This window comes from Biomphalaria glabrata, chromosome 3 (assembly GCF_947242115.1).
Source record: "Biomphalaria glabrata chromosome 3, xgBioGlab47.1, whole genome shotgun sequence".
Classification (NCBI taxonomy): Eukaryota; Metazoa; Mollusca; class Gastropoda; family Planorbidae; genus Biomphalaria; species Biomphalaria glabrata.
Window position 1 is genome coordinate 52,739,513 of NC_074713.1, and position 72,089 is coordinate 52,811,601.

At 37.0% G+C, this 72,089-nt stretch overlaps 4 protein-coding genes across 6 annotated transcripts; 3 read left to right on the forward strand and 1 right to left on the reverse strand.

Moving 5' to 3' along the window:
* Positions 1-6,689: 6,689 nt before the first annotated feature.
* On the reverse strand, positions 6,690-12,053 carry LOC106054490 (cytochrome P450 2U1-like). Of its 2 annotated transcripts, XM_056022626.1 has the most exons (3): positions 11,915-12,053; positions 11,296-11,410; positions 6,690-8,702 (listed from the first exon to the last, which is right to left on the reverse strand). In XM_056022626.1, the coding sequence occupies exon 3, from the start codon at positions 8,700-8,702 to the stop codon at positions 7,542-7,544; it is 1,161 nt and encodes a 386-aa protein (XP_055878601.1). In that variant the 5' UTR covers positions 11,296-11,410; positions 11,915-12,053; the 3' UTR covers positions 6,690-7,541. The 2 variants fall into 2 exon arrangements, with proteins under 2 accessions (XP_055878601.1, XP_055878600.1); XM_056022625.1 differs by lacking the exon at positions 11,296-11,410.
* Positions 12,054-19,112: 7,059 nt separating this feature from the next.
* Positions 19,113-31,379, forward strand: LOC106054492 (cytochrome P450 2J6-like). The gene is made up of 4 exons (XM_013210375.2): positions 19,113-19,231; positions 21,513-21,756; positions 25,454-25,568; positions 28,801-31,379. Exons 2-4 carry the CDS (start codon positions 21,560-21,562, stop codon positions 29,962-29,964), a joined length of 1,476 nt encoding a protein of 491 aa, XP_013065829.2. The 5' UTR covers positions 19,113-19,231; positions 21,513-21,559; the 3' UTR covers positions 29,965-31,379.
* A 7,171-nt stretch (positions 31,380-38,550) lies between these two features.
* On the forward strand, positions 38,551-40,956 carry LOC106054489 (cytochrome P450 18a1-like). The gene is made up of 2 exons (XM_056023503.1): positions 38,551-38,565; positions 39,382-40,956. The coding sequence occupies exons 1-2, from the start codon at positions 38,551-38,553 to the stop codon at positions 40,552-40,554; spliced, it is 1,188 nt and encodes a 395-aa protein (XP_055879478.1). The 3' UTR covers positions 40,555-40,956.
* A 1,634-nt stretch (positions 40,957-42,590) lies between these two features.
* Positions 42,591-69,253, forward strand: LOC106054488 (protein-glucosylgalactosylhydroxylysine glucosidase-like). 2 transcript variants are annotated; one of them, XM_056022628.1, is made up of 15 exons: positions 42,591-42,750; positions 43,409-43,581; positions 46,654-46,736; positions 47,768-47,976; positions 48,596-48,794; positions 49,633-49,720; positions 50,911-51,010; positions 54,239-54,465; positions 55,200-55,383; positions 58,401-58,610; positions 60,034-60,146; positions 62,404-62,601; positions 66,897-67,028; positions 68,257-68,626; positions 68,810-69,253. In XM_056022628.1, exons 2-14 carry the CDS (start codon positions 43,423-43,425, stop codon positions 68,617-68,619), a joined length of 2,265 nt encoding a protein of 754 aa, XP_055878603.1. In that variant the 5' UTR covers positions 42,591-42,750; positions 43,409-43,422; the 3' UTR covers positions 68,620-68,626; positions 68,810-69,253. The 2 variants fall into 2 exon arrangements, with proteins under 2 accessions (XP_055878603.1, XP_055878602.1); XM_056022627.1 differs by lacking the exon at positions 68,810-69,253 and having other exon boundaries at positions 68,257-68,658.
* Positions 69,254-72,089: the final 2,836 nt, after the last annotated feature.

Consider the following 72,089-nt stretch of genomic DNA (forward strand, 5'->3'; position numbering starts at 1 on the left):
CAGTCAATTAATTAAATGTAATTAAATAAATTTAAACAATTAAACAGTCAATTAATTAAATGTAATTAAATAAATGTAAACAATTAAATAGTTAGTCAATTAATTAAATGTAATTAAATAAATGTAAACAATTAAATAGTTAGTCAATTAATTAAATGTAATTAAATAAATTTAAACAATTAAATGTAATTAAATATTCTTGTTACTGGTTCTATACAATAAGATGAATCTTTCAAACTATTGTCCTTCCTTTTACAATCTCCATTTTCTAACCAAAAAAAATATATTTCTGGCATGAGAGTTTTAAAACTGCCTAATCTGGACACCTTTGTTCAGTTCATAGAACACTCCAGCTTGATAGTAAGAGAGATAAAAACAACAACTCTGGGCATTCCTAGCACGATTGGATTAAGTTTGAGTAATTTCGAAGTTATTCGCTATATCATGTTGAGTTTTATAATTTCGTAACAAATTGGACTAGCTTTCGTTGAAATTAAACGCTGGATAAATTAGGGCTAATTTTGACAGGCGTACAGGTGTACGATGAGAAATCATTTCTATCCCAGTTAGTCACCTAAAGTTTAGACAAGGTCAAAAGTCAAGGTCTGAAGTGTAGCGATGAAATAAAGCTCCACCAATCTTGTGCAGAGATCTACTAGCTCCGCTCGCAGACGCCATTTAATAATTTTAAACATTTTCTTTTTTTCGTTGTTTATTTTGGCCAGATAAATGTAGGACGACTAGATCCTAGATTTAATTTGTTTTTAAAAAATTCTGGCTATTCAATCAATTAGAACAAGGTCAAGGTTTTCTGGCAGACGACTGTATTGATTGAATTTGACATGTAAACAGTAATATGCCCAAATGACTGTATTACTTCTAAACACAGTACCGTATTTAAGGTGAAGTGGACAATGCATCAGTCCAGGCTTTATCCTTGAAGGGAGCCTCAACAAAAGTAATTAAATATGAAATTAGAGCGATATTGGATTGGATTATGTTGAGACTTAACAATTGTCTAGTGTCGAAGACAATACATAAAGAAATAAAAAAAAATCAATGAAATTAATTAATTTGAGGTAATTAATTAATTTTAGCTGAGCGGTAAAACGGTTGTTTTCTAAACTGAGGGTCCCGGGTTCGAATCCTGGTGAAGGCTGGGATTTTTAATTTTGGGATCTTTGAGCGCCTTTGAGTCCACCCAGCTCTAATGGGTACTATTTGTAAGCCTCCGTGCACTAAGGCTCCGTACTGGGATTAATCCCTTACAGCAAGGTCCAGGTATCTGGCAGTGTTCTATAGGGTCCGCTAGTCTCCGTACAAGGCGAGACCCCCGCATGCTCCAGTTCTATTTGTTTCAAGACTCTCGCAGTGATATTTAGTAGGTTTTGTGTACATTTCTTGATTGCCTTAGAGTCAATCAATGTTTTCCGCACCCCCGGCAGCCAAGGAACAGTTACTGTGGGGAAAGCACCCGTTTAGTTACTTTGGGAAAAGTAAAGGCGGTTGGTCGTTGTGATACCCAAATGACACCCTCGTTAACCGTGGACCACATATAAAGATGATCTTTACATCATCTGCCCTATAGACCACAAGGTCTGAAAGGGGAACTAATTAATTAATTGTGTTTGATATAGAAACAAGGAAATAGTTCCTACAGTATTGAGAGATATGGCTGTAAATGTGGAGGTATTCTCCGTAGATGATAACCTTTTTTTTAAAATTATTTTTATTTATTACTAGACATATGTTACCCGCGACCCGCGGGTCTTTATTTGCGCATTACTTTCGATATAGTCACTGAGAGTGTTTTGTAAACAATTAAACGAAATAATAATGTAATAAGTAAAGCGAATGTGTCAATGTAAAAATAGTGTGAATGAAGCTATCAAATCAAAATAGCTAATAGGCTTAATTAAATCCTTTTTTTTTTCAAATTAAAACATTTGCTTGTAGGCCTACATATATTTGATTAAAATTTGAGATGAATAGACTAAATTTTGTATGTTCATGTGTATAAAGTATAAAGTAGATCTTGAGGTAGACGTAGATCTAAATCTACACTAATCTAGAGTTCTGTGCTGCGCATGCGTGAATTTTTTTTCATGAATGAATATAGGCCTATCTCAACACGGCTACGCAGCTTTAGCGAACGAATGTATTAAAAATGCTTTAGAAAAACAAATTTGAATGTTAATTTGATTAAAATATCAAATGAATGGACAATAATTAGTATGTTTATGTGTTAAAGCATAAAACTATCTTTGCGAAAAGAAGTTTTATCATCTTAGAGTTCAGTAAGAGTTTTAGACCTAGGCCTAGGAATAGACTCAGACCTCAGAAGAGAGATGTGTTAATGTGTAACCATTTGGTAATGTCTAATGTAAGAATGTTCGCCAGGAAATCTGTAGATATCAGGAACTAATTTATGTAAAAAATGCTTTTGAATAATCTAGTGGATTGGATTTATATGTATGTTAAACTTAGCTAATGATCCTTTCACGTTATTTCTCTTTCGCTACGAAAATAAAATTAGGTTTGCGAAAATTGGTTTACCCAAAGTCGATACATTCTTATCTATTAAAAACGAAAAGAGCGATAGCTTTGTTAAATGAATGCGATTATAAAGTGAACGAAATTATATTTTGTACGCGATTCATGAATGAATATAGATCTAGGCCTATCTCAACTCGGCTTCGCAGCTTTCGTAAGTGAATGTAGCTTTAGAAAACCAAATTTGAATGTTTATTTGATCAAAATATGAAATGAATGGACTTTAATTAATATGTTTATGTGTTAAAGTATAAAACTATCTGTGCGAAGAGAAGTTTTATCATCTTAGAGTTGAATTAGAGTTTTAGATCTAGGGATGGGATTATAAAGTAAACAATTAAACGAATTAATATTTAGTACGCGATTCATTACGGATTTGTCTAATGAAAGAATGTTCGTCAGGAAATCTGTAATCACAGATATAAGGAACTAATTAATGTAAAAAATGCTGTTGAAACACAAAATTGAAGGTTAATTTTATTATATAATGAAATCAATGGATCTTCTTTTGTCTTTTCATGTGTCAAAGTAAAAAACTATCTGCGCAAAGTGTATTTCTTAAAATTAGATCTAGGTCTAAATCCTTTCTATCTTTTCTCATGTCAACATTGTAGACATGGCCTAGATCCATAAAATACTATAGCTGTAATAGAGTCGGACAACTTTATTTTTTTTGAGGGTCTTAAGTTTGTTTTAGGGCTACAATACATACACTACGGTCTAAGTTGGTACCCAAGGAACATTCCTGCCTAGTTTTATCAAGATTGGTCAAGCGGTTTTGATGTCTATAAGTAACATACATCCATACATACATACATACATACCCCTCACATTCTACTTTATAATATAGATTTTATACACTCGCTGATATAAAAAAAAACGCTCGTATACAAACTTACAAACACGCACACTTAGACATATACGCACGCATTCATACAAACATACACACATAACACACACTCACACACAAAGGTGGCAGGGATATTGTTTTCGAGTCCGAAGATAAAGTGCGAGTGCGGCATGTCACGTGACTACCCAGGAGCTAGCAGACTAATCTTCTGTTCTCCAATCTGTCTCCCGCAAACCTCGCCACAGTTCTCCAGCTGTCCTTTCCACAAGTCTGTTGCTGCAGCTGCTGCAGTTTTTTAGCTCCATCCGGGGGGGGGGGGGTGAGGTTAAACTGAAGTTTTAGCTTTTCATTGTTGCGTCTTATTTCCACATTATTACATCTCTCTTTTTTACAATACCTCCGTTCAGAACATCATGGAACCTGGATCCAGGAGGAACCTGCACAGCTGATCTCAAAAACGCCTCTTATGATTTTCCTAGAAATTTTAACAGTTGATGTATATTGCTGAGTTAAAAATTGCTAGCTCGTTGGCCACACGGAGTTAACTCTGGTTTTGACTGTTCTAATTTTTCAAAGTTAAAAAGAAATAAAAAATAAAAATTTAAATTTAGCTATACATTTGACAAAAAAAAACATAGCGTAGTCATCCGTAGTGCACGGATAACTGAGTTGTTTAGTAAATTGAAAGTAGCATACAGTTTATTGACAGATTCTCTAAGCTTTCTTATATTTTTGTATGTAAATCTAATGTCTAATATAGATGACATCTAGATAGACTACACTCTTCAGTGTTCTAAATCGGAAGTCTAGATCTAGTTCTAGATGTCTATGTGTGTTAATAGCTAGATGATCAATGACTCAACAAACACTTTGAGTGATCAACTAAATCGATGGGTACTTTAATATAAGTTAACACTTGCATTTCAGGCTGCCGTCATATTGCGTGGAAAAAAAAAAAAAAGCATGAAACTCAAGGGAGACTACTCCAACAATACATAATATGTTTTAAGCATTGGAATTAATGTTCTTGACCTAATATAGTAGTCTTGACATAATAACATAATAACAATGTGATGAATGTACCCATAAAGAATTGCTCCAATACACAATGCCCGCTGGCCTAATGGCCAACATCGTTCGTACGAGGAGCTGACAGTGTGAGAATCGTGATATCGATACCCGGTTCGAGCTAACAATAATATTTTACTAACTTTTTAAATATATATATTAGTTTAGTTTAAGTTGTATAATGAAGGTAATGTCATTTTTTTTTTAAATTAAAATTTTAAAGTGTTTTTATTGTTTACAAAATCACTGCGTACTAAGGGCTTTCTTGCCGGACTTCCAATTCCAATTCTAAACTTTCCTCATCCCATATGCTAGGACAAATTTGTACAAATGCTCCTTCTTCCTTAGTGCTATTAGAGCATGGAATGGGTTGCCTGAGCTAGCCAGGAAAACCAGTGACTTGGCAGAATTTAAGTCATTGGTTAATGTGCATGACTGAATGCATGACGCGTAGGACGTAATCATCTTCTTTTTTTGAAGTAACGTCTGTATTATATAAGATAAGATAAACTTTAACTTGGCTCAGCGTGCTCTAAAGCAGAATCTTTGTCTCTGTACACATAAAGTATACATTTAGTACTTTTATCTTTCAGAGTATTTTATTAAATTTTGTTTTTGTATTTGAAGGTTATGGTTCAGTGTTTTATGTATAATTGCTACTTTACTTTTGAGTCTTCTGTCTTGAATGCTTTCTAAATTTAGTGATTTTACTAAAGGTGTTATTCTAGTCAAATGTGAATATTCGTTTGTTATGAATCTCACTGCTCCATTTTGTGTCTGTTCCAGTTTCTTAATATTTTCTTGAGTTGAGGGGTCTCACAAGATATGTGACTTATCGTGATCCAGTATTGTTCAATCCTTGGTAACTATGTTCACATTGACATATATCGGTTAATAACTAACATATTTAGTACCATCTAATGCGTATCTTGTGGTTTATGTAAGGGACGCTAACCAATACACCAGTGGTTGCTTGAGAGAAAGCGTTTATGTGTATAAACATTAATAAGTATATAAAGTCAATCTTTCTGCTGATTAGGTCACTGTATGACTTGTGATTAGGTCACTATCTAACTGGTGGTAACTAACATATTTAGTACCATCTAATGCGTATCTTGTGGTTTATGTAAGGGACGCTAACCAATACACCAGTGGTTGCTTGAGAGAAAGCGTTTATGTGTATAAACATTAATAAGTATATAAAGTCAATCTTTCTGCTGATTAGGTCACTGTATGACTTGTGATTAGGTCACTATCTAACTGGTGGTAACTAACATATTTAGTACCATCTAATGCGTATCTTGAGGTTTATGTAAGGGACGCTGACCAATACACCAGTGGTTGCTTGAGAGAAAGCGTTTATGTGTATAAACATTAATAAGTATATAAAGTCAATCTTTCTGCTGATTAGGTCACTGTATGACTTGTGATTAGGTCACTATCTAACTGGTGGTAACTAACATATTTAGTACCATCTAATGCGTATCTTGAGGTTTATGTAAGGGACGCTGACCAATACACCAGTGGTTGCTTGAGAGAAAGCGTTTATGTGTATAAACATTAATAAGTATAAAGTCAATCTTTCTGCTGATTAGGTCACTGTATAGCATATGATTAGGTCACTATCTAACTGGTGGTAAGGTCCATCTCTGACTGGATTGGTTACTCTCTGCCTGGAGAACAGGTCATTCTCTGTCTAGCACTTATGACTTACTCTGATTAGCCTAATAACTTATTTTGTATTGGCTTTAGCTCTTATAAGTGCATAAAGTTATATCAGTAAATGAGGTTAACATACAAAAAAAAAAAAAACTATAACACTGTGTCTGTATCTTCGCAGGAATCATTTTGAACGAAATCCAAATTTATATTTATTCTAGAAAGTACATGTTTAATTTCAGTTCTTGCCTAAATAAAGTCAAAATTTGGCTTTAATTTTATGATTCACTTTACTAGTGATACTAGTAATAGTGATACTAGTGATACTGTGATAGTGATACTAGTGATACTGTGATAGTGATACTAGCAGTATTATTAATACATTTACACAAGTCACACAGTGGTAGTGATATTAGTGATACTAGAGATATAATGACGCAATGATTCAGTGAAACTAGTGATAGTGATACTAGCAGTATTATTAATACGTTTATACAAGTGATACAGTGGTAGTGATATTAGTGATACTAGAGATATAATGACCCAATGATTCAGTGAAACTAGTGATACAGTGATGCTAGTAATAGTGATACTGTGATAGTGATACTAGTGATACTGTGATAGTGATACTAGCAGTATTATTAATACATTAATACAAGTGATACAGTGGTAATGATATTATGATACTAGAGATATAATGACGCAATGATTCAGTGAAACTAGTGATAGTGATACTAGCAGTATTATTAATACGTTTATACAAGTCATACAGTGGTAGTGATATTAGTGATACTAGAGATATAATGATACAATGATTCAGTGAAACTAGTGATACAGTGATGCTTGTAATGGTGATACTAGTGATACTGTGATAGTGATACTAGTGATACTGTGATAGTAATACTAGCAGTATTATTAATACATTGATACAAATGATACAATGGTAATGATATTATGATACTAGAGATATAATGACGCAATGATTCATTGAAATTAGTGATGGTGATACTAGCAGTATTATTAATACGTTTATACAAGTGATACAGTGGTAGTGATATTAGTGATACTAGAGATATAATGACCCAATGATTCAATGAAACTAGTGATACAGTAATAGTAGTGATACTAGTGATATAAAAATGCTAGTGATACAATGACACTGGTAATTTTGTGATACAGTGATACTAGTGATATAATATTACTAGTAATACAATGACACTAGTAATACTGTGATACAGTGATACTAGCGATACAATTGTATCCATATAAACTGACGCCTCGAGTCACCGCCACACCATCCCATCACTATAACTCAGTGGATTCAGTTTGCATTGTGGCCAGGTTTCCAGCAACGTGACCGACGGATATAGACCTCGGGCCTTAGTTTGGGGGTCGATGTAGGGAAAGAAAATTAAATTCTAGAGACGATTCTCACATGGTAGGGCAAGGGCACTGCTGTAACTCCAAGGTGGTATTTCAGTGGAGGCGGGTTGCCCTGTTCAGTCGGTCGAAATTCAAATTTCTGAAATATGTTGGACAAATATAAAAAGAGTTCTGCTTTGGCCATGCTCTCGCCAAAACAATCGCGTTTTCCCACACCGAACGGAACAAACTGTTCAGGCGTTAGAAGTTTTCCCTCTTGATCAATAAACCTCTCCGGTCTGAAGCTCATGACATCATTTCCCCAGATTTTCGCATCATGTAAGACTGAGTCAAGAGAAGGAGTGATGTATGTGCCTTTTGGAATAGTGTAGCCTCTGATATTTACATCCCTCGGACATGTGTGAACTAAAGAATAAGGGGCGATACTGGCCAGTCTCTGAGTCTCCATGATAGCTGCGTTCAAGTACGTCAGATTCGGTTTGTCTCGGATGTTTGGTTCTCTCTCAGTTCCAACATGTTCATTAATTTCATCGAATACTTTCTTCTGGACATCTGGATGATGTAACATGTACAGTACAAACCAGTCGATAGTAGTGGAAGTAGGCTCCGTTCCAGCGTTGAAAAAATCAAACACAAGCCGCTTCAGACCATTCTCACACATAGTGGTATCGGCGCCATTCTCCTTGCGTCTGCTCAGTTCTTGTAGATACTCGGTAACCAGATTGTCCCCCTTGTTTCCGTCTCGACACGCTTCTATAAATACACTCAAGAGCCGTAACATTTCTTGTACATCCGCTTCCAATTTCTTCAGGTGAAACAAGTCCCCAGGCAGGTATTGCAGCACTGGGATGAAATTGACCACACCGTTTAATTGGAAAGTTCGGAAGATGCTGTCCACAAGAAATGTGAGCTTAACGAGGGACGGGTCAGTGTAGTCGAATCTCTGACCAAACATGATAGAACAGATAATGTTAGACGTACTTATTGTTGTCATCAACTTGATGTCAGTGGGCCTCCCGAGACATTCCGATAAAGAACTGATATAAAAGGACACTTCCTCTTGTATTCTTTCGGCTAGGATGTTTTTTCCCAAACCAAAATTGCGAAGAATCTGAAGACTGACTGAGCGATGCTCTTTCCACGTTCTTCCAGAAGAAGCTACGACCCCTGATTGGGGTAGCTCCGTCATCTGTAACAATAAATAAGGAAAGAATAAGTATCTGCAGGCACGACTCAAAAAAAGAGGTATAGACCACACGAGACATAATATTGGTAGAGGTTAAGAACACTAATAATATTTATATACCATCATTTATATACCATCATTTATATACCATCATTTATATACCATCATTTATATACCATCATCACTTATGTACCATCATTTATGTACCATCATTTATGTACCATCATTTATGTACCATCATTTATGTACCATCATTTATATACCATCATTTGTATATATATACCATCATTTATATACCATCATTTATATACCATCATTTGTATATATACCATCATTTATATACCATCATTTATATACCATCATTTATATACCATCATTTATATACCGCTATTTACACACAAAAAATGAGGCGCAGTGGCTGAATCGTTAAGCCCTTGGCTTCCGACCTTGGTGTGCTGATTTCGAATCTCGGTGAAGACAGGGATTTTGAATTTGGGAATTTTTAGGGCACCCCTGAGTCCAGCAAACTCTAATGGGTACCTGACTTTGGTTGGGGAAAGTAAAGGCGGTTATTCGTTGTGCTGGCCACATGACACCCTCGTTAACCGTTGGCCACAGAAACAGATGACCTGAACATCATCAGCCCCATAGATCGCAAGGTCTGAAAGGGGGAAACACTACTTTTTTAAAACTATTTAAACAAGGTTACAAAGATAGTTTGTGTGTGAACACAGACTGAAAATCGGCCCTCGGAGTGGTCCGCTATAGCAGGTAAAAATAGGCAGGTTTCAACATTTTCAGAAAGAATATCAGAAACTATGAACTACAAACTATCAACAACTACAGCCCTCTCTCTGTCAATACAAAAAGAAGAGGCGTGCTCGTGTCGAAAGTGTTGCTGATACTGTTGTGTTTTTAGTTCAACTAACGACTTGATGCGACAAGGATACCGAGATTTCTTAATGTTATTATTATTACACTAGTCGACGAGCGGATTAATACAGCAATTGGACCCCCACGATGACCTGCTGACCACTGTCAAAAAAAAACGTAGATTGAGACTCTATGTTCACATCACAGGGTCCTCAGGGCTCGCAAACACCTTCCTCCAGAAAACAAAACCAGGAAGAAGATGAAGAGGAAGACAGAGAAAGCGATGGGAAGACAACATCAAAGAATGGACAGGCCCGTCAGTGAATAAAATTCTGTGAAAGGCAAAGGACAGAGTGGAATGGATAAGGATGTTGACAGATTCTGTGTGGAACCCCCAACAATCCAACAGACTACGAGATAAATGTGCACCTGGCCTAACTGATGTTATTGAATGATTATTTAATTGATTTAATTATTTTGTAAAGAGCAAATCTCCCATTTAAAGTCTCAACAGATATAACTATTCCCTTTCAAAAACAAAAGACAAAAAAAAAACGTCATTGTTCAATAGTTATATTGTGGGGTCTCGTGGTTAACGTGTGTAATGGAAGACACTACTTATTAATTGTTGTTTTAAATTATATTGTACTTATATGCATACTTAATACATTTTTTCTCTTTAAAAAAAAAAAAGTCAATTTTTTTGTAAATGTAGGTAGTTGGTATGACAGAAAGGATTAAATTTAGCGATACTATTCCTTAAAAATAAATTGACTAAATATCTGAAACTGTTTGCAAAATTGTTAAGTATATGGTTGATAAAATCCACACTTAATAAATTAGTCTCACATGTTTTTACAATTGATAGTGAATAGTGGTAAAAATGCTGTATTTTTAATGAAAATACCGGTTGCAAACGTCATTTTAAAAATTAAATTTTTTCGCTTTCAGAAAAGAAAACAAAAGTAGCAGTTGCATCAGAACTTTGAAAGATCTAAAATATTATGATGTCGGAGATTCAATATCTTGTAGTTTACGAGTTTAACGGAACGAACGGACGGGCAGACCAACACAAAACTATATTATCGGCTATTCCTTTTTCAGGGGCCGCTAAAATTGAAGTTTATGACGTCATCATCTAAACTTCTTACCAGTTTGAAAGAAAGTATGCAAACACTTGCTGTTCATTATCAGTCTTATAAATTGTTGTGTATTTATGTTTCTTGTTGTGTGTTGTGAACTGATCTGTTCTAGTGTGTCAAAATGTCATAGTGTCCAGGTCAGCTTGTGTGTGTGTGTCTACTGTGTTATTGTGAACTGTTTTGTCATTCTTGTTCAATAAAACCTAGCATCAAGACATGTCTTCCTGTAGTCTTTTATTAGGTCACTACATAAATATACAAACTGAACCAAACCTTCAAGTCTACATAAGACGGTGCACAAAATGTTCATGTATGTCTATTTATTTATTGAACTTATTATTGGATTCAGAAAACATTTGAGTCGAGTGCGGGAATTTCCGCTATTGCCGTGTGACGTAATGTGTCAACGACCAAAACTAAAACGTAAAATTTCTCCTAAAATCGTTGGAGCCGTTTTTGGGACCCAACGGCCGTAGCAATATACATAACCACATACGGAAAGAGTGTGAGCTGAAAAGTAAGAATTGTAATAGAAATGTAAGAATAGTACTTGAAATGTAAGAATTAATAACAAAACTTACGTTTTCTACCACTGTGAGAGGTCTGTCAGTGAAGTCTTCTGCTTTGTGTACTAAGGCCTCTTTGATCAGGTCATAGCCGTTCAATACCACTAGGACCTTTGACCCCAACTGCAGACTGTAAAACATGCATTCATTTTGATAATACAAATGGCTGTTAGTAGTGTAAAGGTTTTATTGTAGACTAAATTAAGCTGTAAGTTTAATACTACCGACACTGCTACGCTACCTACCGGTTGTAACCTTGTGACCAGATGACCTTGGGGTTAGACAGCGCGGCGCTGCCACTTGCGTAAAATTCTTCAAAGGGCCCTTCGATCGGAAGTTTTACAGAAAAATGTTGGGTATCAGATACCAGGAAAAGAAGGCAAAACCGTTAGCGTTAGGTGTTTCTAGCGTTAGGTGTTTCTGCCACTCCTCGCATATCAAACATAACCTTATATATAGTTAGAGCCAGGCGCCTGGTGTTTACAAATGCCCAACCTGTGACTGCAGCTGTGTATCAAGGATCGGCCTCTTTAGTCACACAAGAAGTTGCAAAGGGAAAAGGTCGTGTCTCTCGAGACGTAAAATGCCAACAGACAGAGTTAGAGACAAAAAATGACGCATTTAGAAACTTTACCTGAAAATGTCTCCGCATTGCTCGCGCCACCTCTTGAACTTTGCCCTCTGGTCAGAAAACCAATACAAAAAGATGGCCAACAATGGTCAATGGTCTAACGGGGTATGGTGAAAGACGGCCAGTGTTTTTGCTGAACCAGAAGTAGGGCAATGATGGCCGAGATGATAGCACCTGCCAAGAGATCCATTTACCTGTTGAATCAATAATTATCAATTATTCCATATGCTAGGACAAATTTTTACGGGGGCTTCATCTTCCTGGTGTCACTAGAGCATAGAATGGGTTGTCTGAATCAACCAGGAAAAGCGATGACTTAGTCGAGTTTGAGTCTCTTATTAACAAGCATGACTAGCTTGACACATAGAGCGTAATTATCTTCTTATCCTATCTTATATGTTACAGACTTTGCTTTAACAACGTCCTACGCATTTTATGTGTCAGTCATGCATGTTAATCAATGACTTAAACTATTATGTTAGTGACATGAAACAAAATAACTATAAAAAAAACTTTAAAAAAATAAGCTTATATTTAGTGTAGTTGTATCAATTAGTTTGGATCAGTCTGTTAATAAAATTTGTAATAGATCTAGAGACTAACTAGAATAAATCTGTGTGATTAGAAATAGTTTTACCGATTGTTTTTGTTTAGCGCTATTTCATTCTTTTAGCTTTCTCAATACATCAGGATTCAACCATTTGTCTGGACCAGTTGGAAAAGGGAAGAAAGGAGAGAACGAAGGGGTATCTGGGTGGTCGCTTTTTATATTTATTTATTGAAAAAAAAAAGTTGGCGTTCTGAGTTTGAACTCGAACTCTAAGGCCTCCTCAGCCTCTATGGCAGCCACTGTGCCAGGGAGCTTATGAAAGTAGCTTTTATCTTATCTTATAAAATACAGACGTTATTTCAAAAAGTAGATGATTACATTCTGCCAAGTCATTAGTTTTCCTGGCTGACTCAGGCCACCCATTTTTATAGATATTTATAGTTATTAAGTAACGTTTTTCTACAAACAATAAAGGGAGACTAATTCCATCTTATACCACTTTATCAGTTTAGGAAAATGTCTTTCTCTTTTTCGAGGTACGAAATAAAATAATTAATTACCAATAGCTAATGAACTAATTTGTTTATTTTTTTTTATATTTATTCTTGTGTTGGCATGTTAATGAAATAATTGTGCAAAATTGTAACTTCATCCGAGATTGGATGTGGGAGAAATTACTTGTAGAAAATTTTTACCAGACAGACAGAGTTGATATTGTAACGCATATTTCAAGTGGCCGTCCGTTGTAAAACTTGCGTTAGCCCAACGTTGTTTGTTCAATAATATATTTCCACAATAATTGTTTCCCCAAGAATTATTTCAACAATAATTGTTTGTTTAATTGTTCTAACGTGATATAGAAAACTCATTTTTAAAAAACAAGTTGTTTGCTTGTTTCAACTCAGAATTATGATGAGCTTACCTTTCAGCTTCAATGCATACAAAGATATTCACATAGCTCTAAACTATAAAATGTATGATAAAGTATTGAATAAACTGAAAAGTGGAATTATTATTAACCCTGGGCTCTCATAACGCAGCGCAGATGAAAGTGACCATCGCTACATTATCGATGCAACATCCAAACATAAACTAAAAATAAACAAGGAAAGATAATTTCCAGCCAAACACTTTGCAGTAAATATTTATCTCCCATCCTTGTTTTCCATTAATTGTTGTTTTTTTTTCAATCGCCTAATTCTTATCTCCCCTTATCTTAATATATTTCACTAGAAAAACAAAATGAATAAATTATAAATTATTGTCTGATTTTTTGGAATGAGTCCTATGTTGCCAATCGACCCTGAGCTAGTATGCAAAATTTGATGAAGATTTGATCAGAGGCGTAGTGAGTGGCGTCCGGAACATTGTCCCTGGCTCCCCACCCCCCTCACTACGCCTCTGAATTGGTTGAATAGAAGTTCCTTGAATGGGAAGACAACATATAAAGTATGCATAGATCTGTCATTGAAAAAAGGTTCCATTCAATACAAAAGAGAGAGAAATGAATGGAGGAAGACCGTTGACAGATCATGTGTGGTGCCCCACAAACTAAGAAACAGGTAAAGGTGTAGGATGAGAAACTATTTATCCTTTCTGGTCATACAGTATGCATATTGCGAAACTGTCTTATCTCTTTAGTGGACATTAAAAAAAGGAGGGGGGGGGGACTTGAAGTTTCCTAGCTGTCCTTGGGTGTTCAGCAAAAACAACTCAGCTTGGGTCGGGATTGTAATCCTCAATCCTCAATCGGTGACCAACCCTGTTCAGACGTTGTCAAAGTGTAACTCTCCTGCTGGTAGAAATTTTTTTTAAAAAAAAAGCTTTTTTTGTAAAATGTTTGACATGTTTCGGATGTTCCTTCAGAGTTGAAGATAATTTACTTCCTAGTCCAAACCTCCCGCAGGACGACGGGGGATGGGAGCGGGCAGGGTTTGAAGCCGGGACCATCGATAAATCTGAACGACAATCCAGCGCGCAAACCGCACGACCAGACAGCTTTCTTGATATCCACTGGGGCAGAGATCTACTAGCTCCGCCCACTGACCCATTTATATAAAATGCAACCATCCGTTTTTCTATCTGCCTTTGTGGCATTCGACCTTGTGATTTAAATCAAAGTGTAAACGTCTTCTAACTTGGCCTGAACTAACATACACACATTGTGACATAAACTCAACTAAAATCAACTAACTGAAAAAAAAATACTACTTTTTTTTTAATAGCCAACACTTATCTTATAAACTGCAGACGTTCCTACAAACGATAAGATAATTACGTCCTACGCGTATCCGAGTGTCAATATGGTCATGCATGTTGATAAATGTTTTGGAAAATACAGTAAAAATGTATGTATGTAACCCTGCCGGACCAAGTAAAACCAAAGAACGCTTGGGCCACGAGGCCTTCATCAGCTATAAAAAAAAAAAGTAAGACAAAGAATGAACTATGTTCAAGGTCTCTGTGAAGACTTAATTAGTAAACATGGGCAGATGACAATAATTATCATAGTTTTTTTCTGTCTTCATTTTCTCTTATTCTTTGTCTCTCTTTCTGTCTCTCTCTGTCTGTCTCTCTGTGTCTCTGTCGCTCTCTCTCTCTGGTCTCTCTCTGTCTCTCATTGTCTCTGTCAATCTTTCTCTCGGTCTCTCTCTGTCTCTCTGTCTCTCTCTCTCTCTCTGGCTGTCTCTCTCTCTCTCTGTCTCGCTCAGTCTCTCTCTGGCTGTCTCTCTCTCTCTGTCTCGCTCAGTCTCTCTCTCTGTTTATCTCTCTTTCTCGGTCAGTCTATCTCCCTCTTAGTCTCTGTCTCTGTCACTCTCTCTGTGTCTCTCTCTGCCTCTCACTCTGTCCCTGTCTCTCTCTGTCTCTCTTTGTCTTTGTCTCTCTTTCTGTCTCTCTCTTTGTCTATGTCACTCTCTCTCTGTCCCTGTCTCTCCGTTTGTCTCTGTCTCCGTCTCTCTCTGCCTCTCTCTCTGTCTTTGTCTATGTCACTCTCTCTCTGTCCCAGTCTCTCTCTCTCTGTCTCTCTCTCTCTGTCTCTCTCTCTCTGTCTCTCTCTCTCTGTCCCTGTCTCTGTATGTCCGTCTCTCTTCTCTCTTTCTGTCTCTGTCTCTGTCTCTCTGTCTCTCTCTCTCTCTGTCTCTCTCTCTCTGTCTCTCTCTCTGTCTCTTTCTCTGTCTCTCTCTCTCTCTGTCTCTCTCTTTCTGCCTCTCTCTCTCTGTCGCTCTCTGTCTCTCTCTGTCTCTCTCTCTGTCTCTCTCTCTGTCTCTCCCTGTCTCTCTCTCTCTGTCTCTCTCTCTCTGTCTCTGTCTCTGTCTCTCTCTCTCTGTCTCTCTCTGCTTCTGCATGAGTTCATAATTTAATCTATAAAAAAAAAAACGATGTCAAGATATACGACTAAACGCATGGACACACCTGGCACGGAACAATCACCTTTAAGTACTATGTTTCATTTATAAGATACTACTGTCACCAACAGCTTACGAGAAACCTACATCGTCAGCATAACGACCAGGGGTTCATTTCGACCTGACCCTTGACTAGCGGGGGCCCACAGTCCCCATTGAAAGATAGTTTATTAAGAAGTCTATTAAGAGGACGTAGAAGCAGGGCCAGCCTTAGTTAATTGGAGGCCCTAGGCGAAGTGAATTTGTGTGGACCAAAATGAAATTTAAAAAAATGAACAGCTAAAAAAATAAATAATAAATAAATAAAGTATGCAATTTATTTAAAACCTAGAGTACTGCTAGAAAAACATTACACAAGTTTCGCTTTTTCTTCTCTAATAAAATATAGTGAAATGCTGTGCGCTGCCCCCCACCAATCGGAGGCTCTAGGCCAGCACTGGTGTAAGCATTAAATGTCTGGACACTATTACTTGTGTGCAGGCATTACTGAATTGATTGCAAGGACCTTATTACTTGTAAAATGTGTTTCATACATTGGAGTATCTATTTGCAAATTTGTAATTCGTCCCAGACTTCTAGATCCATCTTGAACACAGCTGACGGTCACTTCGCTACACCGCTGTATGTGCTACATCTCAGACCCCGGGGAGTTAAGCTTATTGCATAAGACAAGTATGATGCAATTATCTTTTTACAAAGCTTACTATCAACTTGCTCTGTCTGTCTGGTACAATTTCTGAACACGTTTTTTTTTCCCCACTTCCGATTCTCGGATTAAGATGAAAATTTTGGGCAATTATTAATTGCAAAACGTGAATTAATCGAAATATTGACAAATTGTTTTTATCAATTAGTCGTTATTAATTACTTGTGTTTCTATATAGAATATAGACTTAAAAAAACAACTTAGCATGCTAAAGGGAGATAAGACTTGTGTAGAGAGCAAGATGTTGTTCTTTATAATGGTAGATAAGCCTTGTGTAGAGATTTAGACAGTAAGAATTATTGAATGATAGCTAAGGTAAGTCTTTGTAGGACTATCGTTATGTAAAGTTATATCTAAGACTGTATGTATATTAATCAATTATGAAGAAAACTTTGTAAAAGACTTCTTATTTAACACTGATTCACCAGTTTTACAAATGTAATATATATATATATATATATATATATATATATATATATAGATTATATATATATATATAATCTATATATATATGTATATTGCATATATATCATATTCATATGCATGTGCAATGATGGAATCCTATACAGAATCCTTAAAGACAAAAAAACTCTATACAGAATCCTTAAAGACAAAAAAACTAACATATTCCAATTTGTGTCTACAATATTAATGTTTGTATTTGTAAATTATGGTTCAATCTTGTATGTATTGTACTTTACTTTTTAGTCCTCTGTCCTGAAGTGTCTCTAAATTATATTACTAATGGTTTTTACTCTAGTCAAATGTGAATATTCGTTTGTTATGAATCTCACGGCTCTATTTTACGTCAGTTTTCACGAGTTAAGGGGGTCCCAAATAGAGGATGCATATTCTAATATTGGCCTAACCAAGGTTAAATCTTCAAATACAAAAACAAAATCTAACGAAATATTCAGAAAGACACAAAGCTAAAGGCTAGGACAAATTTGTACAAACGCTCCTTCTTCCCTAGTGCTATTAGAGCATGGAATGGGTTGCCTGAGCTAGCCAGGAAGACCAGTGACTTGGAAGAATTAATGTCATTGGTTAACATGCATGACTAAATGCATGACGCGAAGTAGAGAGTAATTATCTTCTTTTTTTGAAGTAACGTCTGTATTATATTATATAACAAGATAAGATTAGTTTTATGTTCTCTCTTTATTTCTACAAATTTATGTTAATAAACCTTAGTTGTTTGCTATTTTAAATTTCGTCTATATTTAACTCTTTCTCTCCTAATCGACGATACCATCGTTGATTTTGACCTCATTAAATTAAATTAATATTATTTTTTTTAAACTGGACTTTGAATTATATAAAAAGATCATACATTCCCCTTTAATTCTATACCAAATAAAACATTTTCTGATAACAAACAACAAAGCTATTGAAGCTCAATCCTAACAGGTTAGTGAAATAGTAATGAGCAAAATGAAGAATTCCTTCAAAGTAAAAATAATTAAGGAGAGAAAGAGTTAATATGGATAGCAACTTATCATTAATGATAAAGACCTAGATATTTTGAGTATGCAGTCTGTGTAACTTGATAACCATGAGTAAGATAAGTATATTATTTTCTTTTACTGGTAATATTTGTTGTTGTTGCTTTTTATTTTCTGGGTGAAAAAAAAAAAGATTAAGAGCAGGGTCAAAGGTAACTGCCATTGTCTCGTTTTCAAACACAAGACTTTCACTGCCATGCACTTTGAAGTGTTGTTGTCGTCTGCTGAGCAAACTGCGGAGAAGGCAGAGTTCTCTCCCCTAGCCCGCCCCCCTGTCCAGGACAGAAATGCCATGGCTACTGGATAACAACAAAGAAAATTTGACTGTAAAAGTGCAGAGCATTGCCTAGATCTGCTTACTACATGGTTTTAGTGTCAGATTATCTTGTGTGTCAACAAATGGTAAACAAACAATTTCCATTGTCCGCGCCTCGCGTAAACAATTGGAAGTCAAACCAAATGCATGCCTGACAATGAAGTGCCATGGTTTAAAATGATAGGTACAAAATCAGTGGCGTAGCTAGGCATTTGCCCCCCCCCCCCGGGGGGTTCGACATTTTTAAGGGGCCCCCTGAATTTGGACATTCGACATCATAACATGAGATTATGTAGTTAACAAATATATAAGTCTAAATTCCAATTGGTACGTTATAAGAGTTTAATTTTTGTAAATAACACTAAGACTCTCAAAATGAATAATACCGAAGTTTATTGTCAAAATAATGCACAAGTGACAAATCTCAATTCGTATCAATTCACGCCGTGCTTTCTGTGCAGCAAAGGTCTTCCATAACATCATCTGGAGTCTAGATCAATACTGTCTAGTATTTTTGACTCCACTTGACTACCAAGATTACATGACAGTGGCGTCATATTTAATTTTTAATGTAAAAAAAAAAATTAGGACATTCATTTGGGGGCTCTCCTCAAGTGGGGGACTGGGGGGGGGGTACTTTCTAAATTGGACCCCCACTCTATCTACGCCACTGTGCAAAGTGTTATCTATTTACTTTCCCAGAACTGAGTCGCGGTGTCACATTGTGGTCATGTATATATAAACTTAAGTAATCAATATTTAGTTCTATGCATTTAGTATAGCGCAAGATTAAATCTTATTTCTGGACTGCATATTTATCTTAGTCTAATCTCACGGTAGGTGAAGACACACTATATTGACATGTAGCTTTATCTTCCCAGCAATATTGTTCAATAAGACGCTAGTATGATGCCTGTTGTTTTATCTCGAGAATGAGGCACCGGAAGTGCGTAACAAAATGCGATCATGATATTAACAGGAAAAACATTTAAAATACTTTTTAAAAAAAAGACCATACCTCCTTTATACAAATTAATGTAATATTTGCCACGTCTATACGACAAGGAAAAGAGCTGTTGGTCTAAACTGCCTACAGGTTGTGACGTTGAAAGTCAGTGTTCAGGCCTTCTATTATGGCTGCCTGGTCGTGCGGTTTGCGCGCTGGACTGTCGTTCGGATTTATCGACGGTCGAGGGTTCAAACCCTGCCCGCTCCCATCCCCCGTCGTCCTGCGGGAGGTTTGGACTAGGAAGTAAACTATCTTCAACTCTGAAGGAACATCCGAAGCATGTAAAACATTTTACAAAACATTTTATTACGAATCGGCTTAATCGTAGACAGATCATATCCATGTCAAATAAGACATCTTGCCGCGGACCTTTTTAATTTTTTAAAACTTTAAAGCTGTCAGCAAAACAATGAACAACAATCAGAAGAATTTCGACCATTCTTACATTAAAAACAAGAAAAAACATTTTTAAAATACTTTTAAAAAACAACAAAGCCTATATAAAGTGTAATTGTATCAATTAGTTTAGATCAGTCATGTAATTAATTATTTGTAATAGATGTAGACCAACGATAATAAATTTGTGCAATTAGAAATATTTTTACCAATTGTTTTTGTTTAGCGCAATTTCGTGCTTTTAGCTTTCTCAATACGCTATGATTCAATCACATGTCTGGACCAGTTGGGAAAGGGAGTGTGGGGGGGGGGGAGAAGGGGGTATCTGGGTGAAACTTACCGTAATTCTTGTTTTGTCAGGTACAAGAAATAATTGTGCGAAGTTTCAACTTGATATGAGATTGGGTTTTGGAAAAATAACGTGTACAAACTTTTGACCAGACAGAGTCAGTTTATTTTAGCTTCGTAAAAGGAAGTCGAGAATCACACGTGTGATGTCGTTTTAAAATGTCTTCTTCAAAAAAAAAAATGAGTAGATATTGTTGCAGACGCCTCTCGCTGAAATGGTAGACATTTTAAAGGGTTCTTATTAGAAGACGAAACGACGTTTAAGCTAGTTAAATCTGTCAAACATTCGGTAATAATGTGATTTTTATTTGGTCCTTAGTCAGACAAAGTTTGAAAACTACATTAAAGATACAACTTTTGGTTTGCCCCCTAAAAATAATTTGATCGACTCCGCCCCTATTACTCTTCAATTAAAACACTGCGTCCAACGTCACCCCGGAGTGAGCGCTTTACCGTTTGAGAAAAGATGAGTATATATAGACATACATATATACATATGAAACCCTGTTGCATTGTTCGTTCTCTAGCTTATGGTACTCCCAGATACTATAGTCATTATCGGAATGTCATAATAAAAATAAAATTATTTGATTCTTTTTAACTTTCCAAAATTTGCTAAATCTCATTAAAAAAAAACTGTATTTTAACCGAATTGTATGGAAGCAATTTAAAAATGTAGAGATTGTCTTTTTCAATTCCTATTATTCACAACCACTTTCATGTACAAAAAAAAAGATAGAAATGCAAAATTTGTATCTTTATTTTAGCAACCACACATACCACACCCGCACAACATGCATGGTCGTGTGGACTGGAGATCAATAGTCTTAAGCTCTTAATGTTCCCGGGCTCGAGACCTGTCCGCCGTCATACCCCACCCCTTTCCAACGGTAAGGGATTCAAAGTAAAAAGTTTAATGTCAAAGTGCCCCTTTCAGACCTTGCAACCTATAGGACAGATGATGTCAAGGTCATTTGTTTTGTATGGAAAATGGTTTACGAAGGTGTCATGTGGCCAGTACAAGGACTATCCGCCTTTTCTTTAGACCACTAACGTCAGGTGCCCACCAGAGTCGGGGGGACTAAGGGGCGTTCTAAGACTCCCGAAATTCACCCCCCCCCTAGTCTTCGCCAAGATTCGAACCCGAGACACTTTGGTTCGGAAGCCAAGTTCTTTACCACTCAACCACTCAGTCACCACGCTTGGAGGTAATAATATTCGAGTCTGAAGAATCAAACAATTCGATTTTATTTTTCCTGTTACTAAATATCTGTAGTATCACTTTTGTATATGGCCACCCCCATAAAAGTTCATTAGATTATTTGATCAAAAGTTGATTTTTTTTTTATTATATTACTTTCTAGGTCATACCAGTGTCCACAGCTGTTGTGTCACGTGATTCTGTGCAGTTATGAATGAAATCACCATTTTAGTTTTGACTGTCACCATTGCACTGGTAGTTATCTCCCTCTGGTTCGGTCGCAAAAAACGAAATTTCCCGCCATGTCCAGTCTTTACACTGCCCATTATTGGAAACCTGCTCTCGTTGTCCGGTGATCAGAGGTCCCAGTACAGGAAATGGAGGAAGAAGTGTGGGGATATCTTCTGGTAATTAGTTTGTTATTAATTAGAGACAATTTAACGTATACAATTGACAGGCATGTGGACAGACAGACTGTACGCGCAGAGAATGATAGAAAAATTATGAGGCAGACAGATAATAAGATGCAGTTTTGTTATTTTGTGACGGTACGCACCGGTACGGCGTACCGGCACTTTTTTCAATGTGGGGAAAAAATATTACTTTTCTTGTATTTTAACGTCTATTATTATTTCATTAGTAGTTAAAAGTTAGGCAATCCATCACTGAGTACCGGCACCTATTTTTTTTTTATAAAAAAGGACTGATAACATTTACAATTAGATATTAACACCAGGGTGATACTATGATATTAACATCAGAGTGATACTATGATATTAACATCAGGGTGATTCTATGATATTAACATCAGGGTGATACTATGATATTAACATCAGGGTGATTCTATGATATTAACACCAGGGTGAAACTATGATATTAACACCAGGGTGATACTATGATATTAACACCAGGGTGATACTATTATATTAACACCAGGGTGATACTATGATATTAACACCAGGGTGATACTATGATATTAACACCAGGGCACTGGCGGATCCAGGGAGGGGCGGTAGGGGCGATCGCCCCCCCCCCCACTCGGCCTATCCCCCCCCCAGGGGGGGGGCGGACGAATTTTAGTATAGAATTCACACAATTTGTATACGAATTTATTACTTATGTTAGTAATATATACTAATTATTTATATTTCAACCTATTTTTAGATTATTTCGCCCCCCCCCCTCTAGTATGTTGGCCGATTTGGTGGGGTCGGGAGGGGGCGATGGTATAAATCCCGCCCCCCCCCCCCACCCATACACTTTCGAGTGGGGGGGGGCGGTCCAATTTATTTCTAGAAATCACAGCTTGCTAACAGAAACAATTAAATATATATATGGTTAAAACTTGTTATTAATATTTTAACCGATCTTTATATTATGTTGTTCCCTGTTTGCCGATTGGGGGAGGGGGGCGAATACCTCTACTGCCTAAACCCTTTGAGTGGGGTGGGGCGGTCCTACTTTTATGGAGAAATCATAGTTTGTGTACAAAATTAATTCAATTAATATATAAATTTTATATTATGTCAATCCCCTTCTGGTATCTTGGCCGATTCGGTGGAGTTGGGGGGAGAGTGATTGCATGTACTGCCCTCCCACTCTAGCCCTCTGAGTGGGGGGGGGGGGGGCGGTCCTATTTTTATGGAGAATCATAGTTTGTGAACAAAATTAGTTGAGTCGCCCCACCCCTATTCTTTAATGCCAAATGCAATCTTAAGCAGAAATTATTAAAGGAGCGAGGATTAATCGTTTTCACTCTACCGCCCCTCTCATTTCCAGACATAGTTTATGTAATTTCACATGAATTTATCATAATTATTTTAAGAAAGTTAGAATTCAAACGAAATTTTTAGTATAAGAGTCATGATTGAGAAGTTCTAAACCCAAATAATACTAAACATAGTCGCCTTTTCCCAACCTTTACTTAATCTGAAATTTTTCTAGTTAAATAAATTTGGGACTATAACTCACAATTTATACTTCAATTTTATTGAATATTATTTATCGAATAATTCTTTTTTCGGCGTCGATCCTCAAAGCCAAATCTAAATATGTGGGGTATCTTATCTTCTCAAGGAACAAATCGGTTTTATTTGCAATGTATTAAGGGCCTATAAATTCATATTAGAATATTTTTCAAGTACAACATTATTCCAATGGTCCTTTTTTAATAGTATGAAAAATTAGCTTTAGGTCAGAAGAATGCGTTTCTTCTATGAAGTATGCAAGAAAAGGATTTTGGCGTCGGAACCCACTGATGAATAATGAGCTGTAGTTGTCAGGAGAATGCGTTTCTGCAGTGAAGAAAACGCTTTTGCCGAACTCCATTGATAAATAATGAGCTGTAGATGTCAGGAGAATGGGTTTCTGCATTGAAGAATGCAAGAAAACGCTTTTGGCGTCGGGGCTTCGCCCCGAATTCTTTTTATGAACGATGAGCTGTATATGTCAGGAGAATGCGTTTCTGCATTGAAGAATGCAAGAAAACGCTTTTGGCGTCGGGGCTTCGCCCCGAATTCTTTTTATGAGCAATGAGCTGTATATGTCAGGAGAATGCGTTTCTGCATTGAAGAATGCAAGAAAACGCTTTTGGCGTCGGGGCTTCGCCCCGAATTCTTTTTATGAATAATGAGCTGTATATGTCAGGAGAATGCGTTTCTTCAGTGAAAAAAGCAAGAAAACGCTTTTGGCGTTGGGGCTTTGCCCCGAAACCCACTATGGAACCTTATAGCGCTGCCCCAGTTGTTTTGTTTTTCGCCGAAGGTTGAGAAATGCTGCGCTTTTTTTTTCTCATATATATATATATATATATATATATATGCTGCACGTTTATGCATAGGGTTAGGGTTTACTGGGCGTTAGGGTTAGGGTTTGGAAAAAAATCGCCCCCCCCCACTCCAAAGTTCTGGATCCGCCAGTGCACCAGGGTGATACTATGATATTAACATCAGAATAAAACAAAGATATTACCATCAGGATAAAAGTAAGCAATTAACTTCAGGACAATAACTTCAGACAGCTAGTCCCTTACCCTTGTGATGTATTTCCGGATATCTAGTCCAACGTAACTCTGTGATGTAGTTCTGGGCAACTATACCAATTTACTTTTGTGGTGTAGTTCTGGACAGCTAGCCCAACGTAACTCTGTGATGTAGTTCTGGGAAACTATACCAATTTACTTTTGTGGTGTAGTTCTGGACAGCTAGTCCAACGTAACTCTGTGATGTAGTTCTGGGAAACTATACCAATTTACTTTTGTGGTGTAGTTCTGGACAGCTAGTCCAACGTAACTCTGTGATGTAGTTCTGGGCAACTATACCAATTTACTTTTGTGGTGTAGTTCCGTACAGCTAGACCAACTTACCCTTGTAAACATATTACTTAACTTTTGACACACATCTTAATAAAAACTTGAAGACTCTCTTGTTATTAAACAAATAAATCTTGACGTTTATTCACACCTATTTACAGATATCATTTTAAGTGTAGTAATGTAGGACATAACAAATGTCATTTAATGTCATATGTAAATTTATTGTCCTGGCAATAAAGTATTCTTACGTGCTTCCGTGTCAGTCGTCTCCCCTTTTCTCATCACTGCACTTTTTTTAAAACATTCAGTAAGTTAATCCTACTAAAGTTTACATCAGCCATTACATGCTCAGCAATGTGCACTTCACATGTCAAAAATACTAAAAAATTACATCAGCCAATAGATATACATACACACACACACACTCCATATGTCAATCATACTAAAAATTACATCAGCCGTTGGATACACACACACACACTTCATATGGCAATCATACTAAAAAATTACATCAGCCAATAGATATATATATACACACACACACCATATGTCAATCATACTAAATATTACATCAGCCGTTGGATACACACACACACACTATACACACACACACTCCATAATTCAATCATACTAAAGATTGCATCAGCCATTAGATACACACACTCCATACGTCAATCATACTAAAGATTACATCAGACATTAGACACACACACACACACACACACTCCAAACGTTAATACTCTATCAAGACTGCCATCTAAATGTGTTGTTGTCCCGTTGTGTTGCAACAGTCTTTACGTCGGCTCCAAGACCATCATAGTTCTCAACGGCTACGAGCTGCTCAAGGAGGTCATCATCAAGAGGGGAAACGAATTCTCGGACAGACCAGTGTCCAGCTTTGATACAGTAAGTTCCTCATAACGTACTCTGATAGCTAATATAAAAAGCGAACGTCTGTTGTATGTTTTATAAGTCATTTATACAAATCTAGATTGATAATTCTTTATTAAACTGGGAATGAAAATCCCTTAGACCGCCACAGATGTCATAGGGCAGTGGTGGACAAACCATGTTGCATGCACTAAAAGTGGCGCCTTGCGCGGTTAAAGCGGGCACTATACCCCAGAGGTAAAACAAGATTAAAAGCGGGCACTATACCCCTGAGATAAAACAAAATTTAAAGCAAGCACTATGCCCAGAGATAAAACAAGATTAAAAGCGGGCACTATACCCCTGAGATAAAACAAAATTTAAAGCAAGCACTATGCCCAGAGATAAAACAAGATTAAAAGCGGGCAATATACCCCAGAGATAAAACAAGATTTAAAGCGTGCACTATACCACAGAGATAAAACAAGATTTAAAGCGGGCACTATACCCCAGAGATAAAACAAGATTTAAAGCGGGCCCTATACCCCAGAGATAAAACAAGATTTAAAGCGGGCCCTATACCCCAGAGATAAAACAAGATTTAAAGCGTGCACTATACCACAGAGATAAAACAAGATTTAAAGCGGGCACTATACCCCAGAGATAAAACAAGATTTAAAGCGTGCAGTATACCACAGAGATAAAACAAGATTTAAAGCGGGCACTATACCCCAGAGATAAAACAAGATTTAAAGCGGGCACTATACCCCAGAGATAAAACAAGATTTAAAGCGTGCACTATACCACAGAGATAAAACAAGATTTAAAGCGGGCACTATACCACAGAGATAAAACAAGATTTAAAGCGGCACTATACCACAGAGATGAAACAAGATTTAAAGCGGGCACTATACCCCAGAGATAAAAAAAAGATTTAAAGCGGGCACTATCCCCCAGAGATAAAAAAGATTTAAAGCGGGCACTATCCCCCAGAGATAAAAAAGATTTAAAGCGGGCACTATCCCCCAGAGATAAAAAAGATTTAAAGCGGGCACTATCCCCCAGAGATAAAAAAGATTTAAAGCGGGCACTATCCCCCAGAGATAAAAAAGATTTAAAGCGGGCACTATCCCCCAGAGATAAAAAAGATTTAAAGCGGGCACTATCCCCATTATTTTATAAAAAACCTACATCTGATATTAAACGAATTTCTTTATGCAACACTACAGTTCAAGGGCACTACTGTGGTATGAGCTATAACATTGAATGCTACTTATGCTTATATAATTCTTTGCAAACGACATATACAGTTTGGGATCAGAGGTGTCGCAGGTTCTGACAGGGTGTAGCACTGTCCTGCAAACTGCTTAAAGGTCGCCGTGTTTCGGTATAGCGACAAGGCAGCAGAGGTTCGAATTCAGTTTTCCTTCTGCTAGGTGGGTTGCAAGCGAAGGTTAATGAGTCCCTCCTGCCCAAAGATTAGTGACTTAGGCGCCAGTTACTCGCCTTCGCCCCTTCTCCTGTTAATGAAAATAGTTCCGCGGACCCAATATTTGAGCCAGACGTGAAAGATCAAGAAATACACGAGAAACTCTTTGCGAGTACTTTCACAATGATATTCAAGGCAAATGCATAAATTAATTAATATTTAATGTTTGAAGGACTACTTCATAGAACAACAAACTTCTATATGAAACATAATACCCGAAGCAACGAATGATGAACCTGAAAAAAAAAAAACAACACAAAAGAATGCATATTTCCACTGTGTATAGTGATTCCTGTACTATATCTATATATTAATTAGTTTAATTGGTTTCAAAATTTAAATTTCACCAATAAAAAAGATCTCTCTAACTTTAAATGTAGCTTTAAGTTACTTTTTCATTCTTAGACTCACTACAGTTAGAAATAAGGTTTTAAATAAATAGAGTCGGTGAATTTGCAAAAGTTAGGCAATCCATCACTGAGTACCGGCCCCTATTTTTTTTTTTTTTACAAATGCAATATAAGTTAATCAAGGGGTCTACCGTAATCCAGAAAATATGGCAAGGGGTCTACGAGACAAAAAAAAATATCTGGGAACCACTGGTCTGCACTAATGGAGAACCTTCAATGACTGGCTCAGTTGCTGGAGCCGTATCCTTGCTCGATAGGATTTAAGCTTGAATATTTCATTGTACACTTTTGGGATTTATATATACTGGAATGGTGTGTACTATAGAGCCCAAAATTACTGAGACAATTTATTATTTCTATAATGGACGTGACTTTGTTAAGCTTTTCTCTTTGGGACAATAAATCTAAATCATGTGAGATTTAATTTTTACATTAATAACGTACTCGCCTTGATAAGAATTTTGTACAAGGTACATCTCAATTGTTTAAATATTAAATTGTATTAACAACTTAGGATTTCTATAAGCACATAGATCTATAAGAGTTTTATTCTACATATCATGTGCCACTGGTTTTTTTTCGCAATTACATATTTCTATTTACAACATAAAAACCAGTTTTAAACCAAAAATTGTATAAATAAAGATTTCTTTACATTTGTTTCTTTAGTTATTATTTAGAGCACATAAGTAAAATACTCTTTAGATGGCGGAAGCTTTATCTGGAATATAAATTATTAGTGAATTTTAATAATTGTAATTTATTCCCTGAATGAGGTTAACCTCAACTTCAGAAGTGATAGAACACTAACCGCAGTCAACAAGATGACATTCCTGGACACATCTACCTGGGATCAACTGGCATACAAAACATTACAAAATTTTTCAACTCACTCTGGTTAAACGCTTGTACACGACATTTCTCCCATACCTAATCTCGGTCCTTGGGTCGAGCTAACATTTTGCACAATTATTTCTTTTACCTGACAACACGAGAATCAATAAAAAAAAAAATAACCGTTGGTAATTATTTTGTATATAAAAGGGAAAGAAATCGTTCTTGACAGAAGTGGTGGTATAATTTGAATTAGTCCCCTTGAGGACTGTTTAACCCTTAGTGAACATTTTTTTAGGCATTATAAAAGCGATCATGTAAACATTCACACAGATTCTCCTTTTTTCCATCCCTCTTTTCCCAACTGGTCCAGAGGTGTGATAAGATCATAGCGCATTGAGACAGCTAAAAGTTAAACAAAAGTAATCGGTACAAATATTTCTATTCGCACAAGTCCATTGACTTTGTAATGGTAACTACACAGTGAATGGAAACGTTAGACTTTGTTTAATTCTGTATTTATGTTGTTTTACAGATGGCTGGGTCTGTCGGACTGGGCGTCATAACATCCTCCGGCAAAATCTGGAAAGAGCACCGTGCTGTCACCCTGAACATCCTGCGCAAATTTGGCATGGGCAAAAACCTCCTGGCCGAGAGAATGCAGGAGGAAGTCAACCATTACTTGGATCATCTCTCCAGCTACCACGGCAACCCGGTGGACATAAGGCTGATCACCAGGACCAGTCTCTCGAACGTCATGTGCGCCATGATGTTCGGCCAGCGTTTTGATTACATCGACGCTAAGTTCAACACGTTTATGGCCTACCTGGGAGACCTGTTCCACTACTTCTACTTAAACAGCTTCACCGACTTCCTGCCCCTCTTGCGCCATCTGCCGGGGGATTTCTTCAAAGTGAAGCTGCTCAAACGTGAGATGAAAGAACTTTTCCAGTTTTTTAACGTGATGGTGGAGCGAATCCGAGAGGACAGCACGCAAGAGAGTGTGATCTCTTCCTACTTGGAGGAGCTGGAGAGGCGACGGAAGTCCGGCGAGGACACAACGATGGACCAGGAGAATCTGCTGAAATTTATCTTTGATATGTTTATAGGGAGTTCCGAGACGACCCCCGGGACTATTTACTGGTTTGTGCTGTACATGATCAACTTTCCGGAAGTTCAAGAGAAAGTGTTCGCTGAGATCAAAGAGAACGTTGGGACTGAGAGAGTGCCGACGATTCAGGACAAAACCAAGTTACACTACCTTCATGCCGCCATTCTGGAAACGCAAAGGCTGTGCAGTCTAGCAGCGAACTCCTTCTTCCACACTTGCCTTCAGGACACGACCATCCAGGGCTACGACATCCCGAAAGGCGCCTACATCGTGCCATGTCTGGACAGCGTTATGTACGATGAGAACATCTGGGGCAAAGACGTCATGAACTTCCGCCCGGAAAGGTTTCTGGATCCTGACGGGCATGTTCACGTTCCGGAGGAGTTTGTTCCGTTTTCCTTGGGGAAGAGAATCTGCGTGGGTGAGTCTTTTGCCAATACGGCTCTCGTGATCTACGTGTCCAACATGCTTCAAAAATTTCAGTTTCTAGCAGTCGACCCTAAAAATCCTCCATCGATGGATTACCAGTTTGGTCTGACAGTTCTCGCGCGGAGCTATGAGGTTAAAATCGTGGCTCGTGAGAACTGAGCTGTAAGGGGAGACAATGTATCGCATTTACAATATATGTAATTTTGTTAAGCTTTCTGCTCTTTGTGACAATAAATCTAATTCATGAGAGATTTAACTTTTAAATTAATAACGTAGTGGCCTTGATAAGAATTTTGTACAAGGTGTATCTCAATTGTTTAAATATTAAATTGTATTAACAACTTAAGAATTCTATAAATACATAGATTTATAAGAGTTTAATTCTACATATTATGTGTTATTGGGTTCAACCACCTTGGTAATTTCACTGCAACCACAAACAGTCATACGTTTATAATTGATTTTTACAAATCCAAAACAAAGTGACTCTGTCTGTGTGGCACAAATTTTGAATACGTTATTACTCCCACTTCTCATATCGGTTTAAGCTAAACTTTGCACAATTAATCATTGTTCCTTATAAAACATGATTTAATTTAAAAAATTAATTAACCATTTAGTTAATTGATTAATAGTAATTTATTATATTTGTCTGATATTGATAAAGGGAAATATATTTTACAGTATTGAGAGATTGGCTGTAATTGTGGATCTGGTAAGCTTTGCTTTGTTTTGTTTGTTGTTGTTGTTTTTTTAAAGTATTTTTATATTTTGCTTGTTTGATTTCTGTACATAAAACGTCATGGATTTATAAGTAACTTCATTTACAAATATGTATTTTTAAACTAAATGTTCCCGCTCAAGGAACCAAGTTTTGAAGAGTTCATTTGATGACATTCAATAACAACAGCAGACGACAATTCTATCTGCTGCCTATGTGGCAATTTTTTTTGAAAGCTGTAACAAATCGCATAAAAATCTGGCAATATTTCCAAACAGTCAATCTTATGTTTCCAACTCCTCATACTTTTGAAATTGTTGCCTTTCATTGAATCAAGATTAAAGCTTTGTTTGTGTACTTAAAGAGAATGTAATTGGATTTTTTGTAAAGATACCCACCAAAAAATAATGACTTGACATGTCAAAAGATGTTGAAGAATGTGTTATGTTATGATGATAATGAGACTATTACGTCATTGTTTATTGTTGTTTTTTTTTAAACACCGATTGGCTTGTGTGATGCAATTTAAATAATACTTTTATTTTATAATTGATTCTTCTTCGTCATCTCTGTACTATTGCTGCACTTGTAACATGTTGATAATGCATATACCACATCAACAAAGGGAATGAGTAACCTAATGATTAACTCTTTCTCTCCGTAATTATTTTCTTCGTTCCAATAGTATTATTAATTTTGCATATTTGTATTTCACTATACTGTTATGATTAAACTTTGATAACTTTTTTTGTTTGATATCAGAAAATGTTATAGTTGGCATCGAATTATAGGGAATTGTATGCTCTTTTTTTTTTACACAACATAAATAAAAGTTTATAAATCCAAAATTGAATTTAGTTTAATGAGTTCAAATCAACGTTGGTATCGTCAATTAGGAGAGAAAGAGTTAAGTGATAAGCGTTATACTATCAAGCTAAAATAGTTGATAGTGTAATGTAAATGTCAAGTGTTAAAGTGCTGGTAGAAACATTGAGTCTTCGTTGAGTAAGAGTGAGTAATGATAGAGACACGGTGTGTCAGAGAAAGAGTGAGTAATGATAGAGACACAGTGTGTCAGAGAAAGAATGAGTAATGATAGAGACACAGTGTCAGAGAAAGAATGAGAAATGATAGAGACACAGTGTGTCAGAGAAAGAATGAGTAATGACAGAGACAGAGTGTGTCAGAGAAAGAATGAGTAATGATAGAAACACAGTGTGTCTTTGTAAAGTCAGAGAAAGAATGATAGAGACACCGTGTGTCTTTGTAAAGTCAGAGAACGAATGATAGAGACACCGTGTGTCTTTGTAAAGTCAGAGAAAGAATGATAGAGACACCGTGTGTCTTTGTAAAGTCAGAGAAAGAATGATAGAGACACAGTGTGTCTTTGTAAAGTCAGAGAAAGAATGATAGAGACACAGTGTGTCTTTGTAAAGTCAGAGAAAGAATGATAGAGACACAGTGTAATTTCTCCGACACCCAATCTCAGATACAGCTGAAATTTTGCACACTGACAATACAAAAATAAAAATAACCAATTAGTCAATTAACTATTGGTAATAAATTACTTTGTTTGGTATCTCAAAACAAAGGAAGGAAATAATATTTGACTGCAGTGGTGGTATAAGCTGAATTAGCCCCCTTTATATTATGTTGCCGTCTCAGGCTTTGCGAACACAAACATGAAATAGAAACAACAGATATACAATCTTCCATGTTCACAAACTCTTCGCTAGCAGAGTGGTTACGGTGTTGGCTTGAGGAGCCTGAGAAGGCTTTAGCCCACAAGGTCGAATATATTTCTTTCCCTTTGTTTTAATTTATTTTTATAAAAGTTTTTTTTTATATATTGTTAGTCTAGATGTATTACAAATTTAATTACATGATTGATTCAAACTAATTGACACAAGTACGCTTAATATCAGTTTTGTTGTTTTTTTTTAATGTTTTTCTTGTTATAAATCAACACCTTGGCTGGCAAACAAAGAGGAACTTCTCTCAATACTGTAATGAGACGAACAGTTAGCTAGTTCGGTCACTGTTACAGCTTTCCAATTCTATATTAATTATAACTCTCTCTGACAACTACCCTCTCAATACGTCTAGGTGTCCCGAGGTTCCGCTGTAATTATCGAATAAAACAACTAAACAACTAGATCAAAACACATCAACTTTAATGAACTTTTCCGGCATATCACACACTGCACTCTCTACGTTTGACAACTAACTCACTTCCGGTGATTCGCTCTTTTGTAAAAATAGATTATACATACATACACACATTCACCCGTGACAGTCATATTGTTAGAAATCATATTTAATAAAGGTACAAAGGTCCAAAATTTACAAATAAAAAGTCAGCTGACCGACATCAAAGCACAGATTTCTGATTACGATAGTTGCTAGTTGGGAAAAGTAAATAAATTTTTGTTACGGGAACAGTGACGTATTATTATTATAGCTTTTATATAGCGCAACTTTCATGCTTATAAGCGTGCTCAGAGCGCTTTTGGTCCAATCTCTTTTGTGGACCAGTGGGGGGGGGGGGGGGGAGAGGGTATCTAGGAGTTGGTTTTCCGTGCTGCCTTTAGGCGCTCAGTAAACACAACTCTGCCCGAGTCGGGTGTCGAACTTCGCCTCTCGACCACACTCCCTAAAGACCATTTAAGGGGCGGGAGATGAAATTAACATTAAAAATAAATTGTAATAAAATAGGTAAGCACTATTGGGGGGGGGGGGTGACAAGTGACTTGCGCTGGAATTTGGATTAAAGTGATGAGGATTCGCGCAACACGTCGACCTCACTCTCTCGCCCTAAAGCCCGTCCTTTTCCGGAAGCAAGATTTGGTTAAGACGTCCGGGGACTAGTTTGGGTGCAGTGGATGACCAGAGACTTTCTGTGTGTCTTGTCCTGCTCTTGAGTACTCCACAGCACTGTGCTGGTACTTGCCATTCTGTCCGATTAGTCTAGTTTTGTGACGTTACGCACAGGCCGCCAAGTCCAGACTTCACATGCTAGACCTCAGTGTACTGAGTGCCATGGACACGTCAGATACCCTCTACCTGGTTTAGCCTACTAGGACTACTTAGACAGTGCCATTTTTCAATATATTGTTTTTTTTATTAAATTAGAATAAAACAGTTTATTAAAAAGAAAATTTTAAAAAATGCCTTTACAGACGGTCGAGCTCTGTACCATTGGCCCCAAAGCCAATAATCTACGAAGATATCGAACTGCACACTTGATAAATGAAACTGTCTATTTATTTATAAATTTTCTGAATTAAATTTCCTTCTAAAAAATAAATCTGCAATTATTGAATTCAGTATCCCTGTAATAAAGTTTCAAAATATTAAACTCTGTATGAATTAAAACATGTTTTACGTTGTCGAATTTTATTAGTAAAAAGAAAGAGTCTGCTTAATGCTAACTCTATATTCGACCTTATAAATTCTAAATTTAATAATACCAATAGAATACTAATAGAAATTTAAAAATAAAGGACATCCTTCCAACAGTTAATGCTTCTGCAGGGATAACATTTCCCTTTTTTATTTTCGTAGTACAACGATATAGAGAACACTGTAGGTGTTTTATTAAGAAAAGTTTGCATTTTATTTCAAAATAAATCCTTTGTTTACAATAAATATTTACAATGCCATAAAATTACTTAAATGATTTTTTAATTTATCATTCTAAAAATTTTAGAATAAAAAAAAAATAATTTTATTTATTAAAATTTTTTTTTTTTTTGAATATAGTAAAGTATCTGTATTACCTGTTTTACTTTTAATATTTCTTTTATATAAATAGAAAAATTGAAACTTTTGTATTAGTGCTGAATAGAATGAAAATTTCCCATGTATTGATTTGAAAGAATGCTCCTGGACAGGAACATTGTTGATTAGCCCGGCTTTAAGTAAGTATGTCATAAAAACATCAGATCAATAGGACTTCAGGCTGATCTGTCAGATGGTAAACGATCCAACACAATCATTAAAACTATGAATAATTTTGGATCTTAGCTCTTTGTAATGAACATGAGAAACTGATCTTGTTTTGACCACTCGCTAATGCTCCTATATCTGCGACTATGACTTATTAATTGATGAACTCCAGCGGGTATATTACAATAAACAGTGTATTTGATCATGAACTAAAAAGGTCCAACACAATCACTAACTATGAACAGTTTTGGATCCTCGCTCTGTGTAATGAACATGAGAAACTGATCTTGTTTGGACCACTCGCTTATGCTCCTAATTCTGCTACTAAGACCTTATAATTGATGAATATACAACTTCTCAATAACCTTGACTGCTCAACAGTATTATATGATCAGGACGTGGATACGTTAACCTGTCTGTCTTGTGTGTTAGTGTAAGTGAAAGTATAATCTGAATAAACCATTTTAAAAAAAGATAATTAAAATGTCTGTTCTCCCAGGTCGAGGCTCATCCGTTGCACTTCTTGAAACCTTTAAGTTTCCATAGAAACTAAACACAGTTCTTTTTGAAAGACTTCGAATATCAAGGAATATCGAATATCGTGTCTACAACAAAAGACAATAGTCAACTTAATGATCGTCAGGTTTGAAGAGTATTGTATGGTCTGGACTTGGATGCTTGAACCCGGGACCATCGATAAATCTGGACGACATTCCAGCGCGCGAACCGCACGACCAGGCAGCCATCCTGAATAATCTGAATAAACCACATAAAAAAGGGAAGGAAAAAACATATCGTTGCGACCATCACATGACCTATATACAAACGCAAAAGTTTGAATAATTCATAGTACTATAAAAGAAAGACTGACACATTTTTAGCGTATATTCTGCACAGCTGTTTGAGAACAAATTCATACTTAAGATTTTTGCTCTCTATAATATTCTAACATGATTGGCTAATAAAATATTAGCTTTGTAATACCTTACCCCTATTTTAGATAGACTAATATAGATATCTATTCAATTGCTGTAATAATCCATTCCTTCCTCTTTAATATTCTTAAATCATATCATGCTAGAAACCCTAAAAGGATTTACTCATAGCTTTCCCATAAACGGGAGGCCGATTTCCAATTTTATGTCTGTACATTATATAAATCTCATAGGAGAGAAGCAAGTACAACTACTCACTTCTAAACTAAATAATGACAACTCTGGGTGATTTCCCTTTTTTTCCATGGCTTTCACAACCGGTGTTACTTCCTAGGAAGCAGTACGATATAAGTTGATGTTAGATACTCCAGGGACATTAAGTAACTCTAGATTTAAAAGTTATACAATTCTGAGCAGTATGGCATTCATTAATTATCACATCTTTTTCCTCAGATAAACTTCTTTATTATCATTTTGTGGTAGTTTTCCATGTTTTGAGGTAGAGTAGCTCGATACGTGCTAGTTCGCATCCAGACTAGTACTTTAAAAAGAAATCACTCGATGGTAGTACACATGACCCAAGATACTTGATTCAGCTAAATGACCAAACATTAGAAAAAGGTGACTCATTAAATACCTAGGGTCTAACTTTACAATAAATTGAAGAAAAGTTAGAAGATTTTTTAAAATGTAATTTACATTTTCTGCTACGATTAAATTGTCAATAAATATGGAAGAGTAGCTACCGCTTTCAAGTAAAAATTAAAACTGTGTTCTTGGCTTTTTATGCGTGTTGGTATTAAAAGTTGGACGCTGAACACTAAGGCTAAAGGAAGAAATATTAATAGTTCAATCTAAATAGCGATGTTTACAACTATAATTAAGGCTTGAGGCACGCTATGGTAACATGTAAACATTAACACGACGGTTAAAATATCAAACATAGTGTTGAATTTTTTGTAAAAGTCTTTTACAGATACGCCTAAAAGAGGTGGAGACGCGGTGGTTGAGTGGTGATGCTCTTGGCATCTGATCCGGGGTCCCCGGGCTCGAATCCTGTTTAAGACGACATCCAACTCTAATTACGTTTTGTTTAAAATTGACCAACACAGGCTTTACAAAGGCACCACTGGGAGCTCTCGCGAAGATACGAGGTCGGAAGAGCGTGCGCGATGAAAGAACTCAGAGCTAACAATGGGGCTGAGAGAAGAAGAAGCAGGCTTATCTGCAATAAGACCCAACTTACTGATTTATTCGTGTGCGGCAGGCTTTTTAGTGGAGGAAGATTGATAGAGCCATCTTCGAGGTCAAAAGATATTAGAAACGTGGCATGGGGTGGGGGGGGGGCGGGCTCTGGAATGGGCACGCAATCACGTGACCCTGTGTAGAGATAGGGAGGCCGGAAAACAAAACTGATTTTGTTTTCTATGGGAATCTGGATGGTCTGGTTACATGTTAAACTGGTACCTGGTCGCTGGAGGTCTGTGTTTCATGTTATCCTCCTGTGTTTCGCTATATGTTCCTGACCTCCTTCTCTCGGAGACTGGGAGACAGAGGCACATGACAGAGCATCATGGCGTCGCGCTGTGAAAACTGCCGCACAGGTTGCTGGCATAAAACCCCAGTGCAAAGCCCTCAGCCCCCTGGATGACAAAGTGGTCATCATCGAACCACGATGGACGAACTATATATATATATATATATATATATATCTTCTCTCGATAGCCTTGGTACTTTGGTACTGCTATTATTAGTTGTTAGGTCATTTTTTATCTATCATTTTGTAAACAGCCTAACATTTTTGTAAATACTTGTCACCTGTTTTACAAAACCAGGGAGGGGGGATATATATAAGATTGTCCTCTTTAAAAAATACACATATCACCCCCTCCCCCCCCCCCTTCAAGAACCTTGAGTAGCATTGATATTTCAACACTAGCAAACATAAACATGTTTGTGTGAGAGATGTGTGTGTGTGTGTGTGTGTTGATGATGATTAAAAAGTAGCTGCAAAAAACAAATTCAGCAGAATCACTAATGCGGATAAAAATAAGACATTTAACAAGTAAAGACAGACCAAATTTAATATCACATATAAAGTTTATAACAAATGATAATTTCTGGCAAATGTAAAGGCAGAATTCATAAAACGGAAAAGGATCTAGATACAGATCTATAGTTCTCACGATTTATCTAAAGACTACAAAATGCTTCTGTAAAAAGTCAATGCTGGCGGAAGTCAACAAGCGCTCCCAGTTACTCTCTGCCATTCAATGTCAATAACCTTAATCTACAAAGATCTTTCAGCAGAAGCGGCTAATACAAAGAAAGGATGAGATCAGAAATACGCTTTTTTTGTTTCTACGAGGTATCTCAAGAGTTTTCAATGGCGACCTTTTCAAATTTAACCCGGATCTTGAGAATCAAGCCACACGGAGAAATAGTTAATATCAAAATCAAATCAGCTGCACAGTTATAGTCAACAAAAAACGGAATCAATGCAACGTAATGGAGATATATGTGCTGGACATTTGATTTCTTCACTGGAGTTAAATACTTTCGTTTGAAAAGTGTTGTATTGATATTTATAAGCGCCGCATATTCAATTAGACCTGTGGAGCGCACACGAGGGCTTGACCCCCGACCCTTGACATACTGATCTATATGTGTGAAGCTTCATTTGCATACATTTCCGTGGAAATTTTTGAGATATTAACATGGATTTCATGTTTTTCTGTATTATATTTTTAATAATAGTGTTCTTAGCCAGTCTTTATTGTATGTATCGTGACACTAGAATAGTGCCTCCAAGTCCAGTGAGACCACTGCCTGTTGTTGGTCATTTATTGCACCTTAAAAAAGATTTTAGACCACAGTATAAGAAGTGGAGACGTCAGTGCGGCGATATATTCAGGCAAGCAAGATTTTTTTTAAATGTATCTATTTTTAAAACCGTTATATAAGTTTCGTTATGATTAAGTTTCTTTTTTGCGAGATTATAATTAGAAGAGTCATGTTTGGAACCATAATCTCTGTTCTAGTTTATACATTGGTTCGAAATTGCTCATTGTGCTCAACGGATATGACGTCATCAAAGAGGCTTTGATCAGACGAGCAGACGACTTCTCAGACAGACCTGTAATGGTTTTTGACGAGGTCAGTGTTCTCTTTATTTTTCTTTGTTTTCCAAACAGGTCAAACTAGAAAAGTGCAGAAGTATTTTGACATCTATATCATTATTTTAAAGGTTGTTAATGACGGAAATGGTAATGGATATAAACACTCCACTATCTATAAAATGCTTCCCTAAAATAGTCCCTGACAAGATCAGCGGTTCCCAACCTTTTAAGCTCGGCGACCCCTTTTTACAAACCCCCACTCTGCCGCGACCCCCCTCCCCACACACACATACAACAATAGAAGAATAGACAATAACAATCCATATTCTCGATGGTCTTAGGCGACCCCTGGCAAATCGTCATTCGACCCCCAAGAGGGTCGCGACCCACAGGTTGAGAACCCCTGTCTTAGATCATGGCGGAGACCGCATTTGATTTTTAAAATCTCTCCCACTGCCGAAGGAGCCTAAAAATAGACAAAAAGTACCAAATTGTATCTCTAATAAAGAAATAGAAGTATTCACAAATCGGGTAATCCCGTTTTCACAGTAGTTTATATTTGATATAAATATGTCGGCTTAATGGGTTAACCCATGATTAACCCATATTCATACTCTAAGATTAAGAGACTCTTCAATACAAAAGAATGAAAATTAAAGTAGCTATAATACATAAAATACTAAACCATAATTTACAAATATAAAAACAAAACCTAAATAAAATACTCAAAAAGACACAAAGATAAAGGCACTTGGTTTGCCCATCAATGTGTCTACTGTTTCAAAGAATTGACCTAAACTCAAAATTTGGAAATGTGTTTCCTTTCTATTATTTTTTTCTTTTCTCACAACAGCTGATGGGATATCAAGGGAAAGGACTCGCCTTCGCCTCGGGAGATGTTTGGCGCGAGCACAGGAGCGTCACTTTAAATATCTTCAGAAAACTTGGACTGGACGAAAACGTCTTGGCGACGAGAGTGACAACAGAAGTGAACCGGTTTCTGGGTCATTTGGACAAGTCCGATGGTCAGCCTGTAAACATCAGAGAGATGATCTCAGCGAGCACCTCCAGCATCATTTGTGCCATTTTGTTGGGTCACGTGTTTCAATACGACGACCCGAGATTTGAGAACATTATCCGTGACATACAGACAATCATTACCAAAAATCAGCAAATTGTTATGATGAGTTATTTCCCTTTGTTAAAATTATTGCCCTTAGATGTGTTAGGATACAAAAGTTTACTACAGACTATGGAAGCGCTTTACGGAGAATTTAAACTTTGGATAGAGGAGAGCAGAAACAGAGACCCCAGGGATAACTTCATCGCTGCATATTTGACAGAAAGGACAACTCGTGTTAGACAAGGGCAAACAACCACACTTGATGAGATTAACCTACTCAAAGTTGTCTCCGATTTGTTTATCGCTGGCTCTGAGACCACGTCTGCCACTATCGCCTGGTTCATACTCTACATGCTGAACTACCCGGATGTTCAGAGAAAAATTGTCAATGAAATTGACCAACACGTGGAAAAAGGCCGGGCGCCAACACTCCGGGACAAGCCTAGACTGACCTACGTCGTGGCGTCCATCCTAGAAACTCAACGGCTGTCCAGTATATCTCCCGTCTCCATCGTCAGAACATGTCCGAAAGACGTCCATATAAAGGGTTTCACCGTTCCCAGAGGTTCCCTTGTTGTTCCCAACTTGGATTCTGTCCTCTTCGACAAAACAATCTGGGGTCAAGATGCCAAACTATTTCGGCCAGAGAGGTTCATTGACGAGCAAGGTCGGCTGAAGGTCCCCGAAGAGTTTGTTCCCTTTGGCATAGGCCGCCGTGTCTGCCTGGGCAGAGTCATGGCTAACACAGAACTATTTTTGTATATCTCTCGCATGGTGCAAACGTTTGAGTTCCTGCCGCCCCGCCCAGGTCAACCACCGTCCATGAACTATGTCCTGGGACTAACAGCAGTTCCGGAACCTTACCTTGTCAGAGCTTTGCGCAGGAATACATGTAGGAAGTGATTCGGCTAGATTCGGGTTTTATATAATCATTCCATAAGCGACAAGATCTTCTATGTGACCTAATCAGCACCATAAGATTATTGAGTTGATTGAAGACAAACGATTGGCCGAATGGTAGGGAAAAAATGTTCCCAAACTCCATCCAGAGCTTCCGTCTGTCGTTCGTTGTCGCAATTAGCAGTTCGGCAGTGAATATCTCTGTAATATCTCTATAATATATGCAAGAAACTAGAGACTAAATCTAATGTAAGAGGTCAGTGAGACTATGAATAGAATATATAACCAGTTGAGAAAAGGGGAGTAACCTTTTATTAAATGTTTTTCACCTTTAAGACTTAACGTAGGTTGCAAATGATAATTTTTAAATGATACGATAATAAATCTGTATTTGTTTCTTTTTTATGCTGTATGTTTTTAAATCCAACGATTTTGTATTCTTCCTCTTTTATATATTGTATGAATAAGTTATAGCCTAATTTACCTGTTATATATCGTATGAATAAGTTTCGGTCTAATTTGAATCTGTGTTTATTGTTAGTAAGATCCAGTTATGGAATTCTGGTTTAAAAAAAGTTTCGTTTATTAAAATTTATTTCACTAAAACTATAATATTCCTAGTTCGATTAAGTGGTACTTGTTATGTGAAGCAAAGGACACAGGACACTACTATAACAAAAACAAAAACAACAAAGTTGAAAATGACCACTGGTTTAAACCTGTGGCTGGAGACATCGTTAAGGGATTAGACGGACATGTAAAAACTCGAAATGTGTTGGTCTGACGCTTCAATATAGTTCAGTGCAGACGAAATAGTTGTTCAAATATAATTATCATCAGAACTTATATATTATTAATCTTATCGTATCTTAATAATGTCATTAGGTATTAATTTCAATACAGAGTAAGTACTTTAAGGGGGATTCTGAAGGTTTGAGAAGTATCTATCCAAGTTAACGTCTTGGGTTCGAGCAATGATGGTGATGTATAACTAGCTTAATGAGACTAGGGATCTTAATGAGAGTAGGGATCTTAATGAGACTATGGATCTTAATGAGACTCGGGATCTTAATGAGACTAGGGATCCTAATGTGACTAGGGATCTTAATGAGGGTAGGGATCTTAATGAGACTCTGGATCTTAATGAGACTTGGGATCCTAATGAGACTAGGGATCCTAATGAGACTAGGGATTCTAATGAGACTAGGGATCTTAATGAGACTTGGGATCTTAATGAGACTTTGGGATCTTAATGAGACTAGGGATCCTAATGAGACTAGAGATTCTAATGAGACTAGGGATCTTAATGAGACTTGGGATCTTAATGAGACTTTGGGATCTTAATGAGACTAGGGATCTTAATGAGACTCGGGATCTTAATGAGACTAGAGATAGCACGAATGCTTGAAGGGAAACAACTCTTCATCAAAGATTGTATATAAGAATTAAAGAATGAAATGTCTTAACATTATTTCGTATATCTCTAAACTTAACTGTATTGCTGGGTTGTTGCTTTTTTTTTTTCACTTTATGTGGTAATAAAATGTTAGTATTATTCTACAAGGACATACAACAAAATAGGATTATTTTCCAGATGTCTAAGCAGCAGTCCTACATCTGTTCATTGATTTTTAAATGCCAATTTTTATTTTGATATACAAGCTGAACATTTACTATCGAATGCTATACAAAAATCGCTTTGTCAGTTCTCAAAAAAGAAAAATAATTATAGTAAATAAACTAAATTATTACACAACGCAATTAAGTGCGACTTAAGGTCCTGATTGTTGGTCACTATATCTAATAATTAATTTATTAATCCAATTTAGTCAAAAGAAAATATAACATCAACAGTTGATAAACAAATCACAAGACAATGACAGATCAGATCAATACACAATTACTCAATGCAAATACATTTCCACGCGAAAAAGTATTGACCTAATTAGTGATTTTATAATTCCATGAATTATCCTTAACTACACAGATGTATTGGTAAGTAGCCGTACCACTTAAGTTTTCTCTCCACTTGACAGATAAAGAGTTCGCATTGTTTCTAAATTAAACTTGTAAAGTGGATCTCTGAGAGAACGCGACTGATAAGGATTTGTTAATGCAAAACTAAGTTATTTAGACCTAGAAACCTGAGGAGAAAAAAATCTATGTTCATTTAATGTTCACACTTTCAATTTGGCTACGGTAGGTTAAAATTCACTCATGATTTTTCTTTGCATAGTTTAACTGGCGGATGGGTTTCTATCCGTCTATATAATGTCTGCATTTATTGTGGAAATTTCGGAAATTGTCCTGAGATTATTGATCATTGCACATTCCATTTATACGAAAAGTAAGAACAAGACATTGATAGTTTTATGCGTGTAATTGAAGTCACGTGACTCAATGCGTTATAACTGCCTTCGATACAACAAATGTTGTTTTTTTCCCCTACCTTGACAAGTACTGTCACTAATGCACTTCTGTGACAACTGCTTGGAGCCACAGGTGAGAGCTGGGCTCTGAGTGGAGACCAAGGTCAATGAGCTGCCCAAAAAAGCCCGACTGCCCAGTTGACAGAGCTAGTACTTCTCCCACAAAACCCCATACATCCCACAATGCAACTAATAGTCAGACCCTAATGCCATATTGTAGTTTGCATAATCCCCGCAGGTCAGAATGATACGTGCCAACAAAGAAGTGTAAAGTTTGATAAGCTTGAAATTAAAAAATGTCCTTGTTTATATACTAAAAATATTGACACACTATGCCAAAACAGAATAACACCAGATGTGCAATGTAATTTAGAAAAAAATATCTTTCAACTAGTCTTATCGTGACTTGTTTTCACATTAATCATTAGATCACTGTTTCAAAATGTTGAGTAAACAAAGGAAGGTAACTGTTGCTCTTGTATTTGTGTTGACTACCTCCCTTTGTTGTGCTCTCACGTCACAGCACGAGGAAGATGATGTGTACTACGTCAGACAACTTCACGAGACTTTAACCTCGAGCCCAGCAAGTCAAGCCGCACAAGTTAGTTTTCCAGATAGCATTCAGGGGTGGGCAAATTATGGTCCGCGGGCCACATGCGGCACGCCGGTGTATTTTATGCGGCCCGCGGACACCTACAGAAAGTAGGTGTGCTTATTCATATAAAAAATGCAAAAAGAATATTTTTAAAATAATTTTAAATATCAAAATAAATTATTGAAATTTCTGTTTCTTATCAGTTATGATGAAGAGGCTAAAGAAACATTGTTCTACATGCCATTCTAAAAAGTTTAAAGTAAATAAAGATTATTCTTATTGGCAATATTTCGAAACATTCAGTCAAAGACAAACTCAGACCAGTATTTATTCAATGCTATGAAGAAACTGTTGAAATTGTTGGTTGGCTTGTAACAAAAAGGCCAATGTAGCAACTGATCAGAAGCCCGTGCTTTGACTGAGAAAAACGGGGTTTTAATAAATTAAAGAACAATATCCCAACAGCAAGCTTTAAACGGGAAAGTTTGCGCAAAGTTATATTAATTTTCAAAAATAGTATTGACCCAATTATCTTAGTAATTAAATTTATCAGAACTAGGAGTCTTAACCAAGAAGTATTTGAAGATGGTGAAACAAAACACTCCGATGTTCGGTACCACAGTAGTATCCGCTGGCTTGGCAAGGGCAAGGTATTGAGAACAATATGGAATCTCAAGGAAGAAATCGTTATATTCCTTGAGTTGAGTTTGAGTTTTGAGTTTAGGCACATCGGCACAATTTAGGCCATGTCATGCCCGTAATCCTTTAAGGATCACTCTCCCTTTATATAACAAGGGCTAAATTCTATACAGTTAAATCATTAAAAACAAGGTCTATTCACAGTTAAAATAGTAAAGGTAGTAAAAATTTAATAATTTGGTTCCTTGAAGGACATTGAGTGTGACTTTGTTACTAATATTTCTTATAAAGAGTAGAAAACAGTCATGCTTTTCATTAGCGATATACCAATGGGTGGTTTGCACATACAATGTATGTGTGTTTTAAATCTTTTTAAACAAAGTTTTCCTACTTCTGAAGGCAAGCACGCGAAAACAGGTTTTGTCACTTTGCTTTGCTGAAAGGGGAAACTATTTCTAGTGAAATGGTAAAAAAAAGTACAAGACTTATTTGGATTTCTTAATTGTGGAATTGGAAAGCAAATTTTAAGACGAGATGGATTTGGAACCGGTTTTCAATACCCTCAGCTCACCATTTAGTGCAGAAGCTGAGTCAGCTCCAGTGGACATACTTCCAAATAAATTATGAGCTGAAAGAGAACCTTTGGGAGCTTTATGGGTGCCAGAAGCTGTATTTCCACAATTTCAAATAACGTTGCTCTCTCTACCAAGAGGCCCCTATAAGACATTGGCCCCAAATCACCCCAATAGAAAGAAAACTATATGGAGAGCTCCCTGATTTGGAAACCACTGCGCAGTTCATCTCATGTATTGGTCTAGTCATATGAACACTCCAACATAACAATGAGAACGATGAAGAAGAAGAAGAAAATACCCTCAGCTCACCATTTGGTGCAGAAGCTGAGTCAGCTCCAGTGGACATACTTCCAAGTAAATGATGAGCTGAAAGAGAACCATTGGGAGCTTTATGGGCGTCAGAAGCTGTATTTACACTATTTCAAATAACTTTGCTGCTAAACTTTCACATTATTTGGGTCCACATTTATCTGTGAACAATCTTTTTTTTTTTAATAAACAAGTGTAAGAACAGGTCGATGTGCTGACTGACTGTAATTTGACAGCAGTTACAATGATAACAACTATTAAGCTAGCGGTGAAATGTTGTAATGTAAAAAGACAATAATAAAATTTAGAATCTATATTCGCGAAATTCGTTTCAGAAATTGCTAAATCAATCTTGTTATTCCTCAAAGGAAAGTGCACAAAAATGAAATGTAAATGTGCAATGCAGTATAAATGTAAATTAAAAGACATTATACGGAGTTAGGAAGCTTTTTTTTCTAAGTTGTAAATACACATATATATGTGTGTGCGGCCCCAATTCCCAAAATTATTTTAATGCGGCCCTCGATAGAAAAAGGTTGCCCACCCCTGCCCTATAAAATTTAAACCATTATTGACATATAAGATTAAAATCATAGACGTACAAGAATTAAACAGCTATAGACTCATCTGATGTAAGCTTTAGTCATAAAAGAATTAAGAAATTATATAAATATAAGATTGAAACCATAGACACACTGAAATGAAACAATCATAGGCAAATAAGATTTTATCTATAGACGTATAGTATTCAAACCAGCGACAAATAAGATTTAAACACATCAAGGCCTTTTTAAGGGGAAAATGACTTTTATTTGGAAAAAAAGAGACAAAACATTGCTCTGTTTTTCTAAATGACTAAAGTTTCGTGGAGTATCTTTTAATGCTGATGTTTTTTCACACTCTGTTCTGGTTCTAACAAATAATTCTGTTCATTCCACAATTGTATGTGTAGTGACCCAATGAAACACTACAAGAAGACATGTCTTGGATGGCTGCCTGGTCGTGCGGTTTGCGCGCTGGACTGTCGTTCGGATTCATTGACGGTCGAGGGTTCAAACCCTGCCCGCTCCCATCCCCCGTCGTCCTGCGGGAGGTTTGGACTAGGAAGTAAACTATCTTCAACTCTGAAGGAACATCCGAAACATGTAAAACATTTTACAAACAAACAAACATGTCTTGATCCTAGGCTTAATTGAACAAGAATGACAAAACAGTTCACGATAACACAGTACACACACACACACAAGCTGGCCTGGACACCAAGACATTTTGACACAGATCAGTTCACAACACACAACAAAAACATAAATACACAACAGTATGTACTCAAAACGAAAGGATTAGTTAATTATTAGTAATTAAATGTAAAAAAAAAATGTACTTTTTATATGTGTAGTTAGAATCTCTATTCATCAAGTAAAATATATTTTGTGTGTGAAATTGCGTTGTTTTTATATTTAATCTCTGATTTACTAATTGCCATAATTTATGAATGGAACTGAACTGTGTGTTATCGATGCAGTTAGATAGATGATACAACTATGATTTCATATAGGGGCCACCTCTTAGGACATCAGGGAACTCACCTTTACCGCCGTGCGTTGTCCCAGAGGATGTTACTCTCCTCACGAGTTCAAGGTAACATTCCACTCTGTCCAACTCTTTCTCATTCGCCATTTCAATCTCTCTCTCTGTCTGTCTGTCTGTCTGTCTGTCTCTCTTTCTTCAGGGGTTCTTTTTTTTTTATCTCTCTTATATCTCAATATTCTCACTCTCTCTCTCTTTCTCACTCTCTCTTTCTTTCTCACTCTCTCTCTCTCTTACTCTCTCTCTCTCTCTCATTCTCACTCTCTCTCTCTCTCTCTTTCTCACTCTCTCTCTTTCTCACTCTCTCTCTTTCTCACTCTCTCTCTCTCTCTTTCTCACTCTCTCTCTCTCTTTCTCACTCTCTCTCTCTTTCTCACTCTCTCTCTCTTTCTCACTCTCTCTTTCTCAATCTCTCTCTCTCTTTCTCTCTCTTTCTCTTTCTCACTCTCTCTCTTTCTCACTCTCTCTCTCTCTTTCTTTCTTTCATTATGTATTCGTTTGAACTGATCACGTGAGTATGGAAAATAGATAGATAGATAGATAGATAGATTGATAGATAGATAGATAGATAGATAGATAGATAGATAGATAGATAGATAGATAGATAGATAGATAGATAGATAGATAGATAGATAGATAGATAGATAGATAGATAGATAGATAGATAGATAGATAGATAGATAGATGGACGGACGGACGGACGGACGGACGGACAGACATACAGACAGACAGACATAGATAGATAGAGAGAGAGAGAGAGAGAGAGAGAGAAACATCAGACGTCAAATCGAGAGAATAAATCTAGATTTGTTCAATGCACTGTCTACACAATCCCCTTACAGCAATGGTGTATCCTTCTATTGTTCACCTTTTTGGTGACCATATTATTTTAGTGCCGATTGAAGTCACCATTCAATGTCATTATTTGGGACTTGAACGCTAATACTACTCGTTAAATTACTTTAAACATACTGTCTGTATCTTGTATCTACTGGTTATATTTGCCCCATATAAACATGTATCCATTGCCTTAATGTATCCCTACCATAGTAGGTAATTCTACTTTCCACTTTATTTCCCAGCATGCCCAGCAACAAGAATTACATACCGGAAGTGGGGAACGGTCACGTGGCCACCGTGGTACAGAGCGACACCATTTTTATGAACGGGCTGTATAATGGGGCAAGCATTGTAAGCCACAGAGCCCGGATACCATCCACTGCCGGATACAACATCACATCCGTCACGCCCAGTGGATTCAGTCGACAATACAGTCTTGATCTTGGCCGAGGTATCTGTAGCGTTCTGATAAGTTTATCACAATATCTCTATTCAAGTCACACTTTCAGTGGTTCTCATTATAAAGATGGAAACTCCAGGAAACTCATGTTCTTGTTGTTCTTATAATTATCTTTTTATTCTTATAATGTTCTTTTTATTCTTATAATGATCTTTTTATTTTTATAATGATCTTTTTCATTTTTATAATGATCTTTTTATTTTAAAAATGATCTTTTATTTTTATTCTTTTTATTCTTATTATGATCTTTTTATGTTTATAATGTTCTTTTTTTTATGATCTTTTATTTTTATAATGATCTTTTTATTTTAAAAATGATCTTTTATAATCATCTTTTTCATTTTTAAAATGATCTTTTATTTTTATTCTTTTTATTCTTATTATGATCTTTTTATGTTTATAATGATCTTTTTATTTGTATAAAGATGTTGGTGTTCTTATATTGTTCAAGAAGAAATGAAAGATAGACCAATCGAAAACAACACTTAATAAGAAATTCCTCGCGCTCCATCGTGAATCATATCTAGCCTCAGATCATTCTTCTTCGCCTAACCGCGACGCATCTTTGGTGAAAAAAAATTAAGTTATTATTTGTGTTCTTCATCCCCAGGTATATTCACTGAGTCGTACACCTGGTCGGGACTGAATGTCTCCTTGAGGACCTACGCCCACAGGTTGTTCACGACCGTCCTGGTCAACGAGCTGGTCCTGGAGAGGACAGACGATAACACTACGGACGTACAGGTCACAGTGACACTCAACTCTGGACCACCCAGCGTGGATCTGACTCTAACAAATTTGTCAGAAGGGTAGTGTGATAGTTGTTAAAGATTCTAAGTTGAAAAAAAAGAAATACGAAAAAAAAATATCTTGTTTACTCCTTCCATTTAAAGATGAGCCTTAACCACTTTGCCTTAAAACCAAGATATTCATATTTCCAAAAGAAACTTCAGACCAATTCAATATTTAATATTACTTTATGAAGTTACATTACATAATTTCCAGAATATTAAATTGTAGAATAAGCAGCCTCGTTTTGGAGGTGGGCATTTTGCCCCAAGTTTGGAACAAGAATCACCCATTTGTTTATTTTTTCATTCTATAATTTAGAACTTATCTTATCTTATATAATACAGACGTTACTTCAAAAAAGAAGATGATTACGTCCTACGCGTCATGCATTTAGTCATGCATATTAACCAATGACTTAAATTCAGCCAAGTCACTGGTTTTCCTGGCTAGCTCAGGCAACCCATTCCATGCTCTAATAGCACTAGGGAAGAAGGAGTGTTTGTACAAATTTGTCCTAGCATATGGGACGAGGAATGTGCCTTTATCTTTGTGTCTTTCAGAGTATTTTATTAAATTTTGTTTTTGTATTTGAAGATTATGGTTCAGTGTTTTATGTATAGTTGCTACTTTACTTTTGAGTCTTCTGTCCTGAAGGCTTTCTAAATTTATAACTTCACAACCCTGTATTTTTAGATATTGTTTTTCTCTCAATCATTGTTTTATGAAATAATATGTCTGTATCAAAATTTCGGTTGTAGCCGGAGGGTAAATGCCAGTATTGCATACTTAAACTTGTTTTAATTATCAAATAAAGTTTCTTTATTAGCCTCACTAAAATGTGTTTTATTCCTACAGACTAGTTCATGGTCAAACTTTGGCAGCAGAGTTCAAGGATGTTGCCCCCGCCACAGAGTTCTATGTTCGAACTTCACCTTCTATTGAGGTTAGTTGACCTTTGGCCTAGATCTTCATTAATTGGCACTTTCCGTTGTGTCTTTTGCGATTATGTTTCATGTTTGTAAAATGTTTGACATGTTTCGGATGTTCCTTCAGAGTTGAAGATAATATTACTTCATAGGCACAAGCTTCCCGCAGAGCAACAGAGGACTGCAGCTGGCAGGGTTTGAACCCGAGACCATCGAGACGACCGACCGACAATCCAGCGCGCATACCTGACACCGATCGTTATAGTGACCTGTAATTTGGCAACGAGCTATTTGTCTCCACCGCCCACAGATTGTGACGTAGCGGGTCAGCGTCCAGGCCTTCTATGACGACTGGACTTGGCATACCGCACGACCAGGCAGCCGTTTAGCCTACGAGATTCTCCCTTCCATGTCTATGTAGACCACTAGTGCATAGGTCTTAAGCCCTGGTGTAACTAACACATATGTTACATGCAGATGTCATTTCATATTAACAAATTTCATAGCAATCTGGTTATTACTTTCTCAAAGAACTACAATATTATTAAATTTATTGCTTTTTTTTTTTTTGGCTGATCCTTTAGTCCCAGACATTTTACTGGATCTGCTAGAGATTTCTATATTTTGTTATATGTTTTATTCACAGAAATACAAAGTTTACATTTCCGAGTTTGTAAAAATCCCAGAGTGCTTGTAAACTGGCTCTTAAAAAGTTACCCTGACATCCATCATTGAATAACATTTATGTTAAACATCATGGTTTGGTAAATATCAAATCATAATGTCAATCGCAGAAAACGTGCCGCACATGTCTCGTGTGTCACACTTTGCCCACGTCGACAGTAAAACCATACAAAACATTCTACACACATACACACTTTATTCTGCATCCTTACTCAACTGAAATAATAATAATAATAATAATCTTTATTGTCCGTATGGAAATTTGTTTTACAATTTGTGCATTACACCAAACAAAAAAACATTATAACTAAAATGTAAACCAAAGTGTACATTCACACCAGACTCACTCATAATTTACATGTGACAAAGTTTATATCAGATTGTTCTTATTTAATGATTTGATTGCCAGGGGAACAAAAGAGTGTTTGTGTCTGTTATTTATAAACTGTTGTTATATTTGTTGTTATAATTATTATTTTTGTTGTTGCAACTCTAAGCGTTGACTGTCGTCTGTTTATTCAAGGGTACATTTAGTCTCAGCCCCAATGTCAAGGCCGAGTCATATGTCCGTCTGACAGTCATTGATGTTGACCTGGCCAGAGTGAATTCTGAATACGATCAAGGTACGCACATCAATGTTTGTGTTTGTTTGTTTGTTTGTTTTCATTTCTGACAAGACAGAGAGCTTTTTTTAACTCTTTCTCTCCGTAATTATTGTACCTCGTTTCGAAGGAATTCTTCATTTTGCTCATTACTATTTCACTCCCCTGTTATGATTGGGCTTCAATAACTTTGTTGTTTGTTATCAGAAAATGTTGTATTTGGTATAGAGTTAAAGGGAAAAGCATGACCTTTTTATAGGAAACAAAATAAAGTTTATAAAATTAAACATTAATTTAATTTAATGAGGTCAAATCAACGATGGTGTCGTCAATTAGGAGAGAAAGAGTTAATGAGAAAGTGGAGAGGTACAAAGTAGTGATAACCTTTATAAATTGTTCACATGATCACTCTAGTCCAGTGTTTCCCAAAGTGGAGAACGCGTACCCCCAGCGGTAAGGGAAGACTTTGGAGGGGGTAAGCATTGCACCTCATTAACTATGCCGGGTTTTTTTAATTATGTTCATTCTTCTCATAGACGCAAGGCGAGGGGTACTCAACATTTATAAAAGGTTACACTTTAGTCAAAAGTTTGGGAAGCACTGCTCTAGTCTATAGCACTTGCCTTAAAAACAATCCACCAGACGTAGTTTCTAGTATTAAAAAAAAAAAGAATATAGGGAGGATTCTAGCAATGGAATTGAGATGCTTCAGAAATGTCCTAGGTATCACCTACAAATATCTCAATACATAGAGATTCTAGCAATGGAATTGAGATGCTTCAGAAAGATCCTTGGTATTACCTACAAATATCTCAATACATACACAGAGATTCTAGCAATGGAATTGAGATGCTTCAGAAAGATCCTAGGTATCACCTACAAATATGTCAATACATACACAGAGAGTCTAGCAATGGAATTGAGATGCTTCAGAAAGATCCTTGGTATCAGCTACAAATATCTCAATACATACACAGAGATTCTAGCAATGGAATTGAGATGCTTCAGAAAGATCCTTGGTATCACCTACAAATATCTCAATACATACACAGAGAATCTAGCAATGGAATTGAGATGCTTCAGAAAGATCCTACAAATATCTCAATACATACACAGAGATTCTAGCAATGGAATTGAGATGCTTCAGAAAGATCCTTGGTATCAGCTACAAATATCTCAATACATACACAGAGATTCTAGCAATGGAATTGAGATGCTTCAGAAAGATCCTTGGTATCACCTACAAATATCTCAATACATACACAGAGAATCTAGCAATGGAATTGAGATGCTTCAGAAAGATCCTACAAATATCTCAATACATACACAGAGATTCTAGCAATGGAATTGAGATGCTTCAGAAAGATCCTTGGTATCAGCTACAAATATCTCAATACATACACAGAGATTCTAGCAATGGAATTGAGATGCTTCAGAAAGATCCTTGGTATCAGCTACAAATATCTCAATACATACACAGAGATTCTAGCAATGGAATTGAGAGGCTTCAGAAAGATCCTACAAATATCTCATTACATACTCAGAGATTCTAGCAATGGAATTGAGATGCTTCAGAAAGATCCTTGGTATCAGCTACAAATATCTCAATACATACACAGAGATTCTAGCAATGGAATTGAGATGCTTCAGAAAGATCCTTGGTATCACCTACAAATATCTCAATACATACACAGAGAATCTAGCAATGGAATTGAGATGCTTCAGAAAGATCCTACAAATATCTCAATACATACACAGAGATTCTAGTAATGGAATTGAGATGCTTCAGAAAGATCCTTGGTATCAGCTACAAATATCTCAATAAATACACAGAGATTCTAGCAATGGAATTGAGATGCTTCAGAAAGATCCTTGGTATCAGCTACAAATATCTCAATACATACACAGAGATTCTAGCAATGGAATTGAGAGGCTTCAGAAAGATCCTACAAATATCTCATTACATACTCAGAGATTCTAGCAATGGAATTGAGATGCTTCAGAAAGATCCTTGGTATCAGCTACAAATATCTCAATACATACACAGAGATTCTAGCAATGGAATTGAGATGCTTCAGAAAAGTCCTAGGTATCACCTACAAATATCTCAATACATAGAGATTCTAGCAATGGAATTGAGATGCTTCAGAAAGATCCTTGGTATCAGCTACAAATATCTCAATACATACACAGAGATTCTAGCAATGGAATTGAGATGCTTCAGAAAAGTCCTAGGTATCACCTACAAATATCTCAATACATAGAGATTCTAGCAATGGAATTGAGATGCTTCAGAAAGATCCTTGGTATCAGCTACAAATATCTCAATACATACACAGAGATTCTAACAATGGAATTGAGAGGCTTCAGAAAGATCCTACAAATATCTCAATACATACTCAGAGATTCTAGCAATGGAATTGAGATGCTTCAGAAAGATCCTTGGTATCAGCTACAAATATCTCAATACATACACAGAGATTCTAGCAATGGAATTGAGAGGCTTCAGAAAGATCCTACAAATATCTCAATACATACTCAGAGATTCTAGCAATGGAATTGAGATACTTCAGAAAGATCCTTGGTATTACCTACAAATATCTCAATACATACACAGAGATTCTAGCAATGGAATTGAGATGCTTCAGAAAGATCCTAGGTATCACCTACAAATATCTCAATACATACACAGAGATTCTAGCAATGGAATTGAGATGCTTCAGAAAGATCCTAGGTATCACCTACAAATATCTCAATACATACACAGAGATTCTAGCAATGGAATTGAGATGCTTCAGAAAGATCCTTGGTATCACCTTTATGACCATATCACAAGGTCCTCAGGGCTCGCAAAGACCTTCCTTCAGGGAACAGTACCAGGAAAATGAAGAAGAGGAAGACAGAGAAAGCGATGGAAAGACAACATGAACGAATGAACGAACCTGTTATTGAAAGAGATTCTATCCGAGTCAAAAGACTGACAGGAATGGAGAAATATGGTAAACAGATCATGTGAGGTGCCCCAAGCTCGAGATATGTGAAACTGAAGGTGGAGAGTTAATGGTCACTTTGACTTACAATGACCATCATGCAGACCAGATTTTCTTAACAAAATGAAGTATGCATTTTTAATATACCATGTTGATTTATACTGCCATGCCACTGTTAACTATATACAGTTACTTCAGTCTTATAGCCATGGTCAATGATACTGCTCAATCTGTTTCATTGTTATTTCTATTTTCAAAGCGGAAGCGGCCTTTTTAAGTGGACAACTTTTGAATCTTCACGTAAATGAATGGAACAGCATTTGGCAAAAAGGTCGGATTGACGTGAAAGGGGATGTAACTATTGCAAGACACAATTACGGCACTTTGTATTATTTACTTTCTTCTCTCCCTTCGAATGGCAATCGCAAGGACTGGCCATTTATTGGATTATCTCCCGGTGGACTAGCACACGGCATTGAAGGAAAGGTTAGTTACGTATTTACTAAAATATTCACTTGTAATGCGTACAATAAACTATAGCAGGGGTTCTCAACCTGTGGATCGCGATCTCATCGGGGGTCGAATGACCATTTGCGAGGAGGTCGGAAAATTTAGTTGATTTTTGACTCATATTGAACGGAAGTTGTTTTCTTTATTGAACGGAAGTGACCGATTAGTGACCAGTAGATTTTATCAAAAAGACGTGCCGCGAGTTTAATTTAAGTTGTTGTTTTTTTCCGCCGTCTGCAACTGGCGCCTTCGACAGAGGTCACGCTGCAACTGTCCAAGGCAAGGGCTTTTACTCGGGTCTCAAAATTAGCAGACGATTTTTTTCCTCTATATCTGTGTGGGCAAAATGGTTTTTATAACGTTGCCTGAAGCGCCTCTGTGGACACTGTGGTTTACATTTAGCCAAAGCAGTTGTAGTGGTCTGCGCCATTCAATTTCTACAATACAAATAAAACTGTAAATTATTATTATATTGCTTCTTTATACTCACGTATAGCTCCCATATTCCCAATAGCATTTCAAGGTTATACCGGCTTGCCAAACGGTATTAAAAGTTGTAATAAAAACAGAATTTCGCTGGTGAAAAACCTAAACTCATATATCAAAATTATAGAGTTATACATGTATAAACAATGTGCCTATACAAGTTTATTATAGTCTGAACTAAAAAAGACCGTTTCATGATCACAGTATGGATTGTATTTTTTTAGGATTACTACGGTCACGTATTTTGGGATCAAGACACGTGGATGTTCCCACCAATCGCATTGCTTCACTCAGACATCGGGAAGACCATTGTAGAGACCAGAACGAAAACCCTGGCCACTGCCAGGATGTGGGCCTCGGCCACCGGGTACGATGGCGCACGTTACCCGTGGGAATCAGCGTTTACTGGTAAGAGTTTGTTCACGACTGGCGCTACATATGTGTCTACTCCCCCGGCCCCCCACCTCAAAGTGGTAAGAGACGAAACGTCCAATAACAAAATACTTATTAGATCAACTGTATGTTTTCTATAAGGCAGCGGTTCTCAACCTTTTATGCTCGGCGACCCCTTTTTACACCCCCCCCCAACTCTGCCGCGACCCACACATACAGCAATAGAAGAAAAGACAATAACAATTCATATTTTCGATGGTCTTAGGCGACTCCCTGGCAAATCGTCAATCGACTCCCAAGGGGGTCGAGACCCACAGGCTGAGAACCCCTGATATAAGGAAACGAGATTTTCAAGATTTGCTCAAAGGAACAGAAAGAGGAGACAATACGTGACAATGTTAATTATTCAGCTTTGCCGCTGTAGATCAAATACATTTTTATAAAAAAAAAAAAGATAAAAGCATTGAATTGATAAATATTTATTCAGACATAAAAAAAACCGGCATCATCCCCCCTGACAGGAAGTCACGTGATTTTATGACTTACTCATAAATGAAGCAGACACACGCCATACTTCCGGTATGTTTCTGTTGCTGATCAATCGTACCTAGTTTCGTCTGGGCTGTACACATTTTTGGAGTTTAAAAAAAGAAATAGGGAAGGGGGAACTATGGAGTCCTTAGGGTGAAGGCCGTTAAAATAACTGACCAACGTAATTCTTGCTTAGTTAAGTTTTGCTATCACTGGCTAACTGATTGAATGTCTTCATATTTTTGTCTGTTTAAAACATTGAGTCAAAAGAGTGTCAGTAGTAAAAATACCACCTTCACCTATCCCTTAGCCTTCTGAACCTTTGGGACACTGCACATGATCTGTTGAACCTCGTTCTCCATTCCTGCCTTTGCCATGGATAGAATCTCTTTCAATGTCAGGCCCGTCTATTCTTATATGTTGCCTTCCCATCGCTTTTTCTATCTTCCTCTTCTTTTTCCTGGTACTGTTCCCTGAAGGAAGGTCTTTGTGAACCATGAGGATCTTGTGATATGGCCATAGAGTTTTAGTTTGCGTTTTATTTTTAATTAGTTAGGAGGTGATCGTTGGTGCCAATCGCTGTGTTAATCTCATTTCTAATCTCTTCATTTGTAATGGCGATCCTTCTGTAGCATCTCAATTCCATAGCTAAGATCCTCCTGTCTAGTTCAGCTTTCAGCGTCAAAGATTTGCATTAAGAATGTGGCCGTGGCTAGTGAGGGCGACCGTCTGATTTTAGTGTCGAGGGCTATGCCTTTGTCTTACTCTGTTGTTTTGAGATTTGCAAATGCTGCTGCGGACTGCGCAATTCTGGCCATTTTAAATTTTTGCTGTTGTTTTAAATTGTTAAAATTATTGGTCTATTTATATACATTTTAGTTGTAGATTTGAATCTTTATTAAAAAGTGGCCCCGCTAAAGCAAACGCCAACTTTACCTGCGCTGTTAGTGGACGAGAATGTTTATCCGGAATTGGGCTCTACAGTCACATACAAAAGTGGTCTATGAGATGAAACAGTCTCGAACCAGAGCCGTACAACAACGACTGAAGGAGGCCAACAACAACGTTTATTAGCAACAGGAGAGAGAGAGAGAGAAAGAGAGAGAGAAAGAGAGAGAGAAAGAGAGAGAGAGAGAGAGAAAGAGAGAGAGAAAGAGAGAGAGAAAGTGAGAGAGAGAGAAATAGAGAGAGAGAAAGAGAGAGAGAAAGAGAGAGAGAGAGAGAAAAAGAGAGAGAGAGAAAGAGAGAGAGAAAGTGAGAGAGAAAAAGAGAGAGAGAGAGAGAGAGAACGAGAGAGTGAAAGAGAGAGAGAGAAAGAGAGAGAGAAAGAGAGAGAGAAAGAGAGAAAGAGAGAGAGAGAGAAAGTAAGAGAGAGCGAGAGAAAGAGAAAGAGGGAGCGAGAGAGAAAGAGAGAAAGAGAGAGAAAGGGAAAGAGAGAGAGAAAGAGAGAAAGAGAGAGAAAGGGAAAGAGAGAGAGAAAGAGAGAGAGAGAAAAAGAGAGAGAGAGAAAGAGAGAGAGAAAGAGAGAAAGAGAGAGAGAGAGAAAGAGAGAGAGAAAGAGAGAGATAGAGAGAGAGAGAGAGAGAGAGCGAAAGAGAGAGAAAAAGCAACAGGAGAGAGAAAGAGAGAGAAAGAGAGAGAAAGAGAGAGAAAGAGAGAGAGAAAGAGAGAGAGAACGAGAGAGAGAGAGAGAGCGAGAAAGAGAGAGAGAAAGAGAGAGGGAAAGAGAGAGAGAGAGAAAGAGAGAAAAAATGATGTAAAATGTAATACATAAAACACTGAAACATAATTTACAAATACAAGACCAAAACCTAATAAAATTCTCAGAAAGACTCCAAGATAAATGTACATTTCTTATTCCATATGCTAGGAAAAATGCATACAAGTGCTACTTCTTCCCTAGTACCGTTAAAGCATAGAAATGGGCTGCCTGAATCAGCCAGGAAAACCAAAATACTTAGCTTAGTGACACAGATTAACATACAAAACTCTGTGGCATTTTTTGTCTTCGGAAATGGTGTTTAACTTTAGCAACTGCTTGTGTGACTAAAGAGGCCAATCCTTGATACACAGTTACGGTCACAGGTTGGGCATATGTAATCACCAACATGCACATTTGCTTTCAACATGCACATTTGCTTTCAACATGCACATTTGCTTTCAACATGCACATTTGCTTTCAACATTCACATTTGCTTTCAACATGCACATTTGCTTTCAACATGCACATTTGCTTTCAACATGCACATTTGCTTTCAACATGCACATTTGCTTTCAACATGCACAACTAGGTTGATATATAAAGTGCGTAGGACTTAATTATCTCCTTTTTTTGAAGAAGAATATAGATAATCCCTTTCTTTTCTTTCATTATGGTTGCTATTGTATTGGATTCCGAGAAATTAGTTCTTACATCTATAAAGAACTGATCCGTGGTTTACATACCATACAGTCTATGAATGCTTTGAGTTCATTTCAACTTCCAAAGTTTGTATCTTTAGGTCTTGAGACATGTCCCGCTATCCCCGTTGGAGTCATGGAAATCCACATCAACGGCGACGTGGCCATGATGGTGCGTCAGTACTGGCAGCTGACTCAGGACACTGAGCTCATGGTCAACGGATCAGGGGCGGATATTGTGTGGGACACGGCCAGGTACTGGGCCACACGGGTGGCACACAACACCACCGACGACTCTTACCGTATACTAAGTAAGTGGATCATGCATGTCTCTAGCTCACTGTTTCCCTAACTGTGCTTCTCAAAACATTACGGTTCCACGAGATTAGATGTTCCATGAACTATTGGAACAATGAACTAGTAGGCCAACACTTGAATTATTCCAAAGTATGCAGAACAGAAAAACTATTTTTTTTACCTCTTCTCGGTAATGAAAAAACATACTACATTAACATCTTAACAGAGATAATAGCATCCAAAATTCGGACTCTAATTTGAAACAAGCAAAATAAATAAATAAAACTTATCTAAAGGGGGAGAATTTCATCCTTCAAACTATATCTACCATCTAAATTATGTAAGCCATACCACGTTATTTCCCTTATTTAATCTCAAGCAAAATAATTAATTACCAATATAGCGCTAAGGGAACTAAACCCAAACAAATTTAGCAATATCTGAGCATACTGAAGGATTAGTTTCCTTTGTTCCTATTAAACAAAATATTTTAATTACCAGTAATTAATTGTCTAATTGGTTACTTTTTAAAAAATAGATTCATGTCTTATCTATGTCAATAAATAATTGTGGGAAATTTCAACTTGATTCGAGAATGGATGTGGGAGAATTAACTTGTGCACAAGTTTTACCAGACAGAGTTGATATAAGCTTTGCAAACAAGGCTACAAAGACCAACTATACAACTATCACTAATCGAATATATCTGAAGAGTACCACACAATTTTAATACAGAATAAACGCAGTCATTCTTTTGTCTTCAACAACCTATTTGTAAGCTGGGCGATATTCTGCATTATATTGTAACAAAGTCAAACTATAGAAACAGGCTTCATGCCAGACCAGATATTGGAATTTAGCTTACCGATTTCGTGCCAAATATCAATGTTAAGCTCTCAAAGAACACAATGCCATCAAGGTCACTGTACCTAAACTTTTCTGATGCTTAGGTCTGTACATTTTATTATAGTTTTCTACTTCAAAAAAGAATTTAGAATATGGTTTAATTATTTTATTGAAAATAAATGGGAAATAATATGACCTAAAAAACTTACGAATTGGTTCTGCTAAATTCTCCGATAATTGGTTTTAAAAAGCTGCACAGGGACATTATATTTTTGCGTTTATTAGCCCAGTACATCTGGTTCAGGGCTAGCTGACAGGGCAGCTTTCTTTTCCTCTTGATTAAGGCCGCATCGTTTCTTTTGCTCTCAACGAGGATCGCCCCTGCACGCACAGTCTGTCTCCTGCACTTCGGTCTTTGGCTATTTCTTCCCACATACTTTCGTAGATGCCTGTGGCTCTCATGTCTCGCTATAGGTTAGTGAATAGTAAAATGTGTACCCCAAAAAGTATGTTAATTATTTTCATTCGCTCCTGTCTATACAAATCTCAATAAAACTAATTTCTACGTTGCATCCCAAACTCTCTCCCCAGATGTGATGCCTCCAGATGAGTTCCACTCACCTGTCAATGACTCGGTTTACACGAACAGCATCGCGGCCATGAACCTTAAATTCGCCAATCAGCTGGCGTCTTACTTTGGTCAGGTGAGGTGATTAGGAATTTAGCATATGGCGTTTTGCGTTGTACCATGAGTTATATCATATTGAACTAGATGTATGTGTTTTTTCAACCGCATAAAAGTGCATGTATTTGAATGCTACAGGACAAGGTGGGCTCGTAAGCTTGGGCCACCTCATCTAAGAGAAGAAATACTCCGACACTGAAGTTTTCCAACCACGAGGCTAAATATATTTCGACGCTGCTGATACCCAACAGTGATAGGAATTGATTTTCGTTTGCACCTTTCATCTGGGGCACCTTTCGTCTGGGGCACCTTTCATCGGAGGCACCTTTCATCTAGGGCACGTTTCATCTTTCGTTTGGGCACCATTATTCTGGGGATTCTTTCGCCTGGGGCATCTTTCAACTGGGGCACCTTTCATCTGGGGCACCATTTCCTCGAGTGTTCAAAAGTTTTGCCGTAGGTTTAGTTGTCCAATGTTGTTGTTTTTTCTCTGCCGGTGAACGGGGTGATGTCTGAGCTGATCTTTAAAGGGTAACTCCGATGGTTTTGACAATTTTTGATATAATATGTGTTTTGATTTATAGATAATGAATATATTATTCTTTTTTTTTTATTTGCAAGAATAACTTAGTAATTGATGTTTTTGTGACATAATTTTTCTGCGCATCCAAAACAGTCAGATTTTCACTGAATTTCTGTGTGACGTCACGACGGTGCACTCAAATCCTATTGATACTCATTGATAGGGAGGCGAAAAAGAAATTATCTTTGATAAAAAAAAATTTTCGTTATTACATCATTAAAATACTTTAAAAGAAATTTCTAATGGTGTATAAATTATGACTGTATGTTTGACCGTAATAAAATTATGATTTTTTTGTGCTGTTTCGACCTAACATTGGTTGACATGGAAAAAGTGATGAGAGAGCTTGACGCTGGCTCAGCCGGCGAGACACACCCCCAAGGTCAAAAGTTAAAAAGTTGGAATTGAGTTTCGTAGACGATAGATCTACTTATTAAATAAGAAATTTAATAGTAGATCTAGTATTCGTAGTAAATTTCTAGCTCACAAATCTGATTTCATTTATATTTATGAACTTCAGTTGTTTAAAATGTCTCAGTAGTATCATTAATTGAATTCTTTGGCCTGGAAATCCAATGTATTGTTGGTACTGCACCTGGTATTAACTTCAATTTTTTTTTTAAATCCCATTTCCACAGCAATGAAGTTGCTGAAACAGCTTCTCTCAAAATGGTTTGAGCACAAACAGGAATTAGCTAATGCCTTTGTAAAATATTTGCTCTTCAGGCGAATAAATTTTCCCTTTAAAACTTCATCTCTTGGAAACAAATGAAAAGAGACACTAATTTCTGTATCAGCATACTTGCTGATTTTATCTTTGTGATTGGAACTACTGCAACAAGCTGAAGAACAATATTTAATTTTCTTTAAGTAGAAATAGAGGTTTATAAACAATGACCGATTATAAATCAACGTGGAGACTAGATCTAGCTGTGAAGCGTAACAATAAATGCGATCCGATAGGTCTAGATCTAGACTAGAGAGTTTAGGTCTAGATCTATATTTAGCCAGCACCTTCGTGACGTCACGTTTTTAAAAACTAAAAACATCTCGCAGAATCCCGTTTTTTGGGGGGCGTGGAGAATTTTCTGTCTAATTTATTAAATATAAAATTTTCCGAGCATTTATATAAAAAATGATATAATGTTTACTATTACAACTTTTTACGCAGAATTTAAATATGTCAATAACTAAAATTTGAAAAACTATCGGAGTTTCCCTTTAACGCATTTTCGAGAGAAATATCTCGGATAGGTAAAATATCTTTGGGACCCATTTGTACTTAAGTTAGCCAGGTAACTTGGTCTGTGGAGCTCAATCTCCTGAAGGTCATCCAACCATGAAGATGTAGATATGCTTGTATTCATCCAATACTTTATTTTGTTTAAGGCGCTGTGGCTATTTGCTAAAGTGCTAGGCTTCCAAACCGTTGATTCTGGGTTCGAATCCTGCTGAAGACTGAAAATTTTTAATTCGGGCTCTTTAGAGCGACTCTGAGTCCACCCTGACATTAGTTGGCGAAAATTAAAGGCGGTTGTGCTGGCCACATGACATGCTCGTTAACCATGAACCACAGAAACAGATGACCTTTACATCATCCCCCCGTAGATCACAAGGTCTGAAAGGGGAACTATACTTTATGTTATCCAGTCCCTCTAGTCTTGTATCTTACTTTTACTGTTGATGTGTCCAGCCAGAGAACACGACCTGGTCCACCATCAGCGACAAACTGAGGATTCTGTACGACCCAGTGCTGGACTACCACCCAGAGTACGACGGCTTCACTTTGAATGAGAGCACCAAGCAGGCGGATGTCGTCCTCTTGGGGTTTCCCCTGATGGCGGCCATGAACGAAAGCACGCGTAGAAACGACATGATCAATTATGAAAAGGTAACTCTTACATGTCATTGCTACGGGAATTTCCAAACATTTGTTGTGATGCAATGGAGGCTTATGGGTTTTAACATAATCTTTATAGATAGGCTTTACACGCAAACTAATTCACTCACCAATCAAGGATTTTCTCACTTAGATTAAATTAGTTTAACCTAGTTTGTTTCCTGCAAGGCGCAGTGAAGACAATCCTTAATTCTTTTTCTGTGACTTAACTTCTTAAGAGACGATCCTTTCTCATGTAATGAGAGTATATAGAGGTCAAACCTTGATACACAGCTACGGTCACATGTTGGGCTTGTGTATTCACCAGGCGCATCTTTCTACTTCTGGTATGTAAGCCATCTGCAATCCAGAACCTTTCTTTATGCTCGCTCTCCATGTGGATCTATCCAGTGCCACTTTTTCCCAGCTGCGAGTGTCGATTTTTAAGAGCTTCATGTCACGTTTGTATACATCAGTAGACCTTAAAGTGGTCGAACAGTGGCTCTCCTGACTTCTCTAAGACCACATTACAGAATGCCTGGTGAAAGCCGACCTTGTGGCATTCTGATAACACGACCCAAGTCAGCCAAGGCGTGTCCTGCTATATCTAGGTACAGACATCGTCTAATCAGAATAATGATTTTAGGTGCAAAACTGTGTAACATACTATATTTTGTTTTCAATAATACATTGCCTAAACGCATTTCACTGATAACTAAACGCATGACAGTCAAATCAGGTTTTTACCATCAGTTAATTGGAGCAGCCGCTTATCTAGACCGAATCCTATTCTTTACGTTTAATGTTATTTGCAAATTATGTTCAATCTAATCGGCGTTCAGTGGTCTAGATCAGTGATGCCCAAAATACGGCCCGCGGGCCAGATCCGGCCCGCGACGTGGTTTCATCCGGCCCGCCGAAACGTCAGCACGAAGTGTAGAAAAAATCTCCCCTTTTTTTTAAAGAAAATCTGAAAGGGGAACTTTAATTTTTTTTTACGTTAGGGCCTTGACCTTGACCTAATCTTTTTTTTTTACGTTAGGGCCTTGACCTAATCTCTGATGGATTGGTACCATGACATTTAATATGTGTGCGTTTACGAAATGGAAGAGCCGAAGGAACTACAAGTGGACTCTGAATTTAGAATCTACCAGGAAAAGTGAACGGATCTTAACTTACTTGTAGTACGTGATAATAAGCCAGCATATTTGTTTTATTAAGACACTAAGTCTGTTTAAAAAAACAAAGCATATAATATAAATGGGTGGTTTCCAGATCTGGCAGCTCTCTATATATAAACTTTTGTTCTGTAAAGGAGAGGGGAGGGGTTTGGAGCCAGTGTTTTGTTAGAGATGCTCGATACAGTATGCAGCTTTAAAGGACTTGGTCGGCATTATCTGGTGATGCTCCACAAGGGCTAATCTCACTAGTCCCTATTTTAGACTTCCGGAACATGTGTTGTCTCATTCTATTGTGTAGAAAGTAATCCGAAGTATGTAAATAAAAAAACTTTTATAAACAATATGTCGGCACTATCCAAAGAAATGTCTTTCTAGACTTGGCCAAATTTACCAACTCTTACCTGGTCACGTGAACAAATAAAGATCACGATGACCTGATAGCTAAAAAAAAAAACGTATAGATGTAACATCGAGAAAATCAAACCAATTATCATGATAGTGTGAAGATGTAAAAATAATACTTTATTAGCACATTAAAAAAAAAACAGATCTTAAAAAAACATTGTTAACTTAGATGTTTAAATTAAAGCCGTTCCTGTTATATCAGACTTCTTACAAAATGCAGGTAGGCCTACATCAAAAAACCTAGATCTAATTTTTTAAACTGTTTATTTTTCAAACTTGGCTTAAACCAGAAGTTGTGCTGAACAGGTCGATAAGAAAAAAAAGAAACATTGTTTGTAAGGAGATGACGATTATTCGGAGATGAAGATTATTTCTGAGATGAAGATTATTTCTGAGATGAAGATTATTTCCGAGATGAAGATTATTTCCGAGATGAAAATTATTTCTGAGATGAAGATTATTTCCGAGATGAAGATTATTTCTGAGATGAAGATTATTTTAGATATGAAGATTATTTCTGAGATGAAGATTATTTGTGAGATTATTTCTGAGATGAAGATTATTTCTGAGATGAAGATTATTTTGGTGATGAAGATTATTTCTGAAATGAAGATTATTTCCGAGATGAAAATTATTTCTGAGATGAAGATTATTTCCGAGATGAAGATTATTTCTGAGATGAAGATTATTTTAGAGATGAAGATTATTTCTGAGATGAAGATTATTTCTGAGATTATTTCTGACATGAAGATTATTTCTGAGATGAAGATTATTTCTGAGATGAAGATTATTTTGGTGATGAAGATTATTTCTGAGATGAAAATTATTTTAGAGATGAAGATTATTTCTGAGATGAAGATTATTTCTGAGATGAAGATTATTTCTGAGATGAAGATTATTTTGGTGATGAAGATTATTTCTGAGATGAAGATTATTTTAGAGATGAAGATTATTTCTGAGATGAAGATTATTTCTGAGATGAAGATTATTTCTGAGATGAAGATTATTTTGGTGATGAAGATTATTTCTGAGATGAAGATTATTTCTGTAGTTTGCTAATTGCTATGGATCAAGTCTGATTTTCATTTTAAAGTTCGTTGAAATGTGATTCTGTGTTTAACTATAGTTCTATGCAAAAATTTAAAAAATTAAGCTGCCTTTTCAGAACTTTCGATCTGTAGTGCAGATGATGTAAAGGTCATCTGCTTCTGAGCCCCCCCCCCTCCCCCCCCCCCCTCCCCGTGTTAACTAGGGTGTCATGAGGCCAGCACAAAGACCAACCGTCTTTTCTTTTCCACAAATAATGTCAGGTACCCATTAGAGCTGGGTGAACTCAGAGGTGCCCTAAAGATCCTGAAATTAAAAAAATCCCAGTCTTCACGAGTATTGGTAAATTCAGCCTTTTTGTGTTTTATAGTGAGACCGAGGTCTGAACATGCCATTGAAAAGTCACTGACAAGGCTCAGTAGTTCGATTTCGTAGCTGGCATTGAAGGCACAGTCTTCACAAATAGCAGGATTCTTATTATCTGTTTAATATATATAGCCTTTCGTATTACCGTTTTTAAATTCACAGCCGTAGAATCTTTCAATCTTCTTGTTTTTGATTTTTTTTTCTCCTTGTTTCCATGATTTAAATTTTTTGCAATTTATTACTACCAGTTTTAAAATTCAAATAATTTTTATTAATTTTTTCTTAATTTAAGATTGGTTTGTCTCCTGTTGACTTGTCAATCTCATGTGGTCGCATTGATTAAGTGCTATTAAATGATATTTAATTTCTATTATAATTAGTATTATAAGTATTAAGTATAGATTAATCATGTTTCAAATTTTCTCTTTAATCCTTTATGATTTAATGTTTGTGAAATGTGAGAACTTAAAATAAACAATAAGCCCACAAAAGAGGATGGAGGGCCCCAAAAAAAGAGACATTTAAAGCCCAAAAAGAGGCCTAAGGCCCAAGGATTCCTATGATGACAAAGCTAAAATTGAATAGCGCAAATTCTGAGCTTTCCTTTAAAAAAGATAAAAAAAATTAGAGCTAAATAAATCTTTATTAATAACATTGCATTAAGATTAGGTCATAACACCAGTGACTTTTCCGACACCAAAATATCCATTAAAGTGGCAACACTCCTCTTGAGTAACAAGGTCAGAACGCAATCACAAAATAATTATATCATAGTTCAAAATAATGCCCACTGGTCACCCCAAAGACTCAAAACAAAGTGACGATTGAACACACAAAAAAACAGAGACTTGCGGCTGCAGTGGTCCCCGCACTTTCATAGGCCCCAAACTGATTCTAGTTGTAAAGTATTAAATTATAACTTATAACAAGGTTCCCGTGGCCTCCTGAATTTCCAGGAGCTCCAAGAAATCTCCTGAAAAAAAATAGACAAAATTTTTCTTTTGGGGTGTCATTCAATAAGATAAACGCCAATCCATCGATAAAAAAAAGGCGTTGTCTGATTTCAATTAATAAAAATGTAATGCAAAAACTAATTTATTTTCTAATACACATCTTACTTTTCACTTTTATCCTTATCCCTACCCCAGAATGGGCCCCCGCTGAATACGTTTGGCATAGAGCCGGCTCTAGCTAAAAGTGTCTTTAGCAGCAACCAACTTAAGCGTAGAAACGACTGAACTGAAATGAAAGAGTTGGCTGATTGTTTTATAGTTTTCACATTTTTTGAATGTTTGTTGTGTGTTTCAGACCACACCGACAGGGAATGTTCCTGCCATGACATGGGGAGTGTTTCTTATAGGTTGGCTTGACCTAGGAGACGAGGTCAAGGCCGCGCAGCTCTTCCACAGATCTGTGCTTAACTCTCAGGAACCGTTTCTGGTAATAAATAGCTCTCATTGTGATGTTTCTCAAATAGCGCCGATTTAACGTCATCACGCGCTCACAGTGGCTCACACACACACATTCACACATACATACAGACTAATGAGTAGGCCTACATATGCACAAACACACACTCAAACACTCAATTAAGTTGCAATGATACATAAAAAAAAACGACCTAGAATTTTCGATTACATAAACTCGTAGGCGGCCCCAACAAAATGGCGTCAATGAAACTCTCATCTAAATCGTATTCATAGCAGTGACAACGGATGGACCTATTATTAACCAGTGAAAATTTATGGACCTATTACGCGTGTAAAAGACAATCACCTTTAATTATTTTATTTATTTTATTATTAATCAATGAAACTCATAGACGACCCCTGTGGGTAAGTCGAGCTGAGACGTTACGTTAAATACATAAAACCGAAGGAGATTGAGCGCGAATCATCCATTAACACTTAGAACATTTAGAGAATAGAACGGATTGCCTGAATCAGACAGGAAAACCGATGATTTGGTAGAACGTAAGGCTCTAATGAACATGGACATAAACATGGACATAAACATTGACATATGGATACACGTAGGATGTAATGTCCTTTTTTGATGAACGTAGACACCAGCAAGACATAAAAGTATCTTTGATCTACTGGCCTGAATTGCACAGTCTACAGCAGCACTGACAAAACTCAAAACAATCTGGACAGACTGATGCGCTCCCTGGTCATGGCCACATTGTTATATGCTTGCGAATCTTGGACGCTGACTGCAGAGCTAGAGAGGGGGGTCTTAGCAATGGAACTAAGACGCTACAGAATATATATGAGTGTGTGACAGCAGAGAGACAAACAGATAGATAGATAGATAGATAGATAGATAGATAGATAGATAGATAGATAGATAGATAGATAGATAGATAGATAGATGGATGGATGGATGGATGGATGGATGGATGGGCGGACGGACGGACGGACGGACGGACGGACGGACGGACGGACAGACAGACAGACAGACAGACAGACAGACAGACAGACTGACTGACTGACTGACTGACTGACTGACAGACAGACAGACAGACAGACAGACAGATAGATAGATAGATAGATAGATAGATAGATAGATAGATAGATAGATAGATAGAGAAAGAGATAGAAAAAGTGTGTGTGTGTGTCTATATTAGTGTGTTTGTGTATGTGTTAATATATAATTTTTTATATAGGTATGGTCAGAAAATGCTGACGGAACAGGGGCGGCCAACTTTCTCACAGGCATGGGCGGCTACCTACAGCTTGTGCTCTTCGGCTACGGGGGTGGCAGGATTTACGACCACATGCTGACCTTCAGCCCCGTCCTCATCAACGGAACATCAGAGGTCAAGTTCACGGGCATCGACTACCGCGGCAGCTCTTTCGACCTGACCTACACATCCGATAACCTGACCTTGACCCAGACCGCCGTGTCTCCAGGTCACCTCGGCCTGGAAGTCAGACTTGGCGATGCTGGCGCGTGGCAGAAACTTAAAACTGGAATCGATTTGAATGCAAAGAGACAAAAATTTCAAATTCGAAACGCGGAAAATTAAATTGTAGGTAAAATACAACAAAATAGCAACTCTCGTGAAGCTAGTATTCTGTTGTAATTAAATTGTAGATAAAATACAACAAAACAGCAACTCTCATGAAGCTGGTATTCTGTTGTAATTAAATTGTACATAAAATAAAACAAAATAGCAACTCTCGTGAAGTTGGTATTCTGTTGTAATTAAATTTTAGGTAAAATAAAACAAAATAGCAACTCTCATGAAGCTGGTATTCTGTTGTTGTGAAATAAGTTAATCTTCAGTTCTATACTGAACCCTTAGTTATAAGTTAAACCCTAGTTCTTTATAACACTCTTAGCTCTGAGTTAAACGTCAGCTCTATAGTTTGTTTGCGTGTTCATTGTTAACTCTTGTCTCCAGATATCACAGCCCCCCCAGCCTCTCCTCCCATCTTTTTTCTCTTACTAAGACGTCATAGAATGTAAATTGACTCTCGGAGTCACTTTTTTTATAAATACGTTTTCAAATTCTTATTTCACTTTTATTTTCTGATTTGTTAAATTGTAAACTATATTATTATTTTCAGTAAACTATATTATATTTACCAATTATTTATCTCCCATTCTAGTACCACTTTTAGTTCAAAAATAATTATATTAAATTCCTTCTAATTTAAGATTTTTTGGTTCATCATCATTTTAGGTTCAATCACCTTTAATAGTCGATTTGCTAATACTTGCATGAGACCCATTGTCTGTCTGATGGTTATTTGGTTAGCATATCTCTGCTTTATAAGTAAAACTTTAATTATTATTATATTATTGTAAGCTAATGGTTTGACGAAATGAAGGCGTTACATGCTGATATGCTTGCGAATATTCGACACTGACTTCAGAGCACTAGGAAAGGATCCTTGGAACTAAGATGCAACAGTAAGATCCCAGCAGGGCCGGCCTCGGATAATTGAAGGCCCTAGGCGAAGTGAATTTGGTGGCCCCCCAAATGAAAAATAAAAATGAACAGCAGAAAAACTAAAATTACGTCATTTATTTTAAACCTAGTACACTTCAACTGGGCACACGTTTCGCTATTTCTCTAAAAATTGGAATTAGCTCTGTGCGAGGCCCCCACCAATCGGGGGCTCTAGGCAGCTCCCTAGTTTACTTATGCCTAAGGCCGGCCCTATCTTAGGTATTACATCACGAATGAAAATGAAGAGATTAGAAATAGGATTAATAAAGTAATTGGACCCAGGGGCGTTCGGGCAAATGCCCGGCGGGCCGGTACCCCATTGGGCCGGTAAGGCCATATGAATGCCAGTAAATTTTTTTTTTTTAAAGATTTATATTATTCTCTTTAAAGATAACACTTTGAGTGTCATGATTAAAAAAAAATATCTTACACACTATTACGAATCTAAAGCATTGTCGTCTATATACTTTAGTCGTATATAGTGCTTCTAGTAGATGTCACTAAACTGTACGCTTAAGGCATTTATTTCTTATAGAGATCGACGTTAGTGTGAATATATTCTAATGAATCTATAAAGGGACCAACACTTACGATCCAAGTGCTATATGTGACATGTCCAGTCACATACGAATTCTTATTTGTCTGATGGAGTTGTCGCATGATCTCGAGTTGGCTTCGCTACGAAGTCCTCACAAATCACAATTTTTATTTTCAACAATGTAGAAATGCGTTGATTGGAATCAAAATGCAAAAGAAGCTAAAAAGAAGGAACAGGAAAATACGTAATAATAACTAGTGCTGAAATCCTGTGCAAAACAATGTAGTAAACTTTATGAATGTTTTCTCTCAGGCACTAGAGATTCACCAACCTTATGATGACAGCATTTACAAATGAACAGGCTCAACGCCATAAGTAACACTAATGCCAAAACGACAAAGTTATTGCCTGAAGTCGAAATGAAGGGTGGTCGAGAGGCTAAGTGCCCTTGAACTTGGCTTGTCTTGGCCCCCTAGAAGGATCTCGAGGTTCGACACCCGACTCGGGCAGAGTTCTGTTTTTTGAGCTGCCTAAAGGCAGCACGGAAAACCAACTCCTAGATACCCCCTCCTTCCCACTGGTCCACAAATGAGATTGGACCAAAGCGCTCTGAGCATGCTATAAGCATGGAAGTATCGCTATATAAAAGCTATAATAATAATAATACAAAGAGGCTTTGCTAAATATGGGATTATCTTGACAGCATTTGTTTTACTGAACGTAAAGATATTAGAAACAAGTGGATATGTTCTGTTGTGTATGTGTGTAGCCAGCTTTAAGATGCAGTCAAAACTAGGTTTCCAAGTTATTGAGAAAGCATTATATGTGAGTCAAGAAAAGTTCTCTTTCAGAACTTGCGATCTAAAGAGCAGATTTTGTTAAGGTCATCTGTTTCTTTGCCAATGGTTAAAAGCAGGGTGTCGTGTGGCCAGTCCAACGACCCACAGCCTTTACTTTCTCAACTAAAGTCGGGTACCTATTAAAGTTGGGTGGACCCAGCTCTTAAAAATCCCGAGATTCAAAATCCTAGTCTTCACCGAGATTCGAACCCAGGACCCCAGGCTCGGAAGCGCTTAGCCACTCGGCCACCGCGCCCCCATGACCTTGTACGATGGGAAGTTAAATAAAAGAGGATGAAGATTTCAATTTATAAATTGAAGTTTATATGCCTTAGAAAATGGCGAGCAGTGAAAGTGATTCATAAACAATATGTTCGTTCATGGATGCCTTGAATGTAAAGGCCAGTGTATAAGGTAGCAAGAGTTTTTCACAATAAGAGATTCCCCGTTTCAAGTGTTATACATTATTCATTTAGTAATAAAATTTATCAGATGGTTTCAAAATCATCGAATAGACTATCCATATACTAACTACTTTGGATACATGATTAAACTTTACACAATACTTTTGAGGACAGGCATGATTGGACGCCCATAATGTGGCATACAATTAGTGGGCCGGATTGTATAGAAGTGCCCGGGCCGGTTTTGAGACCCAGTCCGCCCCTGATTGGACCCCACGATGACATGCTAAGCACTGTCAAAAAACTTAAAACTTAAACTCTATGGCCATATGACAAGGTGCTCAGGGCTCACAGAGACCTTCCTTCAGGGAACAGTACCAGGAAAAGAAAAATAAGAGGTAGGCAAGCGATGGGAAAAAAAATTAAAAAATGTACGGGCCTGTCATTGAAAGAGGTTCTATCCAAGGCAAAAGACAAGAGAGGAGTGGGGAAAGTCGGTTGACAGATCTTGTGTGGCGTCCCAACGATTCAACAGACTCAGGCAGGGGTTCTCAACCTGTGGGTCGCGACCCCTTTGGGAGTCGATTGACCATTTGCCAGGGGTCGCCTAAGACCATTGAAAATATGGATTGTTATTGTCTACTCTTCTTATGCTGTATGTGTGTGTGGGGGGGGGGGGGGGGGGTCGCGGCAGAGTGGGGAATTAAAAAATGGGGTCGCAGAGCTTAAAAGGTTGAGAACCGCTGGGTCACTAAGGGA

What these genes read in the sequence shown, in the direction of transcription:
- LOC106054492 (XM_013210375.2), top strand. Translation starts at nt 21,560, where the DNA reads ATGAATGAAATCACCATTTTAGTTTTGACTGTCACCATTGCACTGGTA. An exon ending in AAGTGTGGGGATATCTTCTG is followed by an intron (nt 21,757 to 25,453) that starts GTAATTAGTTTG and finishes GTGTTGCAACAG; the next exon opens with TCTTTACGTCGGCTCCAAGA. An exon ending in CAGTGTCCAGCTTTGATACA is followed by an intron (nt 25,569 to 28,800) that starts GTAAGTTCCTCA and finishes GTTGTTTTACAG; the next exon opens with ATGGCTGGGTCTGTCGGACT.
- LOC106054488 (XM_056022628.1), top strand. Translation starts at nt 43,423, where the DNA reads ATGTTGAGTAAACAAAGGAAGGTAACTGTTGCTCTTGTATTTGTGTTG. An exon ending in CAGCAAGTCAAGCCGCACAA is followed by an intron (nt 43,582 to 46,653) that starts GTTAGTTTTCCA and finishes GATTTCATATAG; the next exon opens with GGGCCACCTCTTAGGACATC. An exon ending in CACACGGCATTGAAGGAAAG is followed by an intron (nt 54,466 to 55,199) that starts GTTAGTTACGTA and finishes GTATTTTTTTAG; the next exon opens with GATTACTACGGTCACGTATT.